Consider the following 72089-nt stretch of genomic DNA (forward strand, 5'->3'; position numbering starts at 1 on the left):
GACACTGAATCTGATCTGAGAGAATCATGAAAACTTATAAAGGAAGTAAAAATGGGTAATTGAGGCTTGTACAAGCTAGGTAGTGAAGAGAAAGTTGAGGTGCAAGGAAGTAGAAGGAATGGGTTGTTAAAAGTCCTAAAGAGTGCACCGCCTTGCCCTCCCTTCTCCTCCTGTTAGGACGGAGTTCCTGTGCTGCTCTCAGGAACCACCGGCTCTAAGAGAGAGGAAGGGGAAAAAGCCAGTGTGCTTGGGTCCACCCAGAAAAAAGGGTACCCAAACCGCTGGACCAGTTTTGGGGATGTAAAAGCTGGTATCATTGCTCATATTTCTATGTAGTGTGTGATCCAAACATTAAACTGACTTCCTGTGCTTGGGTCCACCCAGCAAAGAGGGTACCCAAACCCCTGGACCAGTTTTGGAGATGCAGAAGCTGGTATCATTGCCCATTTTTCTATGTAGTGTGTGATCCAAACATTAAACTGACTTCCTCCCAGATGCCCCAAGCTGAGAGGTGGGAATAAGTTCAAACATTATATAGTGTGATTATCATCCATGATATAGTTGTTGTTCAGTTGCCAAGTCATGCCCGACTCTGCAATCCCATTGACTGCAGCATGCCAGGCTCCTCTGTCCTTCGCTACCTCCAAGAGTCTGCTGAAATTCATGGCCATTGAGTTGGTAATGCTATCTAACCATCTCATGGATGCATTTTGATGGCAGTTTGAAATAGACCACATAATTTTATAAATCCCACAACCTTTGAGAGTAGAACATAAATCCAATGAGTTTTAGATACCCAGACTGGTCTGTCAACAGTAGAGGTAGAAAAGATGAATTTCTATTACAGATATCAGATAAAATATTGTGTGGTCTTTATCATTCTAGGACTATTAGACTGCTGAGACCAAGGTTATTGTTTAAGTTCAGTTCATAATTTGTTTTTAAAGTGAAATTACTATTTGCATGATCAAATTCACCAATCTGAGTGGTGGTTTTGGTGCTATACTGACACAAACCTCTAACATGAGTTTTTCTTTGTTTAAAAATAAGATTCAAAATGGTACAGAGTAGTAGGGGAAAATCCAGGTAAATGATTAACTGATGGTTTGGTGACCCAGAAATGTGCCCTTGGATCATGGAATCACATCCCATATTCTGTAACTAAGGAGATTTAGGAATAGAATTCACAGCATAGGCATAATAAAAATAATAGCTATCTTGGGCTAAAGACAGACACTATGCTGTGTACTTTATAAGATCTAACTTAATCTTCCTATATACTTTATAATATAAGTGCTTTTATTATTCTAATTTTACCAAGACAAAAATGAGACCTAGAAAGAATAACTAATTTGCCTGAGATCACAGTTAATAATTGGTAGGTCAGGATTTGGCCTCCAGATCTAAGTCTGGGGTTTGCATCTAAATTAGTACCTTTGCCCTGTGCATCTGTGAAAGGCAAACAAAATCCCACAAATTATTCCTTAGTATAGATTATTACCCCCAGAAATTTTCCTTATTAGTAAAGGGGAGCTAGTTACACGTAGCAGCCCATATTATTATTTAACTTTTTCCCTTTTATTATACTAGTGGACTTCTTAATGATTCTTTAAATTTTTTTTTTATTTTGTACACTTATCTTAGGTTAACTAAAACATATCTAAATGCAGTTGGCTTAGATGAGAACTAACATGTTCTTATAACCATTATGATACAAACAGAAAAAACTTGGAGATGGCCTTAACAAAACCCAGAGCCTTTGACAGCCACTAACATGCATCATGTTAGTAGAAGAAATGGGGAGAATTAAAAATCCTGGAGAAATATGTCAATTTAGATGATGATCTAAAAATCTCAATTTTACTTTGAAAATTTTAATAAATTATTATTTTACCCCCAATTTTTCTATTATGCCTGAAAAAAAAATATGACAAGAATAAAAAGAAGAGGAAGCTGATTGACAAGTTTCCTGGAAGCAAGTAAAAGCCACAGGGGTAAGGGATGTGAGGTGGGTGCTGAGGAGAGAGAGGAGGACATTTTAGAAAAGGCACAGACTTTGAAGGCAACTTAGGCCCTAAATCAAATCTCAGTTCAGCCACTTAAGAACCTTGATCTTGGACAAGTTTCTTATACTCTCCAAGCTTTAATGTTCTCATGTATAAAATAGCAAAACTATACCTACAATATGACTCATGTGAAGACTTAATGAGATAGCAGTAACACTGTTGCTATTTGGTGATGTTTTATTACATACCAATTATTATAGATACTTAAATAAATTATAAAATGAAAACTATAAAATGTCATTATTCTCATTCTATGGATGAGTGAAGTGATACTTAAAGAGCCTACACCATTTAAGGTCACAGAGCTAGTGAGGAAGGCAGTGATTCACCTGTATTGCAGTGATTCACTGCAAGGCCAGGTTCCTCTACACTGTGAGATAAAGCGGTCGCAAAGAGTCAGACATGACTGAACAACTGAACTGAACTGAGGTGATACTAGTGATTTTTACTGAAAATCTTTTTTTCCTCTCATCAACATCCAACTGTACAGAATAGCCTGACAACAGTTACAGTAGAACTGAGAAGATGAGAAGACTCTGCAGGCTATTCTAGGTCAAAATATTACAGTTCTATCCTTCACACTTTAGACTCAAAGATACTCCTTCCATATTAAGAGTAAACCAGCCTCAGGATCAGAATATCTGATTATAAAGAAGTATAATATGCTGAAAGATCTAGTCAACATTGAGCACTTACAAAGCATGGAATGAGTATCAATTTACACATTGTATGATTCTAGGACCTTTCGGTGAAACCCAAAGGGAAGGCCTGACCCTTGCCTTGAAGAATGTTACATGCAACATATTTATCCTCTGCTTGGGTCTTCTCCAAAAGGATCACCTGCAGTGGTACCGGAAAATATTGTTTTCAAGAGGATTGCTGTGTTGGAGCCCAGGGAGGTATGGCTGGCGAGGTGATTTGATACTTTGCTGTTGATGTTCAATTGCCCAGTCGTGTCCAAAGTCTTGCAACCCCATGGACCGCAGCATGCCAGGTCTCCCTGTCCATCACCAACTCCTGAAGTTTACATAAGCTGATGTCCATTGAGTCAATGATGCCATCCAACCATCTCATTCTCTGTCGCCCCCTTCTCCTCCCGCCTTTAATCTTTCCCAGCATCAGCGATTTTCAAATGAGTCAGTTCTTCCCATCAGGTGGCCAAAGTATTGGAGTTTCAGCTTCAGGATCAGTCCTTCCAATGAATATTCAGAACTGATTTCCTTTAGGATGGACTGGTTGGATCTCCTTGCCATCCAAGGGACTCTCAAGAGTCTTCTCCAACACCACTGTTCAAAAGCATCAATTCTTTGGTGGTCAGCTTTCTTTAGAGTCCAACTCTCACATCCATACGTGACCACTGGAAAAACCATAGCTGTGACTAGATGGACCTTTGTTGACAAAGTAATGTCTTTGCTTTTCAATATGCTGTCTAGGTTGGTCATAACTTTTCTTCCAAGGAATAAGTGTCTTTTAATTTCGTGGTGCAGTCACCATCTGCAGTGATTTTGGAGCCCCCAAAAATAAAGTCTGTCACTGTTTCCACTGTTTCCCCATTTATTTCCCATGAAGTGATGGGACCAGATGCCATGATCTTAGTTTTCTGAATGTTGAGCTTTAAGCCAGCGTTTTCAATCTCCTCTTTTACTTTCATCAAGAGGCTCTTTAGTTCTTTTCTTTCTGCCATAACGTTGGTGTCATCTGCATATCTCACGTTATCGATATCTCTCCTGGCAATCTTGATTCAAGCTTCTGTTTCATCCAGTCCAGCATTTCTCATGATATACTCTGCATATAAGTTAAACAAGCAGGGTGACAATATACAGCCTTGTCATACTCCTTTCCCAATTTGGAACCAGTCTGTTGTTCCATGTCCAGTTCTAACTGTTGCTTCCTGACCTGCATACAGATTTCTCAAGAGGCAGGTCAGGTGGTCTGGCATGCCCATCTCTTTCAGAATTTTTCACAGTTTATTGTGATCCACACAAAGGCTTTTGCATAGTCAATAAAGCAGAAATAGATGTTTTTCTGGAACTCTGTTGCTTTTTCAATGATCCAACAGCTGTTGGCAATTTGATCTCTGATTCCTCTGCCTTTTCTGAAACCAATTTGAACATCTGGAAGTTCAAGGTTCATGTCCTGTTGAAGCCTGGCTTGGAGAATTTTGAACATTACTTTACTAGCGTGTGAGATGAGTGCAATTGTGTGGAAGTTTCAGCATTCTTTGGGCTTGCCTTTCTTAGGGATTGGAATGAAAATTGACATTTTCCAGTCCTGTGGCTACTGCTGAGTTTTCCAAATTTGCTGGCCCATTGAGAGCAGTGCTTTCACAGCATCATCTTTTAGGATTTGAAATAGCTCAATTGGAATCCCATCACCTCTACTAGCTTTGTTCCTAATGATGCTTTGCCTAACTCAATGAAACTATGAGTCATGATGTGTAGGGCTACCCAAGACGGACGGGTCATGGTGGAGAGTTCTGACAAAACGTGGTCAACTGGAGAAGGAAATGGCAAACCACTTGAGTATTCTTGCCTTGAGAAACCCATGAAAAGTATGAAAAAAAACAAAGTATATTTGTCTAAATTCAAGTTTGTTGGAAATTATGTTCATCCTCTTTTTAACGTAAGAGTCATTACTCATTTGTGACAAACATCAGTTGCAAATAGAAGTGAATTTAAAAAGAGAATCAAAGTAGGAATAAGAAAGGTAAAATAACAGGAGCCATTTCGTATTCTCTCTCAAACGAAAGTGATATTTTAGAGGTGAGGTAACAAGCTAGTTTAAAATATTACTCTGAAAGAACAAGGAGTGTACAGAAAATCAACAGCAAAATGAGAATTTCTTTGGCATTTGTAATAATCAAGTTTTGAGTAGGGGAAACAAAAGCTATTCAACAATTTTAAAAGAAGTGTTAAAAACAGTTTCATATTACTGAAACATCTTTTTCATAACCTGAAATAATTACAAATACTTTGACAAATTATTTCCTAAAATGATTTTGATTATCAGTGTCTAACAGGTAGAGGTTCACTGCTCTTCAGGCTCTTTTCCTGCCATCAGACCCAGAATTTCTTCCATGCAGTCTTCTCCAGACTTAATTATTTCTCAGGGGCTAGTCTACAAAGAGGTCAGACTCCCAACACAAAGGCTCATTTTATGCCCCATCTTTCCTAGTACTTGTATTTGGGTTTTGAAATTATGTCATTTCAGCACAGATAGTGTCTATAAGCACTATATGAGCAGACTTTGATTTGACCATTTAGTTGAGAGCATTTTAATACTTGCTGATGACTATATGCTTTGATAGATTCAATAATGGATGGATTGATTATACCACATTAGAGTTGGTTCAAATTGCCCTGAAAGTGAAAGTCACTTAGTTGTGTCTGACTCTTTGTGACCCCATAGACTATTGACTATAGATCCCATAGACTATAGACCTCATAGACTATACAATTATGGGATTCTTCAGGCCAGAATACTGCAGTGAGTAGCCATTCCCTTCTCCAAGGGATCTGCCCAACCCAGGGATTGAACCCAGGTCTCCGGCATTACAGGTGGATTCTTTACCAGCTGAGCAACAAGGGAAGCCCAAGAACACTGGACTGGGGAGCCTATCTCTTCTCCAGTGCATCTTCCCAACCCAGGAATTGAACCAGGATCTCCTGCATTGCAGAGAGATTCTTTACCAACTGAGCTTTCAGGGAAGCCATACCGATTCAACTGACTAAGGGATGTTTAGCGGATCCTAGTGGGTGACTTGTTTATGATTCTGCCAATATTGTAAATGATTTGTAGAGAAGAATCAACATGCTGTTTCAAAAGCCTGCAGACATTGTATTGTAAGATGTCATCAATGCTACTAAAGTTAGAAAATAAACATAACCTGGATAGATTGAGAGTACAATAGAAGCTAAATAAGATTCACCATAGAAAGAAAATGAAAGCTCATAAGCTTGTGGGTAAGAATCATAAACATAAATATTATTGTTCAGAAAAGAGAAGATTCACAAGTATAAACATTATTGTTTGAGAAATATGAGAAGGACTGAATTAAACAAAGATGGTTGATGCACCAGAATGGGAAACAGAAAAAGCAGAGTCTCCTGGTGAGACCAATAAAAGAGAATCAGATTACCATGGCAAAGGCCCTTTTCACACTTGACTGCCTTTAATTGCCAGTTACAATCAAATGAGGCATTTGCAAATAAATTCCTTTACACTGGAAGTCTCTGCTCTCTTTGAAGATTACTTGTTGAGACATAATTAAGCATGGGAAATACTGCATGGAAAAAAAAAAATCTAGGTCCAACACTGCGTGTGTGTGTGTGTGTGTGTGTGTGTGTGTGTGTGTGTGTGTGTATAGTATATAAGGGAGTGAATTCTAAGGGTTCAGAGAGTATGTTAACATCACATTTCCTAAAACCTAGATCCAAAGTGAGAAAGTGAGCAATTAAATAAACATCTTTTGACCTGATCAGCTTAGTTCAGTACAACCATGTGCAGTCCACAGATAGTAGACAAAATCTACCCTGAATTACATACCAACGCAGGGATATTTTTGTCATTTCAGATGAAATTATGAATTATTTAGACTAAAAACCTTACTTTTCTGTGACCAAAGACTCATTTGAATGCAAGTATTTTCCTAGGAATTCTGTAAGGTGGATTTAATTTCTTCTTTATGAAACTAAATTCTAAGTCATATGTGGTTCATATTTATTCCCCAAGCATTTTAATAATGCACATAAATCTATGGTCACATCCACCATTAGAAGTAAAGAGAAGAACCAAAACTATTGAGACCACAAGAGAAGAAGTGGAGTGTCCAGAGCCTTTCATAAATATTTACTGAGCACTCATTTGTGCATGAGGGCCGCTTTCAGTGTTAACAGCAATGTGAAGATAAGTACCACTGTACTCTTCATTAGGCAAATCATATCTGGAGAAACATGTATAGTGTTAGGTTTCTTGCTTTACATGTCTGACCTGGGGGTAAGAGATAAATGTTACCTAAGGGAAATGAAATGAATCAGTGATGGTGAGCCTGAAAAAGAAGAGATGTGGTGAAAATAAGGTAGTAACCTTAAACCCCATGTGGTAAGGGACAACCTCTGATTTATTCTTCTATGCATCCTGGTATAAAATAAATATTCAGCAATTACCTGCGGAATGGGTTTTTGAGGGGAAATCAAGTTAGAGAGGGGTTTTCTATATTTAATACAACTCAGAGCAGCAGAGGTAGGGGTAATGACAGAGTTGTGTAACCCACCTTAATGAAAGGAAGGACTTTCCAACACTGGCTCATCAAAGTAGAGGCAGCTTTATAAAGTGTTGAGCTCACTAAAAGTAGAAATAAATGTAAAAATAAATGCTGGGTAGTTATTAAAGAGATAATTATTGTTTTGGATGGAAGATTTAACTAGATAAGTGTCAATATTATAAAATATCTAGCTACTGACAATCTTTACATCAATGACCTTGATGGTTTATGAAAAAAACATATTTGTACCTTTCATTCAAATTCTCTTTTCAATGTATATGTGAGAATCAAGCCTGACCACATACAAAAAGAATCATGAGTAGGACACTTGGTTTGTGTTTCAGCTGGTTCTTATTCTTAATGGTGAAAATGTCTTTGGCAAACTCACAACAAAAGTCCAGTCGCTATACTTAGCCAATCCCAAAGAAAGGCAATGCCAAAGAATGCTCAAACTACCGCACAATTGCACTTATCTCACATGCTAGTAAAGTAATGCTCAAAATTCTCCAAGCCAGGCTTCAGCAATATGTGAACTGAGAACTTCCAGATGTTCAAGCTGGTCTTAGAAAAGGCAGAGGAACCAGAGATCAAATTGCCAACATCCGCTGGATCATTGAAAAAGCAAGAGAGTTTCAGAAAAACATCTATTTCTGCTTTATTGACTATGCCAAAACCTTTGACTGTGTGGATCACAATAAACTGTGGAAAATTCTGAAAGAGATGGGAATACCAGACCACCTGATCTGCCTCTTGAGAAACCTGTATGCAGGTCAGGAAGCAACATGGAACAACAGGCTGGTTCCAAATAGGAAAAGGAGTACGTCAAGGCTGTATATTGTCACCCTGCTAATTTAACTTATAGGCAGAGTACACCATGAGAAACACTGGGCTGGATGAAGCATAGGCCGGAATCAAGATTGCCAGGAGAAATATCAATAACCTCAGATATGCAGATGACACCACCCTTATGGCAGAAAGCAAAGAATTAAAGAGCCTCTTGATGAAAGTGAAAGAGGAGAGTGAAAAAGTTGGCTCAAAGCTCAACATTCAGAAAACTAAGATCATGGCATCTGGTCCCATCACTTCGTGGCAAATAGATGGGGAAACAGTGGAAACAGTGACAGACTTTATTTTGGGGGGCTCCAAAATCACTGCAGATACTGACTGCAGCCATGAAATTAAAAGACACTTATTCCTTGGAAGAAAAGTTATGACCAACCTAGACAGCATATTAAAAAGCAGAAACATTACTTTGTCAACAAAGTCCATCTAGCCAAAGCTATAGTTTTTCCAGTAGTCATGTATGGATGTGAGAGTTGGACTCTAAAGAAAGCTGACCACCGAAGAATTGATGCTTTTGAACTGTGTGTTGGAGAAGACTCTTGAGAGTCCCTTGGATGGCAAGGAGATCCAACCAGTCCATCCTAAAGGAAATCAGTTCTGAATATTCATTGGAAGGACTGATGCTGAAGCTGAAACTCCAAAACTTTGGTCACCTGATGCAAAGAACTGACTCATTGGAAAAGACCCTGATCTTTCCTGTTTTCTTTTCCTGATATTTCCAGGAGGAGAAGGGGATGACAGAGGATGAGACAGTTGGATGGCATCACCGACACAATGGACATGAATTTGAGCAAACTCCGTGAGTTGGTGATGGACAGAGAATCCTGTTGTGGTACAGTTCATGGGGTCGCAAATAGTCGGACATGACTGAGCAACTGAACTGAACTGAGCTGATACTTGGTCATAAATACATGGGGTTAGGATGTGTATGCCACATGCATAAAAATATCCTTCAAAATTTAGCTATTTCAGGGAGCTGACTTCCCCCAAATGTGATTCATTTTTTCAATTTTAATCCTCATTCTGATTTTTCACCACTATCCTGTATAGACTGACAATTAGAAGGTAAGCTAGGCCATGACATCTTTTCTGTGATGCTAGGCCAATAGCTGAGTACCTTTTGTTCCTCTTAGTCACTTATGGAGAAGTAAAAAAAAAGTCCATTGATGCCACAAGTCCAACAAACAAAGGTGCAATTCCCAGTTGGAGCTCAAAGAATGGTGGATGCAAAATGAAGGAGGAATTTGGTGAAGTGATAAAATTCTACAGTCCTAAATCTGGTTGGTTAAGATAATACAGAATCGATCTTATTTTCATGACAGAGAAAAAAGAAAAACCAGATCAGTTAATAAACTCATCAAGTTTCAACCCACATCAACTGAACAGCTGCATGCAAGTTACAAAGTCTAAGAAAATCTTTCTCAAAATTATTTTATGATAGTTCTATATCACTAACAATTTTAAACTAATGACCTCAGTATTTTTTTCCCATTTTGTTTATTTTAATAACATTAAACACCAGGAGTTCTCAGGTATATGCATGACTGCTTTTCTATTTGAACCTAACACATAGAAATAAATACTGATTCAACCTATATCAATTATTGATATATAGGAAAAAACTCTCTGACCCTAGCCTGAAATATATTTTTTTTTCCTAAAGTATTTTAAGTGGTACACATTTTAAGGAAACCTCTGACACCTAAACTGATAATAATATTTAGGACAGCAATCACAACTGCACACATATGAGCAATTTTATGAGTAAATGTGCTTTTAGCTTTTTCAACAAGATTAATTTTATTTTTATGTCTATTCTTAAAATAAGAAAACCAAGAGACTGGGAAGTTAAGCAGTTGCTGTAAGACACACAGCTAGTACATGACAGAGATGGGCTTTAAACAAACATCATCTGACTCTAGAATCCTTGCTCTTATCCATTACCACCTCCTACCTGTCTATAGTTAGGGAATGAAAGCACCTAGAGGATGATTCAGCATAGACCTTGAATTACTGAAACAAGGACCAGACTAAGGCCCAAAGAAAGTCAGATCACATATACCCAATGGCAACCAATAACAGATCGGTTTCAACCTCCTCTAGGCATTAGTGACCCAGGCTACTAAGGCACTGGCTGAATGAGCCAAGTATTTAGACATGTGGCTGCAATGATGTGGTGCCTCTTTTCTTCTGTCTTTGACTCTCTACTCACCAAGACTGGATATCATCCACACAGCTTATTACCTATAATGATTAACACATCTTTACTACTCTACATTTTCATAAACATAATTTTACTATTCCACAGCTCTTAGCAAGAAAAAAATGTTGCAACACATTTTGTTGTTCACACCAAGAACTAAAAACTGATCAACTTTTGAATGGAAAGCATTAAACAACAGTTTACATTCTAAGACTCTAAAATCCTTGAATCAAAATTTTCACCCTGCTGTTTTTTCTGAAACTAGTCTATTTTATCATGATATTCAACCAATCCTCCCTTAAGGTAGGTGTTGAAAGACCTACCTTAAACAAGACTTGAGAATCTCAGTAAGTGTCTCATCTTGGTCCTTCTCCCTCTGAGATGCTATTAAAGTTCTATGGAGGGGTGTTTTCTCTCTTTGCCCCAAGCAATAAACTCAGCTTTGTTGACAAGCTGTGTTCTATGTACCTGTGGGGTCAGCATTCAACACCTTCAAGAAGGCGGATACTCCTTCCCAATTCCAAAAGAAACAAGAAGCTTAGGATTTGCTCGGCTGCTGTATATTAATAACTTTTTGATATTATTAGGATATTCACTATTTATCTTGTCATTGCCTGTGCTGTGCTTATTTGCTCAGTGGTGCCCGACTCTTTGCGGCCACATGGACTGTAGTCCCCCAGGCTCCTCTGTCCATGAGGATTCTCCAGGCAAGAGTACTGGAGTGGGTTGCCATGCCCTCCTCAAGGGGATCTTCCCAACCCAGGGACTGAGCGTAGGTCTTCCACACTGATTTTTCCACAGATTCTTTACCGTCTGAGCCACCAGGGAAGCCCTAAGTTCAAGCAAAATACTCTTAGTGTATAAATATCACAGGATTCATGATGCATCAGCTCATTTCAGTGTTAAACGTTTGCTTTTTGTTTAAAAATTCTATTATACTTCATTAAAATTCGTGATCTGTTTGCTTAAATGAATTATTGTAGGTAGAAAAAAAAATCGCTGGGGAGAAAAAAGTGAACATTTTTACCTAAATGTTATCAAAATGGTTTGATATACAAAGTAAACTGGTATATTACAGAAATGTTAACTTCCTCTCAAAAATAATTTACTTTTCTGTTGTTTCCTTTTTCAGATGTTTGATGGAACAAAAAATATTTTTAATGTGTATGCATAGTTTTAGTAATTATATACAAGAAACACCCATGTACTCACTACCTTGGTTAAAATACAGAATATTACCAGGACAACAAAAGCCCCTATTTTATATTTTTATAATTATCAAGGTTTCTAGATAGACTTTTATAAGCTTCTTTCTCAGACTTGCTATGCAATGATAATATCAACTTTTTCTTCTAGTGGCAGCCCTACAATCTGACTTAGAATAACATTTTAGCTGTTTGGAAAGGAGGTTGACAATAAATCGTCCAGATTGAAAAATCCTAGTAAAAACTAGGAAAAGTCTTGGCAGTTTACTCACTATAGAGTTTTCCTCCTTTTCTCCCTTTGCCCATAATGAAATTGTTCTTGAAGGCTTGCTAGCTCCCATGACAATCTGAACCAGTGCCCACACCCTCATGCCTTTCAGAATCCTCTCTCCTCGCTATCATTTATAGTTGTGGGGTGGTCTGTGTGTGTGTGTCCCTAACATCCTGTAACACCTTGTTCTGAGTATATGCTCAGCACGTGTTAATTAAATGAAAGGCTGGCATTCTCAACAGATGCTAAATCTTGTAGAAATCTTGAAAGAAATCTTTTTCTTTAACATTCTCTTTCACATCTTCCCTTCTCCCTTTCTCTCTTCCTACCCTCTCACTCCCTGTGTTTTATGCATCTTTCCCTGGCAAGGGTTGCAGGCTCTCCTTTCCCCACTGATAGAATGCAGAATAATAGATTAACAGCTCTGATTTATCATGGCTTCTCTTCATTTTACTTTTGTTTTTTGTCATTTATTTTCTGTTAGGAATTCTCACTATATTTTTTAATTTCAAAAAGAAATCATGTTCTTTGTAAGAAATGACATGGTCTAAAGATATATAGAGAAATGTCCCTCCTCTGGTCCTATCTTCTGAATAACTAATGTTAACAGCTTAGGACATTACAAGCGTCTTTTATCAATGTTCTCAAAACTACACTCATCTCTCTCTCTCCTTCTCTTACCCCACAGACACACAAGAATTTCTCCCAACTTCTTATGCTGCCTTCAGAAGGAACTGTATTATATACATGATTCTGAAAGCTTATTTTTTCACTTAACAATAAATCATGGATTGTTGATATGAGTTTGATTTATTTAATGGCTACTTATATACCACAGTATAGATGTACTGTAATACATTCAATCATTTTTTAAGTGAACATTCTGGTTTTTAGTTCTTTGTCATTTCAAATAATGCTACAGTAAATAACCTTGTGTTGTGTGGGGGGGCATGTATCTACAAATTTTCTATCATTTGCCCCATAAGCTGCCACAGATAACAGAAATATATTGTTGGGACTTCTTTTCATTGAAGTTCTTTGTTGAAGATAAAATAAGATCCCTAATAGGGAGCTGATGCATTTCATCTCATTTCTAAGAGGACATTAAACTTTGCTATAATGTAAGCTGAAATGAAACTAAAAAGTTTCTAATTTCACCTTGTGATACTGGGCACATCATCAAAGAAAAGTAATCAAAATGAAAACAAAAGCTTTCTGTTCAAGAAAAATATAAGTAGAGACTTCAAATGAGTTGGATGGCAACTGTTTCTTGTTGAAAACATTGGTTTACTACAAAATAAATGAAACATTTAATGTTTCAATTCCATTTGAGAGTGATGTATGTTTTAAAGCACAATTCCTCTTGCTAATCAAAAACTCAGAACTCCTTGGATCTTCATAACATAGGCGAAGAGAGTTCAAACATCCAGTTGCCTAGAATAGAAAGTCTATAAAAGTGAAAGAAAGGAAAAGTCGTTCAGTCATGTCCAAATCTTTGCGACCCCATGGACTACACAGTCCATGGAATTCTCTAGGCCAGAATACTGGAGTGAATAACCATTCCCTTCTCCAGGGGATCTTCCCAACCCAGGCATCAAATCTAGGTCTCCCACACGGCAGGCGGATTCTTTACCAGCTGAGCCACCATGAAAACCAAGAAAGTCTATAACTGGAGTGAAAAGAGGGTGAATAATGTACAACTCTCACTCCAGATGAGCCCACAAGGCATGCAGAAATCATTTCCCCTATATTCAAAATATTTGTGTGACAGAAAGAATTCTTAAAACTAGTTTGGGAACTAAAATTTGAAGTATAATGTATGCTTGTGAGAAATACTCATAATGAGAACATTTCCTTTTAGAATATTATGGAAATACACCAAACTCTGTGCTGCAGTCCCCATTTAATTCACTTTAATTCACTCATCATATCAAAACAACCAGAATATTTTAACAATTCATTCCTTCAGTTTTCAAAGATGAAGACTTCTTATAATACCTATTCTATGCTATATAGCATATATGCAAATATAGTCCCTCCTGACCCCTGCACTCTATTCTAACTTCAGTGAGAAAACTAGGGATTATAATACAGCATGCTGAAGTGTTGCAATGGGGCAAATCCAGGGGTTCTGAGAAGAGCTATCTGACCTTGACTTGGGGTCAGGGAAGACCTTGAGGGTCAGTGATGTCTACGTGAGAGACTAGTTATAGCTGGATGAAAACTGTTCCAAGCAGAGGATACATCCTCAAAAATCAAGAAGTGACAAAGAACACAAAGCCATTAAGCACTAAGAAGTGACTTCCTGGTGGCTCAGATGGTAAAGTGTCTGCCTACAATGTGGGAGACCCAGGTTCAATCCCTGGGTCCAGAAGATCCTCTGGAGAAGGAAATGGCAACCCACTCCAGTACTCTTGCCTGGAGAATCCTATGGATGGAGGAGTGTGGTAGGCTACAGTCCATGGGATCACAAAAAGTCAGACACAACTGAGCAACTTCACAAGGCATAAGAAGATACTTAAATGATGGAGCATAGTAAGCAAGGGGTGATGAGGATGAGAGAGATCAGGCTAGGAAGAAAGGTCAGGATGGGAGGGTGCTTCTACAAGACCATACCAGGTGTAGTAAGAGTTAGGGAAGAACATGAACCTGAAGACAAGCTAGGAGGCTGTTGCAAATGTTTTAGGTGAGATGATAATGACCTCACCTAGAGAAATGGTAGTGGAGATGGAAAAAAGAGATGGCATCAATCTGCCAAGCTTAAGTTGGGAGTCTCATTTATTTGGAAGGAGATCATCTGATAGTTCTGGGCTTGGTTTGATGACAATTTCTTTTCTGAAAACATAGAGGAAGCAAGAAGGGACACTGCTTGTTTTGATTTAATTCTAACCAACATGGAATAAACATTTGATGCTATGGTGGCTTCTCCTATGGAAAAGTCTAGAGGTTTAGCAGACTAACCAGTCAGCTAGCTGAGACTTAATAAGCATGATTAAAACCTAACAAGAAATATAGAATGCCCTCTATTATGGAGTAACTTCAGTTCTAGAAGTTTGTATGTAAGTCTATTTCTTGTTTTTATGTTCAAAATAAAAAAAAACTGTACATTGCTATGTATAGTTGTGGTTGCAGCTCAGAAATTAAACACTTTCAGTGTGATCTTTCTTCTATACAGGCAGATTAATAAATTCCATTTTGGGGTACTATTTTTTTAATAAAAGGGAAATTGGTCCAATGGAGAGTGACTGGAACACAGCAATCATGAACATAAAGCATGCTATCCATTAAAATGTTTATGACCACAAACTGTGAGCAAGGCACTGTTTCAAGAAATGAAGACATGATGACAGAGCCAATTCTGTCCTCAAGGGACTATGTAGAGATCAGTTAAAGAAAGTGGAGCCTGGATAAGAGACAAACATACGACTTGGCTTCATGGAGCTAAAATGCTGTCAATGAAATAGGGACTCAATTTATTCTATGGTACTTAAAAATTATATTAAGGCCAATGAGTAGAATCCAAGAGACAGGGATTCCAACAAATTCTGGGTGTGTGTTGTGAGATAAACTGTCTGAGGTAATGTGGTAGTGAGTGCTCCCTTATTAATGAGCTGTTTGCCACATTTGACCTGCACTGTTTCATTTAAAATTCAAAGCACTCTATAAGTGCAATTATTAACCCCATTTTACACAAGGCAGCTGAGCCTAAAAGATCCTGCAGTTAGAACACAGCAGAGTGATGATATGAATTACTATGCTCTTCTCTACTATGAAGAGAAGAAGTTCTCTATCCCCACCACCTCCGCATTAATAGAAAGGCTGCAGAGACAATTATCAAAAGATTTAAGTAAAGAGAAGATGAACTAAAGGGATGTCAGGGTCCTCCTAAGTCTCACATTCAAGTATGCTAGGTATTTCTATAATATGAGACACAGATACTAAAAATATGCTTCAGGTAACAAAATTACTGAGAAAGAGAACAGATTAGTAGTTGCCATGGGTCAGAGGATGTGTGGTAGGTGGGTATGGTTATAAAAAGGATCCTTGCGGTAATGAAACACTTGCATATCTTGACTGTAGTTGTGGTCACAAAAATCTACACATTTGATGGAACTGCACAGAACGAAACACACGTGCACACACACATGCACGTGAAACTGGCAAAATCAAAATAAGGTTGATGCTTGCAAATTCCCTAGTTGTGCTACTGCATAATTAAGCAAGATTACTACTGGGGGAAACTATACAAGGGGACACACGATCACCCTGTATTATTTCTTGCATGTGAATCTATTATTATCTCAAAACAAAAAATTTAAAACATGTAATTCAAGCACACAAAATGATTATACTGACAATGGCTGTTGTCCTTCCCTTGCACTCCCTCCCTACCCCACACTTCTCCAGTGGGGACAAACCTGGAGTTACTACAGAATGCACTCCCTCTGTATTCTAGGGACCAAGTCTAACTTAAGACACTCCCAACTTTCTATATGCTGGAGACATTAATAATTCTTCTCAGTGCTTTTGTTTGCATTCCTCTACAACATTCAGGGAAGTGTTGTCTGGAAAATGAATGTTGGAAGATAATAAAAGTTCCAATATTTGTTGATTTTAGTTCATAGAAACAGTGAGGGTAATAGAACTAAGGAGGAAAAATCTGCATGATCAAAATGAGTAATAAAATCATTTCAGCATTTCATAAATACAGAGTTTGGGTGTATCTTGAATATTATCTCCAAATAAGATTGACTCATCTGATTTTCCAAAGAGCATCTGGAGAAATGCTACCTTATAATTTTAGCCCTCTGAATCAGAAAAGCAATATATTATTTTTTTAAAAAGAAAGTATAAAATCATCTATAATATCATCACTCATATATACATATCAATTTTTCTTCAGTGCTCTTATTCTTCTTCATCTTTTTTTTGGCAGGGGGTGGGGGGGCTCTGGTTCTTCTTGGTCATGACACTTGATTATAAATGGCAGACGCTCCTCAAAACTTTGCAAGCTTTAGGCACAACCAGAAACGGGGGTTCTAATGTTGTACTTAGAACTCATCATCAGGTTTTCCAACTCCTGACCTCATATGCTTTTGTGCTGCTTCTATCTTCAGGCAGGTCTTTCCCTTTTGGTAGCAAAACCTGCCACAGCATGTCCTGACTTCTATCTCATGTTTCGGCGATCTTAGACAGAAAGAGAACTTCCTCATGCTCTAATAAAAGTCCCCAAACAGGGTATAATTAACTTGACTTGGCTAAGAGGCTACTTCAGAATCAACTGCTAACTGAAGATATAGATAGTGCTCAGTGCCAGGTCTGGATGTTCGGCATGAAATTAGGGCAGATGATGAGGGTGTGGGATCAGAGTTCTTTCACCATTATAATTGTTTTAGTAGTCACCAAATCATCTGTAAATCAACAAGCTTCTCCTGTTTTCTAGTCTTTTGCCCTAACTCCAGTGTGGTAAAAATATCACCTTACATACAAACAATAACCTCAGACATGCAGATGACACCACCCTTATGGCAGAAAGTGAACTAAAGAGCCTCTTGATTAAAGTGAAAGAGGAGAGTGAAAAAGTTGGCTTAAAGCTCAACATTCAGAAAACTAAGATCATGGCATTTAGTCCCATCACTTCATGGCAAATAGATGGGGAAACAGTGGAAACAGTGACAGGCTTTATTTTTTGGGGCTCCAAAAATCACTGCAGATGATGACTGCAGCCATGAAATTAAAAGATGCTTACTCCTTGAAAGAAAAGTTATGACCAACCTAGACAGCTTATTAAAAAGCAGAGACATTACTTTGCAACAAAGGTCCGTCTAGTCAAAGCTATGGTTTTTCCAGTAGTCACCTATGGATGTGAGAGTTGGACTCTAAAGAAAGCTGAGTGCTGAAGAATTGATGCTTTTGAACTGTGGTGTTAGAGAAGACTCTTGAGAGTCCCCTGGACTGCAAGGAGATCCAACCAGTCCATCCTAAAGGAGATCCATCCTTTTGACCTGTTACAAACTTCTATACACACAAGCTTATGACTCACCTTACAACCAGACTTCTACTTGTAACTTGCCTCCCCTTCCTCATATGGAAACTGTAGCAGCCACTCTCATATTTCTTCAGAATCCCAGTGACTCAGTGTAGAGCCAGATCTGCTTTTTCTCAATTTCCAGCACCTTTCAAACTCTTTCAGGTACAAATAGAGTTGAAATGGGTCCATATTTCTTCCCATCATCTGCTCAAGGACACAGATTTCAAAATCTTTATCCTTAGGCTTTCAAAGGCTAGGCCTATAACACCATATACTCACAAGAGGTGCTCAATTTTGAAGTCCCTTAAATGGCACAAGCCTAAATATAAACCTTTCTCTGTCCTCTGGAACTCATATTTTCTCCTCCTGACTTCCTGTGTCTATTAGAACCCACTGTATTCCCCAAGATACTCAGACTCAAAACTTCAAGATCATCTTGAGATTCTTTCTTTGGTCCTCCTCTTCCATATGAAAACATCATAAAGGTTTAATATCATTCAGCCATTTGTAAATCTACCTTGCTGGGCTCTGAATCTACTCTGGAGTTTCATTCTGTCCAAGAAGGAATCCAGTGAGTGTCACTTTTGACCAATTGATGAAGCTAGAAATAATGCAGCGTGACATCATGTAAGGAATGGTTTTCTATTTCTAGCTTAAACCTAAAATGTAATAGGAGCTTATTGGGAAAAGCAAATGGTTTTATCATTTTTTGTTATTTTTTAAACAAAAATAATTCTCCTTCTCATTATTCTAATCATTAAATATCAATCCCAACATTACGTATATACATTTTAAATATATACATATATACACACACACTTCTGTATGATTATATTATTTCAGTTCACATTTAAGCTCCTTCTGCAATCTTGAATGTTTGAGGGTACTAGATAAAACCAAAGCAGAACCCATGACTTTCCTTCTATATATATTTTTTTCTTTTTCTTTTTCTTATCGAATCCAGGCCCTTGGCAGTGAAAGTGTAGAGTCATAACCTCTGGACTGCCAGGGAACCTCCTTTTTTTTTTTTTCTAATTCTTCTGTAAAGGAGCCACTTTCCATTTCTTTGGAAAAGCAACAAATATATTTTGAATCAGTGAGGGTAAAAAGGTTGCATTTTCCTTATCAGCTAAGATTGCTAATTGCTACCTAAGCATGTTGTATCAGGAAGGATTGTTGGTTACAACCAGGTTCTGCCAGAAAGAGTGCTGTGGTCAAGTAGTGAGGTCTGCTGTTGCCTTGAGGAGGATAGGTGATGATTTGCATGTTTTCCTAGGTCAAAACAAGAATCAAGGCCAATCTTAAATCAGATGGAGGAACTGGGCATCTGTATGGCATAACTCGGTGGTGGGTTATTAGGGCTTTGACCCCAAAATAGCTTTTTTACTATCTTGTCACAACACTGAAATTCTAGGATTAGCAATTCATGAAGACTTTTTGAGAACTTTCACTATTAAAAAACTTTGTGGGAAAAGTTTCACTATTAAAATACTATAACTGTTTCCCTTATACTGGGAAAGATAATAAGCTTAAGCTGTTATCAGTAAATAGCTAAAGGAGGTACTAGTCTATTAAACTGCTTTTCAATAGCAGTGAATAAAAGGAACGGTCCTTTGTATTGAAACATGGGATAAATTTATTAGAAGGAGAGAGTCAGGAGGATGAAACTGAGTGGGCAGAGAGAAATAAATGAGAAACTGATAACAATAATATTTTTTTCCTTCTTAAAACATAACCTCCCACTGTCACTAACTACCCCTCCCCCCAAAATAAATCTTTAAAAAAATGAAAGAAAAAAGGCAAACAAACTAAAAAAGCTTTTTTAAGAGAACAACAACAACAAAAAAAAACACCCTGGTAAGACTCATCCCTAATATTCTCTTCAAAGGCTACAACTCTCCTTACCCTTCCTCCCTTATAAACAGCAGTAGGCATAACCAAGAAGCACAAACTTGTTAAATTCTGTTTGAAGTAGAAATAAGTTTGCATCAGCTTAAAAGCAACAAGAATTTAGGCCATTCAGATCGTGGTGATGATAACAATAAATAAAATGGGAACCACTCATCATGTTTGCCCTGGCTCAGCTCTGCATGAATTGTGCCCTCAGGATCTCATTTAGTTCTTACCCCAGCGCCTGAGGGGTCGCTCTTATTATCCCTGAGGCACAACCGAATTTCAGTAGTCCAGCTTGAAGTAGGCAGCTTGAAGTCACATACAGAGTAGATGACAGTGAAAGAGTCAGAATTTGAACACAAGTCTGTCTAAGGTCAAAGCTTATTCCCTCCTTCCTCCCTTCCCTGCATCCTCTTCTAGCTCTTTGCAGGGTCCTAGGTCACTGCTCGCTTCAGCTCTGGGGCTCAGACAGGATGATCTGAACATGACTGACATACGAGAGAGAGAAGTGAGAGTTAAAACCCCAAGCATGAAAAGTGATTTTCATATTGTGTATACTTAAATGAGACCCTCTGGACTAAAATTCTCTCATTTCCGTACTTTGTATGGATATGTAAATTATTTCAAAATGGAATTCACAGGACATTTACACAGTAAACATTAACCTGAAATCTCTCAGTGGGGAAAAACCCTGTAAACTGATAATATCCACATGGGAATAGGAAAATATGAACAAGCCAAAGAAAATGCTTTCTGGTTTTTATACCTTGTGTAAACAGATGCTAAAACTTTAGTTTGCCCATGTCTACCAAGTATATAAATGAGACCTAATTAAACTGAAATTCCATGGAAAGTTTTCCAAAGCTCCTAGTTTATTCACCCAGTATAAACACTGTAAATGAATAAAATACAGTGTACTAAACTATTTTTTTTCATTTATTTTCATTAGTTGGAGGCTAATTACTTTAAATATAGAGTTGTGGTTCCTTAAATTTAAGAAATTCAATATTCCAGTTGCAATGAGTGGCCAAAAGTGACTGAAGTTTTGTTTTCTTAATTGAAAAAATAATTAATATAAAAGAGCACATAGTATAACTTCACTCATGTGTACTCAACCCAGAATTAACAAATATTAACATTTAACCATATGTACTTCTAAAATTGTTTTTAATGAAAGAAAAATAAAGAATACAGGGAAAGCTGAAGTATCTTGTATGCTTCCCCAGTTCTATACCCCTCGTTTCCCTTCTCGACCTCCCCAGAGACACCTTCTCTTTGGAACTTGTTGGGTATCTTTCTAATTCATGCTTTTTTCGATTACTAAGGAGCCAGAAACCAAATATTATATTGCTATTGTTTGTGATTTTAAATTTTACAAAAATGGTCTATTTTACATTGTATATTCTGTCATTTGCATTTTTAAACTAAATGTGGTATCTATCCAACTTAGTACAGGAAGATCTAGTTAACTGCTCCACTGTATTCCACCATTTAAGTATACCAGAGTTTACACACACTTTTATCATGACATTTACTGCTTCCCACACATCTTTTCTATTACAAGCTTCTTGTATACATGTATGTGTGTTTTTCAAGAGTATCCACCTATAAGTGAAGTTACTGTGTTGTAGGCATTTGTATTTTCAACCTTACTAGATAACTGCCAAACTGCTTTCCAAAGCAACTGTACCATTTTACACTCCCACAAAAGAGTACTAGAGTTCCCATTTCTAACAGACTTACAAACACTTCAAATTGTCTGAGTTTTGAATTAGGAGTCCTGATTTTAATTTCTTACTTTGCCAGCCTTTAGGTTGTATATGGGGTATATCATAATAGCTGTCGGCAGGGTATTTTCATTATTACTAACAAAGAGCACAGCATAAGCAGCACTGATGTCTTAAAGTCATATTTGTAGCCAATACGTATTAAATGTATTTGATTATGACACCACGTAATAGAACATAAGTCATATTTGTAGCCAATACGTATTAAATGTATTTGATTATGACACCACGTAATAGAACAAAACAAGTACTTCTTTTTGTAGAGTTTGACTAAATCAAGCAATCACTAGGCAATACACACAGACTTGGAAAAGTAAAATTGTTTTGTATTACTTTCCTTTGCTTGCAGTATCAACCACTTACTTTTTATCAGCACTTGGTACCACACTGACATTGACTTATTCCCTTCTCTTTGTATTCAGACAATCTTTGCTTGGAATGGAGGCACAGCAGCTGTTTTATCTAACCACCCCTAAGGGACTGTATTAATGGTATAATAGTTACTACATACACAGTCTGGCAAAACTTTTTCATCAGAGATAAATTGTCAAGCCCACAGAATGAAAAAGAGGGCAAAAGGATAAAACAGGAAAGGGAAGGTTTAAAATAGATCTTCCAGTTTTAAATGTAGCATTTGAAATCAATATTTTCCATTACATCTGGTTGTAATGATGAAACAACGTGAAACTCATCTGATAATCAATGAGTGGCTGATTCATACAAATGTGCTTCTTTGGTTCAATACTGCTTCTACGATTCCTTCTCCTTTAGACCTATGAATGGGTCTACAAGTTCATAAAAAGGGGCAGAAACAACTACACAGTGTTTACAGATGTCATTCAAAAGATGAATACAACACTTAGAAGCTTATGAAGAAAAAACAAATTTCATGTTTGCTTCCTACCTTTTTCCTTTTTGTGGGTGTAAGAATGATGGTAGGCCAACAAAACCCAAGAATTTATGCACAACAGAATTTTAGAGATTCGTGGGCCATTTTTAATCTACAGTTGGAAAATCTGAGGCATCAAAATAATTAATTTAAGATACACACTGCACTTCATTATTCCAATGCCTCCTGTTTTCTCCATGAATGGGAAGATGTCCCTTCTCCTTTCCTAATGAAATAACTGAACTCAGTTGGTTTCAATTACCTGATCTTTCGTACATCACACTCAAATTCACCACATCATTAAGTTTTCCTCTGAAATACCATTGACAGAGGAAAGTGAACATTCACAGGGAGAAGTTTTCAATTCTATCTTGAATTTTACACTTCATTTCATGATATTACTGTGCTTGTTTTAACTTAAAAAAACATGTACTGAAATTTCATTTCATGACACAACTATGCTTGTTTTAATTTAAAAATACCTGAAATCACTGAGTAGAACTGGTGTTTCAGAAAGATATGCCATGCCTGTCCTTTTATTTAACAAATATTTATTAAGAATCTGCTGAGAAAACAACAGAGGTCACTGCCCCTCTTGGCATTTACAGGATAAGTCATAAAGCACGTGACTGTAAATAATTATACAAAGAATCAGCAGAAGGTGGTGTTGTATGTCTATAAAGGAGAACTAAATCAGCCCAGCGGATTAGAAAAAGAAATGCTTCGGGTAAAAAATGAGTAGGAGGTAGCTTTCAATACTGTCTGCCTCATAATCATTAAATTCAGAGAACCATCAACTAATTTTTCATGTTGGTCTTTTCTAAAAGATGAGTTATAATGCTTTTCTGACATATTGGGTTTTGGACTTTTCTGCATATAATTTTAATTCAAACAAAGATCACATTTTAGAAATTATTTCTTAGTCTGTATTTTTGGTACCTTTTTCTCCTTAACACCCTATTAGTTACTTAAATGTGAGCTCAATAATCCTCGCATATGTAAATATTGAGGGTGATCCTGAATTTTAAGACAGGAAAAGAAATAATCCAGAAGAAAGCATTTCAAAGATGCTCTTGAAAAACTGAATTTAACTGCCTAAACAACAAGCTCAAATCTCTGGAATACTGACCTCTGATTCTAATTCCATTAGGTCCTTTAAAATCCATACTCTGCCCCTACCCCTTTCCTTCTCTGTAAAATGGGAATGACAAAATGAAGTTGACTAGCAGTTAATTTTCTTAAGTACATATTTTTCTGGGCTCTTTTATTCTGTTCTATTACATAGTCAAGGAGGTCAAGCTTTTAACTAATGGTGAAAACTTTGTTTGCTAAAGGTCCTAGATTTTCATTATTTGTAAGAAAATGAATTATGCATGATGAATAAACACGGATGACAATTAGTTGATTCTGTGTTGGGTTCTCATATGGAACCAGATGGTCTAGTGATGCATGTAAATAGATAATTTATTTCATTTGGAAATCTGAAAGTTGAATAAAAATTAGGTACTTGTTATTAAAGTACATTTATCAATGTGCTCTAATTTCATATATTGTTAAAACAAACACAAAATGAAATTAAGGGACTTAAAAAATTATTTTGGTTAGCCGGGAATAAATTCAGAAGCTTCTTCAAAAAGTATGATTGACAGCCTACAACCTAGCTGCTATTTACTGAATGTCTGTGTTCCCTCAAAATTCATATGTTGAAGCCCTAATCCACATATGATGGTGTTTGGAAGGAACTTTTGGAAAGCAATTAGGCTTTGAGAAACTCATGAAAGTGGGGACTCTATGATGGAATTAATGTCCTTCCTTATAAGACCAGGATGACAGACCAGAGTTTCTCTGCCAGTTGAGGACCCAGTGAGGAAGAAGTCATCTGTCAGCCAAGAAGGCTCTTACCAGGAATGAATCTGCAGACACCTTGATCTGGAACTTTCCATCATCCCGAAATGTAAGAAAATAAATTTCTATTGTTTTAGGCCACTTAGTCTATGGAATGTTATTATAGCAGCCTAAGCTGATTAAAACACTAGTTCATTTATTTATTTTACTTAAAAATTACATTTAAAATACTAATTATAATTAGTAAATATTAGTTTAACTGGGCCTTCTGAAAATTTTTGCACATACAACTAGGGGGAAGCAGCATATATCTTATAGGGTTACTTCATGCTTTATGAGAAGTTGATTTTCCCATTGAAAATGACAGATTTATGCACCACTGAACACTGAGCAGCATTTCCTGATTTTTATACTAACATACCTTACCTTTCTGTATGCTTAGTAAATATACATAACTTTGGCTGACAGATTTAATCAGGTAACAAAGAGGAAGGATTATTTGATTGTGTTCTTCAACAATAGATGATAAGGTACCATGTAGGTGTATTTATTATAACATTGTATCTGGTACAACAGAGAAAATGTGTCATTCTTTACAAACGATTTTATTAAAATATTTCTCCCTGAAAACTCTAAGTTCAGTTCTGTTCAGTCGCTCAGTCGTGTCCGACTCTTTGTGGCCCCATGGACTGCAGCATGCCAGTCCTCCCTGTCCATCACCAATTTCCAGAGTCCACCCAAACCCATGTCCATTGAGTCGGTGATGCCATCCAACCATCTCATTCTCTGTCATCCTTTTCTCCTCCTGCCCTCAATCTTTCCCAGCATCAGGGTCTTTTCAAAGGAGTCAGCTCTTCGCATCAGGTGGCCAAAGTATTGGAGTTTCAACTTCAGCATCAGTCCTTCCAATGAACATCCAGGACTGATCTCCTCCAGGATGGACTGGTTGGATCTCCTTGCAGTCCAAGGGACTCTCAACAGTCTTCTCCAACACCACAGTTCAAAAGCATCAATTCTTCAGTGCTCAGTTTTCTTTATAGTCCAACTCACACATCCATACATGACTACCGGAAAAAGCATAGCCTTGACTAGAGGGACTTTGTTGACAAAGTAATGTCTCTGCTTTTCAATATGCTGTCTAGGTTGGTCATAATTTTCTTTCTAAGGAGTAAGTGTCTTTTAATTTCATGGCTGCAATCACCATCTGCAGTGATTTTGCAGCCCAGAAAAATAAAATCAGCTACTGTTTCCACTGTTTTCCCATCTATTTCCCATGAAGTGATAGGATAAGATGCCATGATCTTAGTTTTCTGAATGTTAAGCTTTAAGCCAAATTTTTCACTCTCCTCTTTCACTTTCATCAAGAGGCTCTTTAGTTCTTCTTCACTTTCTGCCATAAGGGTGGTGTCATCTGCATATCTGAGGTTATTGATATTTCTCCCAGCAATCTTGATTCCAGCTTCTGCTTCCTCCAGCCCAGCATTTCTCATGACGTACTCTGCATATAAGTTAAATAAGCACAGTGACAATATACAGCCTTGACGTATTCCATTTCCTATTTGGAACCAGTCTATTGTTCCATGTCCAGTTCTAACTGTTGCTTCCTGACCTGCATACAGGTTTCTCAAGAGGCAGGTCAGGTGGTCTGGTACTCCCATCTCTTTCAGAATTTTCCACAGTTTATTGTGATCCACACAATCAAAGGCTTGGCATAGTCAATAAAGCAGAAGTAGATGTTTTTCTGGAACTCTCTTGTTTTTCAATGATCCATCGGATATTGGCAATTTGATCTCTGGTTCCTCTGCCTTTTCTAAAACCAGCTTGAACATCTGGAAGTTCACGTTCACGTATTGCTGAAGCCTGGCTTGGAGAATTTTGAGCATTACTTTACTAGCATGTGAGATGAGTGCAATTGTGCAGTAGTTTGAGCATTCTTTGGGATTGGAATGAAAACTGACCTTTTCCAGTCCTGTGTTCACTGCTGAATTATCCAAATTTGCTGGCATATTGAGTGCAACACTTTCATAGCATCATATTTTAGGATTTAAAGTAGCTCAACTGGAATTCCATCACCTCCACTAGCTTTGTTCGTAGTGATGCTTTCTAAGGCCCACTTGACTTCACATTCCAGGATGTTTGGCTCTAGGTGAGTGATCACACCATCGTGATTATCTGGGTCCTAAAGATCTTTTTTGTCCAGTTCTTCTGTGTATTCTTGCCACCTCTTCTTAATATCTTCTGCTTCTGTTAGGTCCCTACCATTTCTGTCCTTTATTGAGCCCATATTTAGGTGGGAGTAAATCTCTTATATCATAGATAGAGGTAATATAAGCACCTCAGTTTTAAATGAGGTGTTCAGAATGATTTCATAATAGCAATAATGCTATTAGAGGAATGATACAAGTTTGGAGACACTGTGGTTTTTCCATCTTGTTCCTGGGCAAAATGGCAGATCTTATAATACTTTCAAATATTATTTCCTCTAAAGGATGTGAAAAGTCATTATTTAAACATGTGAATAATAATGAAACTTACTTTCCCATAAGACTGGCAAAAATTTGAAAGATGCTATTTGTTGGTTTTTTGTGACTCTATCATGTTAGTTTCAGACAACAAAATCTACTATAGACAATTTAAAAGGAATACAATATTAAAGATTACTCAGAAAATTATACTTGCAGGAACAGGCTCTAAGTTGTATAACAAAATAGATCTATCACATGGCTCCAGAACTGTCCTATTGAGGGAGCTGCTGCCATCCTGGACCGTGAATCACAAGTTCTGCCTCCTCCAGCACCAGCAAAAATGAAGTCCTCTGCCTAACAACTTCTCACATGTAATTCTTTTCTGATCCAACTTTCATTTGAATGACTCTAACTGGTGGTTTCCTACCTGCAGAAGAAACTGGGAAAAGTATGGCAGAAAATGAAGAACTAAAGAGTCTCTTGATGAAAGTGAAAGAGGAGAGTGAAAAAGTTGACTTAAAGCTCAACATTCAGAAAACTAAGATCATGACAACTGGTCCCATCACTTCATGGAAAATAGATGGGGAAACAGTGGAAACAGTGGCTGATTTTATTTTGTGGGGCTCCAAAATCACTGCAGATGGTGACTGCAACCATAAAATTAAAAGATGCTTAATCCTTGGAAGGAAAGTTATGACCAACCTAGACAGTATACTGAAAAGAAGAAACTTTTTCAACAAAAGTCTGTCTAGTAAAGGCTATGGTTTTTCCAGTAGTTATGTATGGATATGAGAGTTGGACTATAAAGACAGCTGAGCTGAAGAATTGATGGTTTTGAGCTGTGGTGTTGGAGAAGACTCTTTGAGAGTCCCTTGGACTGCAAGGAGATCCAACCAGTCCATCCTGAAGAAGATCAGTCCTGGGTGTGCATTGGAAGGACTGATGCTGAAACCGAAACTCCAATACTTTGGCCACCTGATGCAAAAAGCTGACTCCTTTGAAAAGACCCTGATGCTGGGAAAGATTGAGGACAGGAGGAGAAGGGATGACAGAGGATGAGATGGTTGGATGGCATCACCGACTCAATGGACATGAGTTTGGGTAAACGCTGGGAGTTGGTGATGGACAGGGAGGCCTGGCATGCTGCAATCCATGGGGTCACAAAGAGTCAGACATGACTGAGTGACTGAACTGAACTGAACTGAATTCTTTGGAAAAGAAAGATTCAAATATGTACATTATCAAAACATAGAAAAGGTATGCAAAATTTCTGAATAGCCCCAAATGACTAATATCTTTCCTGATAAAGACACTGGAAGTTGGCTACCTTCTATAATCCTGACAATTGTATCCACTAGGAAAGGATTTTTGAAAGGCAATTTATGTTACCAAAGACAACTTAAAATTCATATTCAGTATGATTAGCTCATTCATTTCCAGGAACCTGGAATGGGAGAATTTAACTCAGATTACCGCTATATCTACTACTGTGGGTAAGAATCCCTTAGAAGAAATGGAGTAGCCACAATAGTCAACAAAAGAGTCTAAAATGCTGTACTTGGATCCAGTCTCAAAAATGACAGAATGATCTCTGTTCATTTCCAAGGCAAACCATTCAGTATCACAGTAATCGAAGCCTACGCCCCAACCAATAATGCTAAAGAAGCTGAAGTTGAATGGTTCTATGAAGTCCTACAAGACCTTCTAGAACTAACACGCAAAAAAGATGTCCTTTTTAGTACAGGGGACTGGAATGCAAAAGTAGGAAGTCAAGAGATACCCGGGGTCAAAGGCAAATTTGGCCTTGGAGTACAAAACAAGGCAGGTCAAAGGCTACTAGAGTTTTGCCAAGAGAACACATTGGTCATAGCAAACACCCTCTTTCAACAAAACAAGAGAAGACTCTACACATGGACATTACCAGATGGTCAATGTTGAAACCAGATTGATGACATTCTTTGTAGCTAAAGATGGAGAAGCTCTATACAGTCAGCAAAAACAAGATGGGGAGTTGACTATGGCTCAGACCATGAACTCTTTATTGCCAAATTCAGACTTAAATTGAAGAAAGTAGGAAAAACCACTAGACCATTAAGGTATGACCTTAATCAAACCCCTTACGATTACACAGTGGAAGTAACAAATAAATTCAAGGGTTTAGATCTGACAGACAGAGTGCCTGAAGAACTATGGGTGGAGGTTCGTGACACTGTACAGGAAGCAGTGATCAAGACCATCCCCAAGAAAAAGAAATGCAAAAAGGCAAAATGGCTGTCTGAGGAGGCCTTACAAATAGCTGAGAAAAGAAGAGAAGCAAAAGGAAAAGGAGAAAAAGGAAGATATCCCTATTTGAATGCAGAGTTCCAAACAATAGCAAGGAGAGCTAAGAAAGCCTTCTTCAGTGATCAATGCAAAGAAATAGAGAAAAACAATAGAATGGGTAAGACTAAAGATCTCTTCAAGAAAATTAGAGATACCAAGGGAACATTTTATGCAAAGATGGGCATAAGAAAGGACAGAAATGGTATGGGCCTAACAGAAGCAGAAGATATTAAGAAGAGGTGGCAAGAATATACAGAAGAACTATACAAAAAAGATCTTAATGACCCAGATCACCACGATGCTGTGATCACTCCCCTAGAGCCAGACAACCTGGAATGCAAAGTCGAGTGGACCTTAAAGTATCACTATGAACAGAGCTAGTGGAGGTGGTGGAATTCCAGTTGAGCTATTTCAAACCCTAAAATATGATGCTGTGAAAGTGCTGCACTCAATATGCCAGCAAATTGGGGAAATTCAGCAGTGGCCACAGGACTGGAAAAGGTCAGTTTTCATTCCAATCCCAAAGAAATGCAATGCCAAGGAATGTTCAAACTACCACACAACTGCACTCATCTCACATGCTTGTAAAGTAATGCTCAAAATTCTTCAAGCCAGGCTTCAACAGGATGTGAACCATAAACTTCCAGATGTTCAAGCTGGTTTTATAAAAGGCAGAGTTACAGAAATTAAATTGCCAACATCTGCTGGATCATCAACAAAGCAAGAGAGTTCCAGAAAAACATCTATATCTGCTTTATTGACTATGTCAAAGCCTTTGACTGTATAGATCACAACAAACTGCAGAAAATTCTTGAAGAGATGGGAATATCAGACCACCAGACCTGACTCCTGAGAAATCTGTATGCAGGTCAAGAAGCAACAGTTAGAACTAGACCTGGAACAACAGACTGGTTCCAAATTGGGAAAGGAGTATGTCAAGGCTGTATATTGTCACCCTGCTTACTTAACTTATATGCAGAGTACATCAGGCAAAATGTTGGGCTGGATAAAGCACAAGCTGGAATCAAGATTGCTGGGAGAAATATCAATAACCTCAGATATGCAGATGACAGCACCATATGGCAGAAAGCAAAGAAGAACTAAAGAGTCTCTTGATGAAAGTGAAAGAGGAGTGTGAAAAAAATTGCTTAAAACTCAACATTCAGAAAACTAAGATAATGGCATCTGGTCCCATCACTTCATGCAAATAGTTGGATGAACAATGGAAACAGTGAGAGACTTTTATTTTTCTGGGCTCCAAAATCACTGCAGATGGTGACTGTTGGCATCAAATTAAAAGACATTTGCTCCTTGGAAGAAAAGCTATGACCAAACTAGACAGCATACTAAACAGCAGAGACATAACTTTGCCAACAAAGGGTCATCTAGTCAAAGCTGTCATTTTCCAGTTGTCATGTATGCATGTGAGAGTTGGACTCCAAAGGAAGCTGAGCACTGAAGAATGGATGCTTTTGAATTGCGGTGTTGGAGAAGATTCTTGAGAGTCCCTTAGAGAGCAAGAAGATCCAACCAGTCCATCCTAAAGGAAATCAGTACTGAATATTCATTGGAAGAACTGATGCTGATGCTGAAACTGCAATACTTTGGCCACCTGATGCAAAGAACTGACTAATTGGAAAAGACCCTGATGCTGTGAAAGATTGAAGGTGAGAGGAGAAAGGGACGACAGAGGATGAGATGGTTGGATGGCATCACTGACTCAATGGACATGAGTTTAAGTAAACTCTGGGAGTTGGTAATGGACAGGGAGGCCTGGCGAGCTTCAGTCCATGGGGTCGCAAAGATTTGGACATGACTGAGTGACTGAACTGATACTGATAATCCTGACAACTTTATCCATTAGGAAAGGATTTTTGAAAGACAATTTGATGTTACCAAAGATAACTTAAAATTCACATGCAGTGTGAGTAGCTCTTTCATTTTTAGGAATCTATCCCACAAAAATAATTACCTATGTATCAAAAATATATACAAATATGTTGGCTAGGGCATTGCTTGTAATGTTAAAGATAGTCAATATTAACTAAAAGTCCTGTAACACTAAGGTTCTGAACTGTAGCTTGGCCTTGGTCGAGAACTGCTTTCCAGCTGTGACTAAACTTTGCCATATAACATGGATGACCTGCGATGGTGACTTTGAGAGATTGCTGATTATACATAGGGTCACTGTAGTTCACAGGGACCATGGCCTTGCTAAGGAGTGGAACCAAATGCTCACTCATTCCCTTTCATCACCCCTATTTTCATCATCAAGCCAATGGAGTACACAAGAAACACCTAAAGGGTTTATGTATGAAACATTTTCTTGGACACCATTCCCTAGAGATTGTAACTCAGTAGTAAGTGTGAAGTAAAACCCAGGATTCTGCATTATTGTTAGGCTTTCATAATGTAGTAAGCAGAGTAATGGCCCCTGCAATCAAAAGATAACTGCATCCTAATCCTCAGAATTGTGAATATATATTACCTTGCAGGCAAAAGGGACTTTCCACCTATGACTAAACTTTGAATCTTGAGGTGGGGTGATTATCCTGGATTATCCATATGAATTTGATGTAATCATAGGATCCTTAAATATACAAGAGGTAAGCAGAAGAATCAGGGTAAAAGTGATATGATGAAAGAAAGACTTGACCAGCTATTTTTGTCTTTGAAGAGGCAAGCAAGCCACAAGCCAAGGAAAGAAGCAGCCATTAGAAGTTGGGAAAGACAAGAAAACAGATCTTCCCCTAGATCCTCAGAAGGAACATGGGCCTGCTGGCATCCTGATTTTAGCCAAGAGAGACTCATTTAAGACATCTGACCTCTTGAACTATAAGATGATAAATATGTGTTGTGTTAAGCCACTAAATGTGTGGTTGTTTATTACAGCAGCAACAGGAAACTAGGTCACAAGAAATTTTGATAAAAATCCTTTGTCCTCATCCCTCTCTGCACTTATTCTCATTGTAATTTCTTCCAATCTCATGACCAGAAATACCACCTTTATGCCAAAAATCTGCAAATTTAAACTCTTTCCCAAACCTCTCTCCTGAACTCCAGACTCCCATCTCCATGTGTCCTTTACATTTCCAATTGAAAGTCTAATAAATACCTCAAGCCAAATGTGTGTAAAATCAAACTACTAACATCTCCTTCCCCCAACATCCAAAACCTTCTCTATTCACAGACTTACCCAACTCAACTGAAGGCATCTCAGTTTCACTGTTTCAGGACAAAAACCATGGAATCATCCTTGATGCCTCTTTTCTCCTTTTTTTCTCATATCATGTATTTAATCCATCACCAAACTGTATTTATAAGATTTCAAAAATATCCTGAGAGACCAAGCATTTAAAGTCACTCAATCACCACCCTGAGTCATCAGTTGGATTACTGGACCACTACAACAGCCTCTTCACTGGTCTCCCAGATTCCCTTTCACCTTTCAGTCTATTCTCGATTCAGAAACCAGAATCATACATGGAAACACATCAGATCTCTCAGTTCAGTTCAGTTCAGTCATTCAGTCGTGTCTGACTCTTTGCAGCCCCATGGACTGCAGTACACCAGGCGTCCCTGCCCATCACCAATTCCCGAAGCTTGCCCAAACTCATGTCCATCAAGTCGGTGATGCCATCCAACCACCTCATCCTCTGTCATCCCCTTCTTCTCTCGCCTTCAATCTTGACCAGCATCAGGGTCTTTTCCAGTGAGCCAGTTCTTCACATCAGGTGGCAAAAGTACTAGAGTTTCAGATCTCTCAACTCAGCTCAAATCCCATCAGTAGCTCCTCATTCCACCTACAAGTCTACAAGTCCTAAATAATCTGCCCCCATCCAGCTGTCACCTCTCTGACCTCAGCTCTTCCTACTCTTGCTCTCTTAGTCTCAGCCACACTGCTCCTACCTAAAGACTGTCACCTCTCTCTGGAATGCTCTTTCTGCAGACATCCATATTTCTATCATTCCTCTGTTCAAATCCCACTCTGTCCATAAAGTCTCATCCAATTAACCTATTGAAACTGCAGCCTCTCCCAGTGCCTGTAGTACTCTTCATTCGCTTTTTCTGCTCCATTTCTAATAAACATTATTGTTTACTTATCTAATATGTCTACACTTTGCTATTTAGCTCTCCCCTCTAGAATAATAGTTCCACGAGGCAAGAATTTTGTCTGTTTGGTTGATGTAGCTCATGTTCCAATCTTAGTGTTATAAAGGGGATAAATAAACAGCTATTACATTTGTTGAAATAGGACCACAGACCACACTTTGAAATAGAAATAAACATCTTTTGCAAGATGTATTTATCATGTCATCATGGGAGTACTGGAAAAAATTCATATTAACTTGTTTTATTGAATATCATAATTGCATTTTTTGCTAATTTATGACTTTGGGATCACAAAGTCTCCAATTCTTATACAAGATATTCTTTCCTGCTAAAAAGACTACTTACTTTTGATGGCTTAATGAATCATTTTAATGTGTGGCCCACACAGAGCTCTCTCAAAAACTATCATCAGAACATTTTGCTTCCTGGACCCTGAAACTAAATTGTGAATATAGGGAAATAAGATGGGCTTTATTTTTTACATTTTTTGGAAAAGCCGCAATGGTCTAGAATTTTGCATTGTTCTTTCTTCTACTCACTGAAAGGAACCAAATGCAAAGTTATTTTTGATCAAACAGCATTTCTAGGCTTATGCTAAAGAAAAATGCTCAACCGAGGGGAACTTTCCAGAAAATAATTTCACGCATTTTGGAGGTCAGTCATATTGTGTTCCAAATATGTAATTGAAAATGTATCTTAAACAACAGATTAACCAAATTACTATTATTTACCAGTTTGCTTTTATTTTCTAACTAGTCTAGCTTGGTTTTCTCTGAATAAGTAAACAAGCAACATAAAAACAAACCTACGCTTACCCTTGCTCTACAGATCTGATTCCTCCTGGGATATTTAAGAAGGTGGCAATTACTGGATAGCAGAAATATTCCTCAGAAGGGTGACTGTACTTTGCATTACAGCTTTGCAAAACTATTACTGTGCCATATATTTACTGGGGTCTGTCTTATCTCAGCATCTTTTATACATTCCCTTCCTCTTTTTTTGAGTCTGAGCTCAAGAGTCAACATCCTCTACATTCATCTTCTTATTCTCATTGCTTTCTTATCACCCCATGTTATAGTTATCTTGACTTTTATTACCACTCTGTTTTGTGATCCTATGTTGTAATCAACAGCTTCTTTGGCTGTTCTCTCCTAGAACATGTCTTTTCCCTCTCTGTCCCCATTTATACTATGATGTATGGCACATAGTTCTAAGTGAGCATTTGGCAGTGAACTTTTTGGAAGGAAGGTGAGCAGTACAGAGGGAAGGCCATCAGAAGGTAGAGGAATTTTTACAGAGTCTGATACCTAGACATTAGGTAAGAAAGAACTACTCAGATTCCTGTAAAACTTTATAATAACCATCACCTTTGCCCTCTTCTGGTCTACCAAGAAATGAGAAATGAGGGGAGTATTAGATTTGATGAGATCTTTATTCAAAGGCTAATTCATTTTATACACATAACAACAGAAGTTCAAAGAAGTTAGAAGTTTTTCTACTCACATACAACTATCAAATCAGTGCTAAAAGGAAATAAGACAACAAGCACTCCATGAAAGTTGTTCCACCTTAGATATCATTATCATGGGAAGATGTACCCCAAAGGGGGATTACATAGCCATTATTAGCACCCCACTCTATAATGTATGCTAGCCATTCTATCTACATCATTTCACTTAACTCTGCCATTTCTTTGAAGGAGATCAATGATCAGAGAGGCAATGCAATGTGTCCTATGTCACACAGCTACCAAGTGGTAGACTTTGAATTTGACCTCAGGTTTTTCTGACTCATACCTGAGAGAATTCCATGATTACATGCTGCTTCCAATAAACAGAGGAAGTACCAAAGTCTTGGTTGAAAATATCATGATGTGAATCACCAGACATAACACAGAAGCAGTTTTCTACTAGACATGTAAAATGAGAGGCATGATTACGATCATATTAGAATACTCAGGATACAATGACTGCAAAGATCATTGGTTAATTTAGGTAGTGACAACTCCAGCTTATTCATAGAAGTGTTTCTTGGTTTGGGGGGAAAGTGTCTTTCTAGGAGGGAATTAATTGAGTCTGTTTTTCCCTTCACAACCTCATTACCACTCTTTTGCAATGATACGAAAAAGAGAACCATCTAGAAGAATAATGATATAACTTTTGCTAATTGAGCCTTTACTGTGAGTCTGGCATGGATTGTTTCATAGTTAGTACCTCACTCAATCCATCAAAAAACTCTATCAAGTAAATATCTCCATTTTATAAGTCAGGAAACAGGGGGTAACTTGATTTGCCTTCAACGAAACAGATACGGAAGACCAGCTCCTGGGTTTGAATCACCTCCACATTGTCCTGAAAAGTGCATCTTTAAACCACAATACTTCATTTCCTCCATCCTAAAGGAGGCAGCTAAAGACAAACAGCCACAAGGGAGTGCTCCTTTTAGACAGCTGCTATATTTAAACCAGAGTCTGTTAATCCTTATATAGTCTGTTTCTCAAGTACTTCAGAGAAAAGGGGTATAAATTGTATGAAGTATACAGTGGACTCTGTTTTGCACATTTTGGCAAGAAAAGAAGGTCTTAGCTTTTGTACACATCTCTCCTGCAAGAAAGCAGTACTCTTGTAGGAAAAGCCATCTTTTAGGGAGAGGAACACTTAAAAAGAGATTAATTCCCAAAGGACAATCAATTGATTTCCAGGTTAGACATGAAATGATGGATTGTTTCTGGAATTAATGATGTTTCACTCCTCTGGGAACTCAATGATTTCTCTGGGATGGCCTTTCTGGATTGAATAAACTGACGAGTTCATTTCTAATCCCAATGGATAGCATACATTTGTTCATTGTCTCTATTGATTGAACCAGAATTTACTGAGCATGCAATTTGTGCCAGCCCCCTAGGTTGCTGTTTAGTCACTAAATCGTGTCTGACTCTGAGACTCCATGGACTGTAGCCCACCAGGCTCTTCCATTCCTGGGATTCCCCAGGCAAGAATGCTTGAGTGGGTTGCCATTTTCTTCTCCAGGGGATCTTGCCAACCCACAGATTGAACTGGAGTTTCCTGCACTGCAGGCAGATTCTTTATTACTGAACCACCAGAGAGGCACAATATTGGATGCTTAATAGAAAGGAAAAGAAACCAACAAAATCCATTGGATCCTGCTTTCATGAAACTTACAGTCAAGTGAGGGAGTTCATTATTCATCAAAGAATCACAGTGAAGAGTATATTAACAAATTGTGTTGCCAAACTCTGAAGGAAAAGATCAGAGTCATATGACACCATGTAGGATCATAAACTGGCCTAGACTGAGGTTAGGGAAGGCTTTGCCAAGGAAGTGAGATTGAACTGAGATCTGAATGTGGTAGAAGTGAGATTACTCCATGCAGAGAGGATAGCCCATGCCAAGACCACATGGCAGGCGGCTGCATGGCACACCTAAGGAATACATAATATGAGACAAGAGGAAGTTGGACCGTTTGGGGCAGGGCAGGTGGGGCTTGCAGCCCTCAACAAGGACCCTGGTCACTGTCCACACAGCCCTGCATAGGCCTTGGTTGAACACAGAGGTCAGGGAGGGATGCCATATACATACCCTTATTCTGAGGCTCTCTAGCACCTCATGTCTAAGAGGATGGATACCTCTGGGTTTTAGCTTGGCCCAGAAGGGGGCCCTAGAGAAGTTTTCTTTCCACTTGATTTAGCTCCCCTATCCTTTTGGATCTTTGGGAAAACTAAAGGCCGAGATTTTTTTAGACCACATTTATTAAAGCACTTGGGATTCCAGAAGTCAAGACAGCAGTAATGAAAATAAAAACTAACCCTTTCTGGGGTTTTATTAGATTCTGACTAGGTGCTGTGCTGAGCATTGTGGATGAATTATCTTATTAAATCTGTTCAACAGATTGTAATGTAGACCCTCAAGCAGTGTGGGTCAGAAAGCTGTAACGTGGATTGTGGAAACTGATACAAGTGAATTTACATTGTGGGAATTTGAGAAGAGTCTTTGAAATGTTTGACCAGTTACTGTAGGAATACTGAGCAGCAGTTGGCTATTGATGTTAATTACGCTGTGGAAAGGGATTTCTGAAGCCATTGGAACATCCACCCACAAACCTTTCTCTTTTTGATGTCAGGGGCAGATCCTATCCTACGTTCAGTCTGCACATCAGGGATAATCACAAGGCTCCACATTTGTACAGAACAGGTTGTTTCCAAATGGCTCTGCATTCAATAGTGAGGTCACCTCCAGGGCCTTCCCCTCCTAGGAAGCATGATCTGCCGCCTCCCTACCATTAGTCAGGCCTCTTGATTTAAAGATAGAAATCCAGCTCAAACTGGCAGTGGAAGAAAGGGAACTGATTGGTTTATATTATATATAACTGAAAAGCTGAAAAGCTCAACGGTAGTCAGGCTCCAGGCTCAGCCTGTCCCCAGCTCCCTCTCCAGTCTCATCCACAACCCTCCTCCTCTCTCTGTGCTTCAGCCAAACTGAACCTCTCCCAGGTCCTTCAAAAAGACTTATTGTGCCTGCCTTTCTGTCATCAAAGATGCTGCTTATGCCTCTCCCTCCACATTGCCTGATTCCTACTCATTGCTTCCCCCATTAATACAAATAAAATTATTGAGCATTGAGAGGGGTGCCTAGATTCTAAAGACGATCCCCAGCCCTGGTGAACCACACTTTCAAAGAGTCAAACCCTTGTGTGATCCTCTCCCTCGCTGAGTCTGAGTGGCCCTTGGACTCAGCCCCAACCAACAGGATACAGCAATAGTGGCTCCATTCCAGAAACATGCCTAAGCCTTACGAAGTCATGGCAACTCTTACTTTTGCACTTAGGGGATACCTCAGCTGTCATGTAAGAAGTCCACTGACCCTGCTGGAGAAGTTACATGAATAGGCCATAAGGAGTAGGAAAGGCCCTGAAATAACATGGACAGAGAGGTCTCATGGTCCCAGCCATCCCCACTGAGCCCAAGCCTTCCAGCCATCTTTCCTAATGTACTAGTGAGTCGCCTTGGATATGTCTGCCCATTTGAGACCCTAGATAACTGTAGCTCAAGCCAATGACATGTGGAGCAGAATAACCCTCAGTGCAGTCTCACCAACCCACAGAATTATGAAAGATGAATAAGTTGTTGTCATTCTAGGCTACTAACTTTAAGAGTGGATTGTTACATGGCAATGATAACCCAAACTGAGTATCTGCCATGTTCTGTGCTAGTTTTCGGTTTATAATTCCAAACACAGTAGGCATGGTCCACAGCCTCCCACGTCTATTCATCTTTCCAGGCTCATCCTTCTCTGAGGGATTTCCTGACTTTGCTTACCAAATAAGCTTCTTGTCTAATAAGCTCTAACAAGATTCTCTACGTCTCCACTACACCCCTTTGCATATTCAGAAGTAAGTCACTTATTTGTTTCATATAAGTTTCCCCAGTTAAGACGTAAGCCCTTGGGGGGTAGGGTACACACATGGTGAGCTTAGCACGACATGCTCTCTACCCTGTGCTCCACCAGGAACATGACAGATGCTCAGTGGGCATTTGGTAGTTGGTTGACTGGAAGCAGCTTCCCTCTATCTGCTTTTCTGTTTTTTGTTGTTTTTTTTAATGTTGAAAAAGATGCTGGGATGATGACTCCTTCATTTCCCATGGGACAACTGAGAAAGGAATAGTCACTTTTTAATAGGTTTAGTAGCCCCAGTCCTAGAAGAGCAGTCTGATCCTGAGAAATACGTTCCCTTAATCCCTTAATAACAAGGACCTTTTGCTTATCTTCATTTGCAAATTGCATGCACAGTAGTTGCCTGGGTATTTTTTTTATGATTTTCTTCATCTATTTTCCTCAAAAGACATTAAACCACTAGCACATTTTTCTTACTATCCCACATCTTCAGAGACCTAGCTATAATGGAAGCTTGAAGAAGAGGGTACTTTTGGTAGCTTAAGAGGAGTAAGAGTGTAAAGTGTTTGATTTGTGGAGGAACATGGATCATGGCCCTCAGAGTTAGCTAGTATGGCACAAAGCAAGGACTAGAGTCCTTGCTTTTTCTTGTGGGAGTTGGGTCCCTCTCTGCCTTATATCAGCACATTTCAGAGTTGAAAGCATTTTATGCTAGCTGGTTCTGAATCAGCCATTCCTCTGGCCCAGACTCCCATCTCTCATCTGATGGAGACTTAAAACAACTTTGCTGAACCAGTTTCAGCAATATGCCCCAGAAACAGCCTTATCAGTGAAGGACGTTTACATGTGGTTTAGATTTCATGTATCTGCTGGATTTAAAATATATTCTCTTTATTGGTTGATGGCTCAGCAAGCCCACTGTACACTTAAAGCTAAGGCATTTCTCTCATAAATTAAAGTAAATATTTAATCCAATTTTCTGTTGATGGGCAGCGCTGTGTTCCCTCCCTGTTGTTTGACCTGAGACCAAACTATGGTGGAGGTAATGAAGACAAAAATGGTGACCTCCTTCAAAAGGGCCTGTGCACACACTGCCGAACTCAATGCCCCCGACCCTGCATCAGGCCACTGCCAACACACACCTCTGCCGGAGACTCCTGGACACTCACAGGCAAGACTCCAGGGTCAGTCTCTTGTGGGGTTACTGCTGCTTTCTCCTGGGTCCTGGTGCATGCAAGGTTTTGTTTATACCCTCTAAGAGTCTGTTTCCCCAGTCCTGTGTAAGTTCTGGCAGTTCTATGGTGGGGTTAATGACGACCTTCTCTAAGAGGGCTTATGACACACCTAGGTCTGCTCCACCCAGAGCCCCTGCCCCTGCAGCAGGCCACTGCTGACCCATACCTCCGAAGGAGACACTCAAACACTCAAAGGCAGGTCTGGCTTAGTCTTTGTGGGGTCTCCCGGTACACAAAACGTTTTGTTTGAGTCCTCCAAGCATCTCTGGCAGGTATGGGGTTTGATTCTAAACACTATTTCACATCTCCTACCATCTTGCTGGTGCTTCTCCTCTGCCCTTGGACTTGGGGTATCTTTTGATGGTGGGATCCAACATTCTCCTGTTAATGGTTGTTCAGCAGCAAATTGTAATTTTGGAATTCTCATAGGAGAAGATGCATGCACATCCTTCTACTCTGCCATCTTGGCAAGAACATCTTGCAATAGCACAAGACCCAGTTTCCCCCACAGTCAGACTCTCCCATCAGGAAGTCTCTATAAGCTTCTTAACCTTATTGGTCAGAGGGCAACCGAATGAAAACCACAGTCACAGAAAACTAATCAAACTGATGACATGGACCACAGCCTTGTTTAACTCAATAAAACTATGAAGCATGCCATGTAGGGCCACCCAAGATGAACAGGTCATGGTGGAGAGTTCTGACAAAATGTAGTCTACTGAAGAAGGCAATGGCAAACCACTTCAGTATTCTTGAATTGAGAACCACATGAACAGTATGAAAGGGCAACAATATTACACTGAAGGATGAACTGCCCAGGTTGGTAGGTGCCCAATATGCTACTGGAGATCAGTGGAGAAATAACTCAAGAAATAATGAAGAGATGGCGCCAAAACAAAAACACCACCCAGGTACATATACACCATGGAATATTACTCAGCCATTAAAAAGAATTCATTTGAATCAGTTCTAATGAGATGGATGAAACTGGAGCCCATTACACAGAGTGAAGTAAGCCAGAAAGATAAAGGACATTACAGCATACTAACACATATATATGGAATTTAGAAAGATGGTAATGATAACCCTATATGCAAAACAGAAAAACAGACACAGATGTACAGAACAGACTTTTGGACTCTGTGGGAGAAGGTGAGGGTGGGATGTTTTGACAGAACAGCATCGAAACATATATATTATCTATGGTGAAACAGATCACCAGCCCAGGTTGGATGCATGAGACAGGTGCTCGGGCCTGGTGCACTGGGAAGACCCAGAGGGATCGGGTAGAGAGGGAGGTGGGAGGGGGGATCGGGATGGGGAATACATGTAAATCCACGGCTGATTCATGTCATTGTATGACAAAACCCACTACAATACTGTAAAGTAATTAGCCTCCAACTAATAAAAATAAATGAAAAAAAAAAAGAAAAACCACCCAGTTGTGGATGTGACTGGTGATGGAATTAAAGTTCAATGCTGTAAAGAACAATATTACATAGAAATCTGGAATGTTATGTCCACGAATTCAGGCAAATTGGAAGTGGTCAAACTGGAGACGGTGAGAGTGAATATTGACATTTTAGGAATCAGTAAACTAAAATGGACAGGAATAGGCGAATTTAACTCAGATGACCATTATATCTACTACTGTGGGCAAGAACACCATAGAAGAAATGGAGTAGTCACAATAGTCAACAAAAAAGTCCAAAATGCAGTACTTGGGTGCAATCTCAAAAATGACAGAACAATCTCTGTTCGTTTCCAAGGCAAACCATTCAGTATCACAGTAATCCAATCCTATGCCCCAACCAGTGATACTGAAGAAGCTGAAGTAGCATGGTTCTATGAAGACCTACAAGACCTTCTAGAACTAACACCAAAAATAGATGTCCTTTTCATTATAGGGGACTGGATGCAGAAGTAAGAAGTCAAAAGATACCCTGGAATCATGGGCAAATTTAGCCTTGGAGTACAAAATGAAACAGGGAAAAGGCTAACAGTTTTGTCAAGAAAACACAGTGCTTATAGCAAACACCCTCTTCCAACGAGACAAGAGAAGACTCTACACATGGACGTCACCAGATGGTCAATTCCGAAAATAGATTGATTATATTCTTTGTAGCCAAAGATGGAGAAGCTCTATACAGTCAGCAAAAACAAGACTGGGAGCTGACAGTGGCTGAGATTATGAACTCATTATTGCAAAATTCAGACTTAGATTGAAGAAATAGGGGAAACCACTACACCATTCAGGTTTGACCTAAATCAAACCTCTTATGATTATACACTGGAAGTGACAAATAGATTCAAGGGATTAGATCTGATAGACACAGTACCTGAAGAACTATGGATGGAGATTCATGACATTGTACAGGAGGCGGTGATTCCATCCCCATAAAAAAGAAATAAAAAAGGCCAAAAAGTTGTTTGATGAGGCCTTACAAATGACTGGGAAACGAAGAGAAGCTAAAGGCAAAGGAGAAAAGGAAAGATATATCCATTTGAGTGCAGAGTTCCAAAGAATAGCAAAGAGAGATCAGAAAGCCTTTCTCAGTGAGCAATGCAAAGAAACAGTGGAAAACAATAGAATGGGATAGACTAGAGATCTCTTCAAGAAAATTAGAGATACCAAGGAAACATTTCATGCAAAGATGGGCACAATAAACGACAGAAATGGTACGGACCTAACAGAAGGTGAAGATATTAGGAAGAGGTAGCAAGAATACAGAGAAACTATACAAAAAAAGATCTTCATGACCCAGACAACCACAATGGTGTGATCACTCACCTAGAGCCAGACATCCTGTAATGCGAAGTCGAGTGGACCTTAAAAGAATCACTATGAACAAAGCTAGTGGAGGTGATGGAATTCCAGCTGAGCTATTTCAAATCCTAAAAGATGATGCTGTGAAAGTTCTGCACTCAATATGCCAGCAAATTTGCATAATTCAGCAGTGGCCACAGGACTGGAAAAGGTCAGTTTTCATTCCAATCCCAAAGAAAGGCAATACCAAACAATGTTCAAACTACCACACAATTGCACTCATCTCACACACTAGCAAAGTAATGCTCAAAATTCTCCAAGCCAGGCTTCAACAGGACGTGAACCGTGAGCTTTCAGATGTTCAAGTTGGATTTAGAAAAGACAGAGTTACCAGAGATTAAATTGCCAACATTCTCTGGATCATTGGGAAAGCACAAGAGTTCCAGAAAAACATCTACTTCCACTTTATTGACTATGCCAAAGCCTTTGACTGTGTGGATCACAACAGACTGTGGAAAATGCTTGAAGAGATGGGAATACCAGACCATCTGACCTGCCTCCTGACAAATTTGTATGCAGGTCAAGAAGCAACAGTTAGAACTGGACATGGAACAACAGACTGGTTCCAAATGGGAAGAGGAGTATGTCAAGGCTGTATATTGTCACCCTGTTTATTTAACTTACATGCAGAGTACATCATGCAAAATTCCGGGCTGGATGAATCATAAAGCTGAAATCATGATTGCTGGGAGAAATATCAATAACGTCAGATATGCAGATGACAGCACCTTATGGCAGAAAGCAAAAAAGACCTAAACAGCCTCTTGATGAAAGTGAAAGAGGAGAGAGAAAAAGATGACTTAAAACTCAACATTCAGAAAACTAAGATCATGGCATCTGGTCTCATCACTTTGTGGGAAATAGATGGGGAAACGGTGGAAACAGTGAGAGACTTTATTTTATTGGGCTCCAAAATCACTGCAGATGGTGACTGTAGCCTTGAAATTAAAAGACGCTTACTCCTTGGAAGAAAAGTTATGACCAACCTAGACAGCGTATTAAAAATCAGAGACATTACTTTGCCAACAAAGGTCCATCTAGTCAAGGCTATGATTTTTCCAGTAGTCATGTATGGATGTGAGAGTTGAACCATAAAGAAAGCTGAGTGCCGAAGAATTGATGCTTTAGAACTGTGGTGTTGGAGAAGACTCTTAAGACTCCCTTGGACTGCAGGGAAATCCAACCAGTCCATCCTAAAGGAAATAAGTCCTGAATATTCATTGGAAGGACTGATGCTGAAGCTGAAACTCCAATACTTTGGCCACCTGATGCGAAGAGCTGACTCATTGAAAAGACCTTGATGTCGGGAAAGACTGAAGGAAGGAGGAGGAGGGGACAACAGAGGATGAGATGGTCGGACGGAATCACTAACTCAATGAACATGAGTTTGAGCAAGCTCTAGGAGGTGGTGATGGACAGGGAAGCCTGGCATCCTTCAGTCCATGGGGTCTCAAAGAGTTGGACATGACTGAGTGACTGAACTGAACTGAAGATATTCCTCTATGGATATTTAACTGCTGTGGCAACTGACTTAATCCACAAACTATGTGACACAATCCAATATCATGTTATGAGAATAAAATTAACAACTTTTAATTTAATACCAATGTGAAAGATATTATGTAATTCAATGAAAAAAATAGTGTGAAATAGTAATGCAAATACAGCAACTGATTCCAATAAGTTGAGATGTCCATAGGAAACCGATATCTCAACAGAGAGGGTAACTAGATTGGACAGAGTTTAATGAAGTGACTGATTATAAAGGTGCTAATATTAAGGATGAGGTGAAGTACCCTGGGGTAAAAATAGTAGAGCTGCTTCCTTTCTATGTCTCAAGGATTAGGAAAAGGGAGCAGTCACATGACCCAGTGAGAGAGACCTGTAGCAGTGGGAGGCTACATCCCTGTTGTAACTGTAATCATGGGAGAAGAAACAGGCACTCCAAAACACAGCAAGGCAGGAAGAGAGAGGGGCACTGAACCTCCAAACTTGCTCTCCTCCCCTGGTGCAGTGTCTGCCACTGCCCACCACTGTTGAATCTAACTGGAAATAGAAGGCCAGGAGCCAGAGAGCCCATGTGAGGGAGTTCACATTGATGAGCCTCCCAGGGAACAGAATGGGTGTGGAAAGAAGACAGTGAATCCGGAGGGGCAGGAGGGCCAAGAGGTGCTACTCCACATTCAAGGTTCAGGAGGAGCAGCTGTGAGGAGATACCCATCATCCAAGGTAAGGAGCAGTGGCTGCACTTTGCTGGAGCAGCCGTGAAGAGATACCGCACGTCCAAGGAAAGAGAAAACTAAGTAAGATGGTAGGTGTTGTGAGAGGGCATCAGAGGGCAAACACACTGAAACCATAATCACAGAAAACTAGCCAATCTGATCACAGGACCACAGCCTTGTCTAACTCAATAAAACTAAGCCGTGCCAATGGGGCCACCCAAGATGGACGGGTCATGGTGGAGAGGTCTGACAGAATGTGGTCCACTGGAGAAGGGAATGGCAAACCACTTAGTATTCTTGCCTTGAGAACCCCATGAACAGTATGAAAAGGCAAAATGATAGGATACTGAAACAGGAACTCTCCAGGTCAGTAGGTGCCCAATATGCTACTGGAGATCAGTGGAGAAATAACTCCAGAAAGAATGAAAGACAGAGCCAAAGCAAAAACAATACCCAGTTGTGGATGCAACTGGTGATAGAAGCAAGGTCCGATGCTGTAAAGAGCAATAACGCATAGGAACCTGGAATGTTAGGTCCATGAATGAAGGCAAATTGGAAGTTGTCAAACAGGAGATGGCAAGAGTGAACGTTGACATTTTAGGAATCAGTGAACTAAAATGGATTGAAATGGATGAATTTAACTCAGATGACCATTATATCTACTACTGTGGGCATGAATCCCTTAGAAGAAATGGAGTAGTCATCATAGTCAACAAAGGAGTCCGAAATGCAGCACTTAGATGCAATCTCAAAAACAACAGAATGATCTCTGTTCGTTTCCAAGGCAAACCATTCAATATCACGGTAATCCAAGCCTATGCCCCACCAGTAATGCTGAGGAAGCTGAACAGTTCTATGACGACTTACAAGAACTTTTAGAACTAACACCCAGAAAGGATGTCCTTTTCATTATAGGGGACTGGAATGCAAAAGTAGGAAGTCAAGAAACACCTGGCGTAACAGGCAAATTTGGCCTTGGAGTACAGAATGAAGCAGGGCAAAGACTAATAGAGTTTTGCCAAGAGAACACACTGGTCATAGCAAACACCCTCTTCCAACAACACAAGAGAAGACTTTACACATGGACATCACCAGATGGTCAATACCAAAATCAAACTGATTAGATTATTTGCAGCCAAAAATGGAGAAGCTCTATACAATCAACAAAAACAAGACTGGGAGCTGACTATGGCTCAGATCATGAACTCCTTATTGCCAAATTCAGATTTAACCTGAAGAAAGTAGGGAAAACCACTAGACCATTCAGGTATGACCTAAATCAAATCCCTTATGATTATACAGTGGAAGTGAGAAATAGATTTAAGGGACTAGATCTGATAGACAGAGTGCCTAAAGAACTATGGAGGAAGGTTCATGACATTGTACAGGAGACAGGGATCAAGACCATCCCCATGGAAAAGAAATGCAAAAAAGCAAATTGGCTGTCTGAGGAGGCCTTAAAAATAGCTGTGAAAAAAAGAGAAGCGAAAAACAAAGGAGAAAAGGAAAGATATTTCCATTTGAATGCAGAGTCCCAAAGAATAGCAAGGAGAGATAAGAAAGCCTTCCTCAGTGATCAATGCAAAGAATAGAGGAAAACAACAGAATGGGAAAGACTAAAGATCTCTTCAAGAAAATTAGAGATATCAAGGAAACATTTCATGCAAAGATGGGCTTGATAAAGGACAGAAATGGCAGGGACCTAACAGAAGCAGAAGATATTAAGAAGAGTTGGCAAGAATACACAGAAGAATTGAAGAAAAAAGATCTTCATGACCCAGAAAATCATGGTGTGATAATCTAGGTGTGATCACTCATGTAGAGCCAGACATCCTGGAATATGAAGTCAAATGGGCTTTAGAAAGCATCACTACAAACAAAGCTAGTGGAGGTGATGGAATTTCAGTTGAGTTATTTCAAATACAGAAAGATGATGCTGTGAAAGTGCTGCACTCAATATACCAGCAAATTTGGAAAATGCATCAGTTTTCATTCCAATCCCAAAGAAAGGCAATCCCAAAGAATGCTCAAACTACAACACAATTGCACTCATCTCACATTCTAGTAAAGTAATGCTCAAAATTCTCCAAGCCAGGCTTCAGCAATACGTGAACGTGAACTTCCAGATGTTCAAGCTGGTTTTAGAAAAGGCAGAGGAACCAGAGATCAAATTGCCAATATCCACTGGATCATCGAAAAAGCAAGAGAGTTCCAGAAAAACATCTATTTCTGCTTTATTGACTATGCCAAAGGCTTTGACTGTGTGGATCGCAATAAATTGTGGAAAATTCTGAAAGAGATGGGAATACCAGACCACCTGACCTGCCTCTTGAGATACCTATATGTAGGTCAGGGAGCAACAGTTAGAACTGGACATGGAACAACAGACTGGTTCCAAATAGGAAATGGAGTACGTCAAAGCTGTATATTGTCACCGTGCTTATTTAACTTATAGGCAGTGTACACCATGAGAAATGCTGGGCTGAATGAAGCACAGGCTGGAATCAAGATTGCCAGGAGAAATATCAATAACCTCAGATATGCAGATGACACCACCCTTATGGCAGAAAGTAAAGAAGAACTACAAAGCCTCTTGAAGAAAGTGAAAGAAGAGAGTGAAAAAGTTGGCTTAAAGCTCAACATTCAGAAAACTAAGATCATGGCATTGGTCCCGTCACTTCATGGGAAATAGATGGGGAAACAGTGGAAACAGTGTCAGACTTTATTTCTTTGGGCTCCAAAATCACTGCAGATGGTGATTGCAACCATGAAATTAAAAGACGCTTACTCCTTGGAAGGAAAGTTATGACCAACCTAGATAGCATATTAAAAAGCAGAGACATTACTTTGCCAACAAAGGTCCGTCTGGTCAAGGCTATGGTTTTTCCAGTGGTCATGTATGGATGTGAGGGTTGGACTGTGAAGAAAGCTGAGTGCTGAAGAATTTATGCTTTAGAACTGTGGTGTTGGAGAAGACTCTTGAGAGTCCCTTGGACTGCAAGGAGATCCAACCAGTCCATCCTAAAGGAAATCAGTCTTGGGTGTTCATTGGAAAGACTGATGCTGAAGCTGAAACTCCAATACTTTGGCCACCTCATGCGAAGAGTTGACTCATTGGAAAAGACCTTGATGCTGGGAGGGATTGGGGGCAGGAGGAGAAGGGGATGACAGAGGATGAGATGGCTGGATGGCATTACCCACTCGATGGACATGAATTTGAGTAAATCCGGGTGTTGGTGATGGATAGGGAGGCCTGGCATGCTGCAGTCCATGGGGTCACAGAGTCGGATATGACTGAGTGACTGAACTGAACTGAACTGAACTAATGTCTCAGTGATAAGTACCATGGAGAAAAATAAAGTACGGTAAGAGATACAGGGAACATGGAGCCGACAGGGCATTACTATGACACTTTATATAGGAAGGTCAGGGAAGAGTCCCATGAGGATTTTGTATATGATTGGAGGAAGTCTATAGCAAGTGAGAAATTGAGTCATGGGTTGAACAGGAAGAAGAAGTTTTCAAGCTGAGGGGACAGCAGATGCAAAGATCCTGAGTTTGGAGCATGCTCAACATAATTCAAGGAATTATAAAGAGGTCAATATGGCTGGAGTAATGAGGAAGGTGAGAGAGAATTTGATCAGATTCAGATCACATATGCTCTTTTAAGTTTTTGTGTGATTTTGTTGGGAAACAATTAAAGAAGGTTAGCAAAAAAAAAAAAATACATTAACTGGCTTAGATTTATATATATACACACACATATATATATAAATCAGTTCAGTTCAGTTGCTCAGTCATGTCTGACTCTTTGTGACTCCATGCACTGCAGAACGCCAGGGTTTCCTGTCCATCACCAACTCCTGGAGCTTGCTCAAACTCATGTCCATCGAGTCTGTGATGCCATCTAACCATCTCATCCTCTGTCATTCCCTTCTTCTCCAGCCTTCAATCTTTCCCAGCATCAGGGTCTTTTCCAGTGAGTCAGTTCTTTGCATCAGGTGGCCAAAGTATTGGAGTTTCAGCTTCAGCATCAGTCCTTCCAAAGAATATTCAGGACTGATTCCTTTAGGAAGGACTAGTTGGATCTCCTTGCAGTCCAAGGGACTCTGAAGAGTCTTCTCCAACACCACAGTTCAAAAGCATTCATTCTTCAGGGCCCAGTTTTCTTTATAATCTGACTCTTACATCCATACATGGCTACTGGAAAAACCACAGCTTTGAATAGAGGGACCTTTGTCAGCAAAGTTATGTCTCTGCTTTTTAATACATTGTCTAGGTTGGTCATAGCTTTTCTTCCAAGGGGCAAGCATCTTGGAATGGAATTGAATTGAATTTCATGGCTGCAGTCACCATCTACATTGATTTTGGAGCTCAAAACAATAAAGTCTGACACTGTTTTCATTGTTCATCCATCTATTTGCCATGAAGTGATGGAACCGGATGCCATGATCTTAGTTTTCTGAATGTTGAGTTTTAAGCAAGCTTTTTCATTCTCCTCTTTCACTTTCATCAAGAGGCTCTTTAGTTCTTTCTTGCTTTCTGCCATAAGGATGGAGTCATCTGCATATCTGACGTTATTTATATTTCTCCTGGCCATCTTGACTCCAGTTTGTGCTTCATTCAGCCTAGCATTTTGCATGATGTACTCTGAATATGAGTTAAATAAACAGGGTGACAGTATACAGCCTTGATGTACTCCTTCCCCGATTTGGAACCAATCTGTTGTTCCCTGTCCAGTTCTAACTGCTGCTTCTTGAATTGCATACAGATTTCTCAGGAGGCAGGTAGGTAATCTGGTATTCACATCTCTTCAAGCATTTTCCACAGTTTGTTGTGATCCACACAGTCAAAGGCTTTGGTGTAGTCAATAAAGCAGAAGTAGATGTTTTTCTGGAAGTCTCTTGCTTTATCAGTGATTCAGTGGATCATTAGTTGAAGATACTTAGTAAAGACTGAATGACTTCCATTTATCTTAATTCTGACATTATCTACCTGGAGAATAGCAACAGATCCCATCCCATAGGTTAAGGACTCAGCCTCACAAGACTATTCCCTATCTTTCAGATTTGCTGTTCAGTCACTAAATTGTGTCCACCTCTTTGCAACTCCATGGACTGTAGGACGCCAGGCTTCTCTGTCCTCCACTATCTTTCAGAATTTGCTGAAATTCATGTCCGTTGTGTCAGTGATGCTCTCTAACCAGCTCATCCTCAGCTGCCCCCTTCTCCTTTTGCTTTCAATCTTTCCCAGCATCAGGGTCTTTTCTAATGAGTCAGCTCTTCACATCCACTGGCAAAAATATTGGAGCTTCATCACCAGTCTTTCCAATGAATATTCAGGGTTGATTTCCCTTAGGATTGACTGGTTTGATCTCCTTGCAGTCCAAGAGACTCTCAAGAGTCTTCTTCAGCACCACAATTCAAAAGCATCAATTCTTCAGCACTCAGCCTTCTTTATGGCCCAACTCTCACATTTGTACATGACTACTGGAACAAACATAGCTTTGACTATACAGACTTTTGTTGGCAAACTGTTATCTCTGCTTTTTAGTATTAATACACTGTCTATGTTTGTCATAGCTTTTCTTCCAAGGAGCAATTGTCTTTTAATTTCATGACTGAAGTCACTGCAGTGATTTTCGAGCTCAATAAAATAAAATCTGTCACTGCTTCCATTTTTTCCCCTTTGCCACGAAGTGATGGGACCAGATCCATGATCTTAGTTTTTTAGATGTTGAGTTTGAAGCTAGCTTTTTCACTCTCCTTTCTCACTGTCATCAAGAGGTTCTTTATTTCCTCTTCACTTTATGCCATTAGAGTGGTATTATCTGCATGCAGATGATACCTTTCAGATACCAGTCACAAATTGAAATTGTTATCTGTACTTCTGACTGACTGGCTATAATTTAGAAGTTCCTACGATGCCCTCCCTAGGTTCAACTAATTTGCTGGAGTGGCTCACAATGCTCAGAGAAACATTTAACTTCCTCCATTACCAGTTTATTATAAAAAGACATAACTCAGGAAACCCAGATGGAAGAGGTGCATGGGACCGGGTATGAGGAAAGTATGAGAGCTTCCATGCTCTCTGAGACTGCCATTCTCCCCAAATCTCCTCATGTTCACCATCCCAGAAGTCCTTTGGGTTTTTATGGAGGCTTCATTACATAAACAGGATTGCTTAAATCACTTACCATGGGAAATTGGTTCAACCTCCAACCCATCTCCCCACCCCAGAGATCAAAGGGTGGGACTAAAAGTTCCAACTCATTAATCACTTGGTTAGTTCTCTTGGCATTAAGCCCCCATCCTTGGGTGTGACCCAAAACATCACCTCATCAACATAACAAAAGACACCTTTATGGCTCTCATCACAGGAAATTCCAAATTTTTTGGAGCTCTATGCCAGAAATGGGGATGAAGACCAAAAATATATCTCTTACTATAAACCACATTATTACAATTGCCCCTCTTTTCATTGCCTTTCTTTACCTCTTCTGGTTCCACCTTAACAAAGAACATGTTTCTTCAAGGGGTAAGTAAGGATGACACTGATTCCACACTCCTCTTGAATAATATGTACAGATGACCTTTGAACAACACAATTTGAACTGTGTAGGTTCATTTAGAGACAGATTTTTTTTCCCAATAAATACATTCTATATGATCTAAGGTTAACTGAATCCTTTCTTGAATGTGAAACTACAGATAACAGAGAACAGACTGTAAAGTTACATGTGGATTTTTGACTCCGTGGGGGTTGATTCTCCTAGCCTGCATGTTGTTCAAGGGTCAGCTTTACTTCTTAACATTAAAATATCATATCTTCCATTCTACTTTCTGTTCCCTACTGGTCACAGTAGGACTTAGGGGAAATCCAAAGCAGTTCCACCTGACAAAAGATTTGGATGGCTTACTTTAAATCATTCCACTTGATTTCCCCACTGGAGGGAAACAAATAATATTCAAAAGATCAAATAATAACTCTAGCTATCATTTAAGAACACTTACTCTATGTCCAGTATCATGTAAATGCTTTACATGCATAATATCTCACTTAATCCTTTCCTCTAACAAATGAGGTAGGCAATATTAGAAGAGAAATAGACAGGGATACCCAAGGGAAAATAACCTATTTAATGTCACAATAAACACTTAGGAATAGGCTCTTGTTGCTTTACACCCATGACCTGCAACTAGCAGACAGACAGACACAATCAAGGCAGAAGAGTCAGGTGAAAGACATATAAACCTTCATGATAATGGTAAGAGTATATGTCACTCTTTGAAAAATCTTCTCTCTATGGGAGTGAAACTTTTGGCAATTTTTACAATATCATCAAGAGCTGGCTACCTGAAAAGTCAATATCTCCAACTGAGAGACTCCTGCCTCATCTCTGACTTCAAGTAATATCCATAATTTTCTATTCTCTTTTCCATAAAGAGAGTTTTCATCCTTTAAGTGGTTTTGTTGGTATTTGTCCATAAATCACATCACTGTTTTGTGACTATCATATAATTTCACTTCTCATTCCTCTATGAGAAAATAGAGGTTACAGAACATTAAAAACACTTTCCTGAGATCAGATAGGTAGTAAGTGGCAGAGCCAGATTTGACTCGTGTCTGAATGCTTTTAGAGACCAAGCTTTGAATCTCTGCTTCATATTCCTTCTCCAAACATGTGCAGTGAGCTGGATATATGCTTGCAAATCTGTTAGAATTCTCCAGTCTCTGCCATCCAGTTACCACAAATGAACAGAAGAATACTACTGAGCTATTTTCACCATCAAGACATAGTGAATTCTCAACATTCTTCCCTGCTCCAAGTACCAGCCATATATGTGCCATAAAGATGAACATGAATAATAAACCACTATGCTTACTGTTAGGGAAATAAGATGCAGGAGTTGCTATGTATGAAAGCAGAGATGCCACAAGACCTTGAACTCAGAAAAGATGGAGGTAGAGTGAGATGGGGATTATCCCCTTGCAGAATGAAGAACACATGTAGAGGCAGGAAGAATATGTAGTGAAGTCAAAGAAAACAAATGGTCCCTTATTACAGGTTACCATCAAAGAAGCAGACATCTGAGTAGTGTGATTAAGTCCTTCCTCAAGTTAGGGCCTTGATGTCAATGACAAAAGTAAAAGAACAGTGGCATACAGTGCTGAGAGTTAGGCTGGGGCCATACACCACAGGATCTTGGATGTAAGGCTGAGGAGTATGGACTTTATCAGGCAAGTGATGGGCATTGCTAAGGGACAAAAAATCTTAGTGACATGATCAATGCTACCCTATAATAATAAAGCATAAAATGGATTTAGCCTCAGTAAGAGTAAATGATCAGGAAAACCAACTGGGAGGCTGCTGCAGGGGTTATAAACTGCTGGGATAAAATTTTGCATAGTAGGTAGCTGGAAAATGTTTGTTAAGAGGATGAAGCACCTTTATGCCTAAAAACATAAATGTTCCAGATTGAATATGTTCTGAGAAGATTATGTGATATTCTACAAACTAGATTATAATGCTGTTTAATTAGAAAACTACAGAACTATAACTTATTTTCTCCATGCCAGAGATATAGTGGAATCCTGTTTCATTTCATCTACTTCAGAATCATGTTGAACACATCACTGGTTCTTTGGGCTGTCACTGTGAAATCTTACTTTATAGGGCTCATTGCTTCCTCTAAGCTTTAATACTCTTGTAAATTAGTGTCAAATGTCTCCTTGCTGTTTATACTAATTGAAGTTTGCTTCCAACATGAATCAATATTCAGAATGTCCCTTGTACTGGTTGAACCACAAATTGAAATTAACATTGCTGCTGGGCATACTTTTTTTACCTACAATGTGCTGAACTTTCTTTTATGGAAGATGTGGTAGAAAATTCACAGGTCAGGAAGGCTTTTGACCTGAAATTTAATCTATCGTCTAGTTCTCTTTATGTTAAGCTACTGAAGAACATTAAATATACTTTCCTGGAAAAAAAAAAAAAAAGAAAAGGAAGGGATAAAGGAAGAAAAATTAAATTTGTCTGAAAATGAAAAGAACATGAACAAGGCCTGTGCTTTTAGAACTCTCAGATTTATTATTTTCCCATTATTGGCTTTGTATAGGCTAATTGCAAATAGCTATCTTCCTGCCTATAATACAAGGATGGTGCATTTGTAACATAGCAACCTACTGTTAGAAACAGACAGGCCTCTCACTATAGGGAGAGACCAAATATGCCCTTATTGAAGATCATTTTTTCAGCCACTCTTATGACAATGACTGCAAAGATTGACTGCTTTGGAAATAGAATTCTGGACATTTTAGTTCATGGTAAATAAACTGCTTCAAGTTTAAGAATTTTGAGTGAGTGTAGAAGGAGAAAATAATATGTACATGTACAATATTTATTCAGAGACCACATATTAAAAGAAAACTCAAATTTTTCCTGTCTTAAAAAGAATTTATTCCTAAGCAGAATATTTTATTTTGCATTAAGGCTGACATTCATAGTTATGTTTACTTTATTGACAAATGAGGTCAAACCACTGGATATGCATGTATTGTCCCCAAATGTGCTCAATTTAGGGCAATGATACACTGAGTATTCAGTTTTCATATAAAACAGAATGAATTCCATAGAGCAGTTAAGATAAATTTACATTTCAAGGCTTTTCTTTGTCTCTTAGGAACATGTGAATGCACTATAATACAGTCCTTCTGAATCTAAACCTATTGAAACATGTCTATATATATAATTATTAATACAAACTTATTTGAGTGGCCTAAGCCAGAAGCGTGGGAATCATCTTTCACTCCTTAGCAGTAACATGCCCTTGGTCACAAGATCTATCTCTTTGATTTCAGTGGCAGACAATATAGATTGCTTACCCAACAGGTGTTTCTGGCCTTCCTATTTCTAGCTGAGAAAATTCCATCTTTGTTCAAGTACTGATCAGCCATGAGTATCAGGAGTGGTGGGGTGAATTTTGATTGGTCTAAACCAACAATAGTCTCCCCATTCCCCTTGCAAGTGATTGGCTTGGGAATGGGTGTGTGATGCAACTATGGCTGATCAAATGAGGAGACATCTGTTATTAATATGCGTAACTGAATCACTTTGCTCTACACATGACTCTAATACAACATTGTAAGTCAACTATACTTCAATTAAACAAAAGAAATATGAGGAATTAAAAAGAAATATGCTAGAACTTTCCTTAGAAATGAGCCCAGCAGTTCTGAAAGGCTCTCCAGGAAAGACATACCAGAAAGAATTAAACCTCCTTAGGGAAAGTTGGGCCATTACCCTTACCATCAGGACTTCTCCAATACTCTCAGGCTTCTAATGGACCTTCTACTAGAACCTACCCCCATCCTGAGACACGGCTTAAAGTTCTGATTACTATATAATAAACAGAGTCCACCTCAGAAACATTAGTGACTAGGACCATAAAGAAAGCCTAAGAATCGATGCTTTTGAAGTGTGGTGCTGGAGAAGACTCTTGAGAGTCCCTTGGACCATAAGGAGATCAAACCAGTCAATCCTAAAGGAAACCAGTCCTGAATATTCATTGGAAGGACTGATGCTGAAGCTGAAGCTCCAATACTTCCACCTTTTGGGAAGAACTGATTCACTGGAAAATACACTGACGCTGGGAAACTTTGAATGCAGGAGGAGAAGGGAATGACAGAAGGTAAGATGGTTGGATGGCATCATCAACTTGATGGACATGAGTCTGAGCAAACTCTGGGAGTTGGTGATAGACAGGGAAGCCTGACATGCTGTAGTCCATGGGGTCCCAAAGAGTCACACACGGCTGAGCAACTGAACTGAACTGATTCATCAATTCTGAAGCCAGTTGCTACCATATGATAGCACTGTATAGAGCGAATGCAGACTTGGTCCCTATCCCTAAGCGGCTTTAGTCTAGAAGACACTTATATCTTGGCAAAAGAGGACGAAGCCTCGTTTAAACGTTATCAACAGTTATTACTCATCTTTGCCACTTTGCTTTGGGGAGGCCACCATATTGGGTTCTTAAGTCAACCCAGTGAAATTGAACAATTCTTTTGAAACAAATGAACAAACAAATTAACAAACAAAATGACATCATTACTTACTTGAAGGCAGATGTTTCATACTGAGATACTGACCTGTTTGTTTACTGAGTTAAAATGGATCTACTATAGACATGTACATTTACACATTAAAGAAATGTGCAAATTTCTCATAAGGATAGATTATGAATAGTCTGTTTCTGATAGTTATTTATTCTTGGGAAATGTGAGTTAAAAAGATAACTAGAAAAAAACCAAACATATAGTGAGCACTTTATAAGAAGGACGTTTATAACTCTATGGAAACTTAGAGGAAAAAAATTAGCTTCTAACTGATGAGATTAATTATAGAATAAATCCCAGGGAAGCTGACACTTGGACAAGCTGAGATCTTTGACAGAAAATCATGTGAGTAGAGACATGGCAATATGCAGATATGAATCAGTCGGTAATGTCATAAGAGGTCTGGTTTGGATTGAGTGTTAGAACCCTCAAGATGAGGAATTTTCTTCTGCGATATATTTGGTCAGTAATCATTCACCACACATATAAATCCTGCCCATTCCACAAGTCAGGGAGGAAGAGAAAATAGCTGAAGTGGTCAGGAACTCAGGTTTTATTTAGTACCATCTGGCTCTTTTCTGAATCAGCATTGCACACAATTTCCTCAAAGTTTACAATTTCATAATATATCCACACTATTGTCACTGTGTACAAGTTTCCTCCAAACTCCAGTTATTCACTGCCTCTCAATCTTAAATATTCTCTTTATCCTCACTCTTCAAACATACATGAGCTCTGAACACACGGCGCTATGTATGTCTCACTCAGTGGAAATTTGAATACACTGAGACCGAGTGGGTCCCAACAAGAACAGGTAAAAGTCAAGAATCCTTTTATATGGTTCTTGAGTAATATGATCTTTCATAAAAAGAAACCACTCTACTCCACTCCTCTATACTAGCCATTTGCCACTAGCTGTTTTCCTTCTGTTGAAAATGTCAATGTTCCCCTCCTTGAAGTGGGTTTTTGCTGTTTTCAGGCCACTTAGAAATCCTTTCCTCTTCTTAACAAAGCTTCAGTTTCCATTGGATATTTAATTCTCCATTGGGTATTATGATGAAACTAAACCCACAACAAAAGAAACTTGGCACCAACAAAAGATGCCCCAAGAGGTCTCTGGAAGCCCTTTCTCATGAATTCTTCCTCTCATTACTCTGATTCAGCCAGGAGACAGATAGGTGACCAGAGCCCAGCCAATCAGTGGAGACTCCCTGGCCAGACTGCTATTCCCTCTTAGAAGACCATTCCTGTACTTCCTGCTTCCTTCCCATTTCCAAGTGTAGGTCTCCATCAATAGTTGTTTTTTCCCAGTTTCTCAAGCATAGTTAAGGCCTTTGAACTTGCCCTTCCCTTTATCTGAAATTCTTGTCCTTCAAATCTTTGGGAGTGCATTGTTTAAATAGAAAGTGTTCTCATTTTCCCAGGCAATTACCTACAATTAGTCTAAGGAGTTGTGTTATTAGAAGCACCAGAAAAAATTCAAAAGTGATAATATAGTGTCATTCAAACTATTAATTATAACATTGCATTTTCTAAAAACAAGGAACATTGTATATCTGATTCTCTAGATGTTATTTTCCTGATTCAAACAATAATTTACTACTCTCTACATAAATGTAATGTGTTCAAGGTCTAAATTATTTTTCCTGTCATATTTCATTCTTTTTTAGCCTAATCAAGGTTTCGTCTAACTGAACAACATACATAATATATCTTCTAGACTTCCCTTTCCCTGTATTTCAGCTTAGCTGTTTGCTTCATCTCAAATATTTTTCTTAGTTTCCCTTACCCCCCTTTTCTACATACATATATTTATGGATTAAAAACCATTTTTTTTCCACAAACTTTCTATGACCAGTCACTCAGAAACATTTTCTCTCCGAGTTCCCAATATACTTTATGTGCATTATTGCTATAGGACTTAGTACAAGGCAGGAAATTGTATTTGATGAATGCTTTATGTCCCCTACTAGACTATAAGTTTCTCACTAAGGGAGCAGAGAAAAGGTATTTGTTGTAACACCACTGACATTTGAAATGCCCAGTACTCAAATATTTATTGAGTATTTCTTCTATGCAAGGCATATTCTAAAAGTTTCAATTATAAAAGTGATTCAAGTAATACTAGCTATTGTTACAACCCATTTGTAAAATGAGGAGGGTCTGGGGTACATAATATCTAACATCTTTGGTTTTCTAAAAAAACAAAACTCATAGTTCAGCCATAGAAAAATACACATACAACAAACTAAACAAGAGAACTGTTGAGAGAAAATAAATACTAAGAATGGAGGGCTCTCATATAAGATAATTAATTCTCTAGAGGAGGAGAAGGGTTAGGTTTAACAGGGGAATCGCCATAGTTTGCTTACAATAAATTCAGTACGTATTTGTGGTGGAGAAAGATAAGCATGGATGCATTTAACAAACTGTACTATGTTGAGTTATGTATTGGAGGAGAGAACAGCGCCTTGGATGATGCATAGTCAAAAAATACCTCTCCCAAAGTTAAACTTTTTGATTTTGAAGTGCACTCCCTGATTTATCCACCTGATTGTTTCTGGCATAGACTTCTCTGAAATCAAGTCTAATAACTGAGGATGGACCAAAGGAAGAAAGCAATTCTGGAGCTAACATGTACTACGAAAGTTTCATTTAGTGAACTTGGCTACACTTAACTATTTGGAGATAAAAAAAGAGTATAGGAAAAAGGCTATCGGTAACTGTCAGAGCATTGATACTAGAAAGTGTAAGGGCCATTTCTTCGACTCCATTCTCCATGAAGACCTCTACTTGCCTTGGGCTTGCAGGCAACCAGTGTTGAAGAAACTTACACACTTTTGAGAACTCAGCTATCTACCACAAAGTCAGTGGATCTGAGGCAGTAGCTCTTTAATCTGAAATAACAAATTCATTCTTCTTTCCCCAAGCAGAGATGAATCTACTCCTACCAGGTAAGTCTACCATGTTTATTTCCAATTGATCAATAGTGACACCTACTGGCTTAGGATGAGAGTCACCTGTTTGTCTGAAATGACTCAAACTAAATTAACTGTGAGAAATTGTGGCTATAGCCATCAGTCCAAAACACCAAAATAAAAAAGCTTTAACACCAAGCTAATTATTACGTGGAAATTTTCATGATGACAAAAATGAATCAATGGGTTGTAAATTTGGTGGTCATGCAGTAATATGGCCTCAGACTTGCAAAACCCTTGAAGAGATAGTAAAGATGTCCTATTTTACCTGACCTTCCTCACCTCACTCTAGATTAGGACAGCACCTTCCAATCCCAGTTCCTGCTTTTAGCCTCATTTTGTTCCAACTCATCCTACAAAAGCACCTAGAGTAATCTGGTATGTCACACTCCTGTTCCAAACCTTGTGATTTACAAGGGCAAAGGCAGGTACATACATGCTACACAGCCTCACAGTAACACCTGCTCAGATCCAGTGGCAAGACTGAGATCTGCGACCAGGTATGCTCTGACGGGCAGAGACACAGGTGCCCAGGGTCTGAGCGGACACATTTCTCAGCATGATGCCTGTATGGTGGCGTGGCGGGTCTGTTCAGCAGGACTCTCTCAGATCCTCCAGCCCCTTGCTCCTGTCCTGTTCTCAGCTTTGGTCATGTCTTCAAGTGTCTCCTGCCTACCAGTCTCCCAAGCGTGCAGATGCCCTTCAGTCCCGCAGCTCTGCCTCCACGGTCTGGTATTCCTGAGGAGAAGACCATGCTATGAAACTACTCATTGCAACTCCTCTCAGTTTCCATTCAATTTAGTGCCTGCTTTTAGTCAGTTATCCCAGGGGAAAAAAGACAATATCAAAGTTAAGCTAAGTAAATTTGCATTTTAATGAGAAAACCTGGTCAGATAATATATTCAACCCAAAGTAATATATCTTTAATGACCTAATGAGCATCATGCCAAGGAGTAAGAAAGAGATATTTAGGGTGGTGGGGGACAACTTTCCAGATGCACTTGAAATGAATACTTAAAAATAAAAGCAATAATAACAAGTCAGTCTTAATTATCAGGTGTTCACATGTAAGAGACCTAGTGATATACATTTGATTTCTCTTACCATATAGGACCGTCACAAAAATCTTAATAAAGTAGGTTCATGATACCTAGCTTATAGATGCCAATACAAATGTTCAGAACATTTAAGGAACTTGTCTATTACACAGCAAATACATGGTAAATCTGGGATTCCTGATTCAGAATTTATCCACCTAACTGATTATGCTTTGTTGCATGTTCCTTCTAAGCCTGGCCCAGAACATCAATGACACCTGACTGTTTAAGGGAACAAGGCATAGGTTCCACAAGTAACAGTCCAAAGGAACAATTTTAGAAAAGAATAATGTAAACTGTGAAGCATTGTATACCTGTTAATTATTATAACAGGAAGAATGTGGCATAAAGTTTTAACTTTTATGTAATTCTATGGGACATGTGGAGTGAAAGGGAGATTCAGGATGACAGGGACTTGAGAAAACAGCATCTCAGCAAACACATGGAGAAGGCACTGGCACCCCACTCCAGTACTCTTGCCTGGAAAATCCCATGGATGGAGGAGCCAGGTAGGCTACAGTCCATGGGGTTGCAAAGAGTCGGACACGACTGAGCGACTTCACTTTTACTTTTCACTTTCATGCATTGGAGAAGGAAATGGCAACCCACTCCAGTATTCCAGCACTGCATTAGATCCTGCATATGTCTAATACCATAGTCCTTTCATAAAACAGAAAGCAAAAAAAATGAATAGGTAATATATCTACCTGCTTCAAATAGATAGCTTACCCGACTCAACGAACATGAATTTGGGCATACTCCAGGAGACAGTGAAAGACAGAGAAGCCTGGCAATGCTGCAGTCCACGGGGTCACAAAGTATCAGACACAACTTAGCAACTGAACAACAACTGAGACCTTTATGCTTATAGCATCCTCATTTTTTTCAGTTCCCCTTACCTCTCCAGATAACTCATTAACAGTTTTCTGTATATCTTTCCAGGGCCTCTTTACACAAGGATAAAAAAAATGTAAATATATGTTCTTAGTTTTCCAACTTATCTAGGAAACAGAAGAATTTTAAAAGACTAGTGTTACGAATGATAATATAAAAATGATAGGAATTCAGAGAATGCAGAGATCACAGATGGGATAAGCATTGGTAAAATGTTTTAGGAGTTGACAGGGAGAGGGGACATTATTCCTTGAAGAAAGAAGTAGCTAAGCTATCACACAGCATTTTAATTCATCTGCAGGTGAATTTCTTGCTAACCTTGATGATACTTCTAAAATTTTCTCAGTTAGCTTCCTCCAGTCTCCATTTAGATTCAAGCCAAGAAGCAAACACTGTGTTAATTGCAGCATTTTCCCTGTAGAAACTAATTATAGCTCAATGCTCTCAAAACAAGGCAAACTGTTAATGATACTTTACCTGACAAAAAAGAAATAAAACTATTTTGCCAAGGAGGAGAATGTTGGGTTTGTGTCACAAAAGGCATTTTAATCATAATTATAGAAATGAAGAGGACTGCTGGAGAGAATCCTTCGGGGCCCACCATGCTCTTCTGGTTCTCCCCGAGAAGGGAGACTGGAGGGGCAGATGGGGGCGGGAGGAAGGAGAACTGGTTCTCCCCTTGAAGGGAGGCTGGAGGGGGAGAGGGGGAGGAGGGAGCAACTTCCCTTGGCCTGGGCTTCAACTTTCCGGATGAGACGCTGATACAGACGACAGTTCCTGTAGTATGTGGGCTGCTCAGGACTCCTGATTGTTTCATAGATGTACAAGCAGTCATTCTGTAAGCTGTTTAAAAGCTTCTGTTCATTCATTTAACGAACTCTGAGTATCCTTGACCTGTCAGGCCCTTCTCTAGGTGCTGAGATCATGGAAAGAAAGAAAGTGAAGTTACTCAGTCGTGTCTGATTCTTTGTGACCCCATGGATTGTAGCCTACCAGGTTTCTCCGTCCATGGGATTTTCCAGGCAAGAGTACTGGAGTGGGTTGCCATGTCCTTCTCCAGGGGATCTTCCCAACCCAGGGATCGAACCCCAGTCTCCTGCATTGCAGGCAGATGTTTTTACCATCTGAGCCACCAGGGAAGTCATAGCAAGTGATTAAACAGAATTAAGAAAACCAAAGCAAAGCAGAACAAACAAAACAACAACAAAACCTCCATCCTGTGTGGTTTATATTCTATTATATATAATATTATATATTAAGATAAATAAGCAAAAATATATCTATATATGTCAGATGGCGCTAAGTTACATAGAAAAACAGAAAGTCAAGGAGTTGTATAAGGAGTGTAGTGGTACAACTTAAAATAGAGTGCTTGGAATGGGATTCACAGAGAAGGCAGCATTTGAACAAAGACCTAAAGGCAGTAAGAGATGAAACCTTACAAGTTTCTTTAAAAATCAGAAAATATAGCAGAGGCAAAGCTGACATTCATCCAGGAAGGTTAGTAATGCCAAACAGGTTGTTAAAATACTGAAATACGTCTGCACCAGATGGTACAGCCACCTGTACAGGCAATAGACAACTAAAGGTATACTCTTCACACAGCAAAAATCCTCCAGGACCTTCTCCCTCTGTTTCCAAATGTCCCTTTCCTTCCTCTTATAAAGACATCAGTCATGAGGTTTAGGACCCACCCTAATCCAGAATGACCTCATCTTAACTTGATGACCTCTGCAAAGATCCTATCCAAGTAAAGTCATATCACAGGTACTGGCAGTTACAACTTAAATGTATCCTTGGGGGAGACATAACTCAATCTACTCTAGTAGCTTTGACCAGGGTAGCAGCAGTGGATATAGAAAAATGCATTATGACTCAGTATATTTTGAACAAAGAGCTAGTAAGTTTCTCTGAAAGGCTGGATGTGAGGAAAAGAGGTATCAGATTTGATTCCAAAGTTTTTTGTTCTGGGAACCCAGAAGGATGGAGTTGCTATCAACTAGGATGGAGAAGAGCGAAAGGGGACAAATTTGGGGCAGGAATCAGGAGTTCAGTTTTGAATATGTTGAGACATCTATTAGGTATAAGAGTAGAGGATGAATAGGCAGTTAGATTCCACCTTCTAATTTTTATATATTCCTTATAACTTCCCCTAGTGTGAGGTATGGCAGATGTCTTAACAAATGATGTGTGTAAAAATGAACGAATCAGGACTACAAGCAGAAAAAATATAGTTAAAACAAGTATGGCTTTTTTTAAACTTAGGATGAAAATGGTACTTAAGAATAGAAACTAACATTTGTATACCCTTTCCCATTTGCAAATTTTCATTTAATTTTTCACATGCCTTATTTTAACCATTCCTTAATTTGCTGATCCATAAATGCCATAACTATATCTATCCTTTTCTCCTTTGCCTTTTGCTTCTCTTCTTTTCTCAGCTATTTGTAAGGCCTCCTCAGACAACCATTTTGCCTTTTTGCATTTCTTTTTCTCAGCTATTTGTAAGGCCTCCTCAGACAACCATTTTGCCTTTTTGCATTTCTTTTTCGTGGGAGTGGTCTTCATCACTGCCTCCTGCACAATGTCATAAACCTCCGTCAATAGTTCTTCAGGCACTCTGTCTATCAGATCTAATCCCTTGAATCTATTTGTCACTTCAACTGTATAATCATAAGGGATTTGATTGAGGTCATACCTGAATGGTCTAGTGGTTTTCTCTACTTTCTTCTTCAATTTAATTCTGAATTTGGCAATAAAGAGTTCATGAGCTGAGCCACAGTCAGCTCCTAGTTTTGTTTTGCTGACTATATATAGCTTCTCCATCTTTGGCTGTAAAGAATCTAACCAATCTGATTTCGGTATTGACCATCTGGTGACGTCCATGTGTAGAGTTGTCGTTTGTGTTGTTGGAAGATGGTGTTTGCTATGACCAGTGCATTCTGTGGGCAAAACTCTGTTAGCCTTTGCCCTGCTTCATTTCGTATTCCAAGGCCAAACTTGCCTGTTACTCCAGTATCTCTTGACTTCCTATTTTTGCATTCAAGCCCCCTATGATGAAAAGGACATCTTTTTTGGTGTCAGTGCTAGAAGGTCTTGTAGCTCTTCTAGAACCACTCAACTTGAGCTTCTTCGGCATTAGTGGTTGGGATATAGACTTGGATTCCTGTGATATTGAATGGTTTGCCTTGGAAACGAACAGAGATCATTCTGTCATTTTTGAGACTGCACCAAAACTGCAATTTGGACTCTTTTGTTGATTACAAGGGCTACTCTATTTCTTCTAAGGGATTCTTGCCCACAGTAGTAGATAAAACGGTCATCTGAATTAGATTCGCCCATTTCATGCAAAGATAGGCACAAAGAAGGACAGATGGTACAGATGTAACAGAAGCAGAAGATATGAGGAAGAGGTGGCAAGAATACACAAAAGAACTATACAAAAAAGATCTTGATGACCCAGATAACTACCATGGTGTGATCATGTACCTAGAGCCAAACTTCCTGGAGTGTGAAGTCTAGTGGGCCTTAGGAAGCATCACTATAAACAAAGCTAGTGGAGGTGATGAAATTCCAGTTGAGCTACTTCAAATCCTAAAAGATGATGCTATGAAAGTGCTACACTCAATATGCCAGCAAATTAAGAAAACTCAGCAGTGGCCACAGGACTGGAAAAGGTCAGTTTTCATTCCAATCCCAAAGAAAGGCAATGCCAAAGAATGTTCAAATCACTGCACAACTGCATTCATCTCACACACTAGAAAAGTAATGCTCAAAATTCTCCAAGCCAGGCTTCAACAGTACATGAACTGTGAACTTCCAGATGTTCAAGCTGGATTTAGAGAAGGCAGAGGAACCAGAGATCAAATTGCCAACATCCGTTGGATCATTGAAAAAACAAGAGAATTCCAGAAAAGCATCTATATCTGCTTTATTGACTATGCCAAAACCTTTGAGTGTGTGGATCACAATAGACTGTGAAAAATTCTGAAAGAGATGGGAATACCAGACCACTTGACCTGCCTTCTGAGAAATCTATATGCAGGCCAAGAAGCAACAGTTAGAACTGGACATGGAACAATAGACTGGTTCCAAATGGGGAGAGGAGTATGTCAAGGCTGTATATTGTCACCATTTTATTTAACTTATATGCAGAGTACACCATGCAAAATGCCAGGCTGGATGAAGCACAAGCTAGAATCAAGATTGCTGGGACAAATATCAATAACTTCATATATGCAGATGACAGCACTTTTATGGCAGAAAGTAAAGAAGAACTAAAGAACCTCTTGATGAAAGTGAAAGAGGAGAGTGAAAAAGTTGGCTTAAAACTCAAAATTCAGAGAACTAAGATAATGGCATCTGGTACCATCACTTCATGGCAAATAGATGGATGAACAATGGAAACAGTGAGAGACTTTATTTTTTTGGGCTCCAAAATGATTGCAGATGGTGACTGCAGCCATGAAATTGAAGAACGCTTGCTCCTTGGAAGAAAAGTTATGACCAACCTAGACAGCATATTAAAAAGCAAAGACATTCCTTTGCCAACAAAGGGCGGTCTAATCAAAGCTATTATTTTCTGATAGTCATGTATGGATGGAGTTGGACTATGAAGAAAGCTGAGCTCTAAAGAATTGATGCTTTTGAACTGTGGTGTTGGAGGAGACTCTTGAGAGTTCCTTGGACAGCAAGGAGATCCAATCAGTACATCCTAAAGGATATCAGTCCTGAATATTCATTGGAAGGACTGACGCCGAAGCTGAAGCTCCAATACTTTGGCCACCTGATATGAAGACTCATTGGAAAAGATCCTGATGCTGGGAAAAATAGAAAGCAGAAGGAGAAGGGGATAGCAGAGGATGAAATGATTGGATGGCATCACTGACTCGATGGACATGAGTTTGAGCAAGTTCCGGGAGTTGGTGTTGGACAGGGAACCCTGGAGTGCTGCAGTACACGGGGTTGCAGAGAGTTGCACAAGACAAGCAACTGAACTGAACTAATATCTATCCTACAGTGAGAAAACCAACAGCTAGAGAGGTTAAACCAATTCACCAAGCTCACCCAGAGAAGAAGAAGTAGAATGAAGCTTTAGTTCCAGAGTCCTACCCCAAATTCCAAGCCCTTTTCACTACACAGAGTTCTCAGAGATATACATTCTGATCAGATTAGTGGTCCTATTTCCTCTGTTATTTAGAAATTTCTTATATCAGAGTCAACATAAGAAAATTAGCTTAGTTTGTAATAAGTGGTCTTCAAATCCCACTTTTTTTAATGCTTATCTCTTTTAATTTGAAATAGCTGATTAGCTTGAAGTAACTTTCCTAAATATAGACATTCCACATCTTTTCTGTAAAAATTTTAGATATACCCTGTTTTTGCTTTGACATTCAGCAAAGCAGTGCTAACTGGAGCCCTTAACTACAGCGAAGAAATGCCCTCTTTCATTCTCAGGAAGAGGAGCCTCTGGAAATCATGAAATTTGCATTTTTAGTTCTACCTCTCTCACTAACTCTTTGTGAGGTTTTGTGTGAGCCATAATTTCTCTGGGTCACAGATGTAGCAAAAGTAAAATGACAGGTTGAGACTTGATAGTCTTAAGACAGCACATAAGGGCTGTACGTGGGCTCTGAAGTCAGACAAAAATGGAGCCAAATCTCAAGTCTACCACATACTAGCTACTAGCCAGGGCATTCACCATCTTTAAGCCTTTATTTTCTTACCACTAAAATGGACAAAATGTCTACTTTTCAGTATGGTTGTATGCATTAAATGAGACAAGGTATAAAAAGCACTTAGCATGGTGCCTGACATATCATAAGAGGTCAATCCAGTTGGTTACTGCTATCAACATTAGAATATTATGCATCTTCGTACTTCAGAAAATGGGTGGCACCTATAACATGAAAGAAAATCAGATAATTCAGCTGAAAGAGTGGGAAATAAAAACCATGATGTTTTATTTCTCTAATTTACTGATTCACTCATAATCTGTACTATTCTGTCTCTGTGCCTAGGTTTACTGGTCTTTAAAATGGACAATGTGTCATTATGTTTCCTTTACAAATATGCAGGGTGATTAAAACTACTATATTATTCATATGCCATATTTTCCTGAAAATATCATTCACTCCTTGCCTTTACATCATTAGTTAGAATTAGGCCTCTTAAAAAATCTTTCATCTTTTAATTAGAAAGAAGAAAATATGAAAAATCAGCTAAATGATAAATGCAGTAAATTGTCGCATCCGAAAAATAGCAAAGCTGTTTCCAGCAATGAAACTTACTTACAACTAAGAACTGCTCAAGAAAGCACAGGCTATTTCCAGTAACACATAAATATAGATGCCTTGGGTGGCACCTTAGTTCTCCTGTAATGAGCAATATTATTGTTAAAAAAAGGTATTTTCTCAACTGAGTGGAAAGCAAGAAGAGATCATACAATAGATTTGTTTAGGCTGACACCTGATTCCAGAGCTATAGTTGTTTGCCTTATTGTGAGCTGAGGATCTAGGGCAAAAGTTTCCCAACAATGGGGAACTACAAGGGAATATGGGTGTTCCTCTCCATTATTCAGTCAGATCAAGTATAATCATTTGGCTCCTTCTGACAGAGTCTGCTACTCAGAATTAAGAGAATGTTTTATGCTTGTTACATTGCCTTGCAGTTGGTCTTCGATAAATGTTTGTTTGGTGAGCAAGTGGAAATAATTCAGCTCATTGGAGTTCAATGCTTGATTTGAACCTCTAATAAACCATGGCCATGGTCTGCCCTTTATTGGAGCTACTTATGCCTGGGCTCTTTTCTATCCATATTGGAAAAGGCAGCAGGCAAGGCTTAGTCATCTTGGAATCCCAAATACCTTACATGTAGTAGGAGCACGCTGCTGCTGCTGCTGCTGCTAAGTCGCTTCAGTCGTGTCCGACTCTGTGTGACCCCATAGACGGCAGCCCACCAGGCTCCCCCGTCCCCAGGACTCTCCAGGCAAGAACACTGGAGCAGGTTGCCATTTCCCTCTCCAATGCAAGAAAGTGAAAAGTGAAACTGAAGTCGTTCAGTCATGTCTGACTCTTAGCGACTCCAGGGACTGCAGCCTACCAGGCTCCTCCACCCATGGGATTTTCCAGGCAAGAGTACTGGAGTGGGGTGCTATTGCCCTCTCCAGTAGGAGCATAGTATATATTTTTGCAATTGTGTTAGTTCAAATTGCTTTTAAACCCCTTTAGGAGGGACCCTAAGGAGAGCTGATGCCCAATCTTTTCCTCTATTGCCAAAAGGACACCCATGAAGAGTCTCTATGCACCCTTGTTATTGTTTACCCAGAGATTTCCAGAGCACTACTCTCTTCAAGGCAGGGCAACAGATATACTAATGACCCAGGCAAGGTTGCTGCCCTACAGAAATTCACTACTTGATGGGAAAAAAGATGGAACACATACAAAGATAAATAGGAGACAGAGCAAACTGTGATCACGTGCCAGCAAAGAGGTAAAACTAACAGTGAGAGGAGACTGCTACATCAAGGTGAGTTGTCACTTAGGAAAAGTATTTACATTGAACATTTTAAAGATAAGTAGGTACAACTTTCACCTGTAAAAAGGATATAGCCAGTGGTCCCTGATGCAACTAATCCTGACTCTCCACTCTGGTATTTAAGAAGAGAGAAAAAGATGAAAACTAGGCACACTGAAGATTAATATTGGAAAGAGGCCCATGACTGGAATCTAGAATGACTTTGCACTATACCTAAGGTCAGTGGAAATGGCTTAGGAAACTCAATCAGGAAGAACTGTATCTGTATTTTACCTCTTGAAACAGCCTTTTCAAGTACAGAAAGATGGCAGAAAGAACTATCCTTCTACCACTGCCAGCTTCCTGGTCCAAAGAATATCTGGAATCTCTACCTAATGGAAAACTGATCAGACTTGAATGCATGGCGACAACTTTTGAAGGTCCTCTTTGCTCTGACTTTTCTATATCCATCTGGGAACAACTTCTATAAAATAACTCGATAGAAACGAGTGGTTAAGACTTTTCCGTTTTACATCGCATCCCAAAATATGATTCCTATAAAGATAGAAAAACCCTAAGAAGAATGCATGCTAGGATTGTGGTTTTCCAAATACTGGATTAGTTTGAAGTATCAAAGAACCAGTCAGTGTATGTGGGGGAAAGTCTTAGCCCCATATGACTGAGCCACAATAAATGCATTGCTCTTTGACACTGGGAACTGAGCTGCAAGTTAGAAACAACCACTACAAGAATTTAGAAATTTGATCCACACCTAAAGGGGGGATGATAGGGTAAGGGGAGATCCATACAATCAGTCTACGGACAAATGCCAGCTTCCAAAAAATCTCCCCTTGCTTGAAGATGAATAAAAAGGACCCCAAACACACCCAAGGGTCTTATGAAAACACACTGCAAAACAATGAAAAGAAAAAAAAAAATCATTCTGAAGCGTTGGAAGAATAGACTTCTGAAAATGATCTGTATAGAACTCAGAAGAAAATTTTACAATATCATGTGATGTCATCAGTGTGCTGCTACAAGATATGATTGAAATGAAACAGGAGAAGAAAGTTATTATGAGAATAAGCTGAGATGTAAACAGAGTATAGTGTAATGAGAGTGAGCCAAGAAAAAAAGGGAGCTGGATAATATTATTACAAATTGCAAGGAGACTGTAAACTTGTAATAAGACCATCTAAATCCACCTCAGATGTAGTAAAATAAGGCCTGTCAGTACAGAAAATTTAATCCATAACTTGGAAATGCTTGCTGAGGATATAGGAGAAAATATTAAAAGATCAAGAGATGAAAGAAGGTGGTAAGTAAGCATAAACAGAGAGATACCTAAGAACTGAGGAATCTCCAGAAGCAAGATAGAGCAATTGGAACAAATGCATTAGAATAAGAAATGATTGGGGGCAAAGAAAAATTCCAAAGATGAGTCAAGAATGAATTAACATAATATAAAATAATGGATAATAATAATAAAGATTTCTTGAACATCTATCTAAAGATTTTGTTCATGTTAATTTCACTAACTCACAACTTCGTATTAATAAAATTATGTCCATCCAATTGATGATGCCATCCAACCAACTCATCTTCTGCTGTCCCCTTCTCCTCCTGCCTTCAATCTCTCCCAGCATCAGGGTCTTTTCCAATGAGTCAGTTCTTTGCATCAGGTGGCCAAAGTATTTGAGCTTCAGGTTCAGCATCAGTCCTTCCAGTGAATATTCAGGATTGATTTCCTTTAGGATTGATTGGTTTGATCTCCTTGCTGTCCAAGTTACTCCAACACACTTCAAAAGCACCAATTCTTTGGTGCTCAGCTTTCTTTATGGCCCAACTCTCACATCCATACATGACTACTGGAAAAACCATAGCTTTGACTAGATGGACTTTTGTTAGCAAAGCAATGCCACTGCTTTTTAATATGCTGTCTAGGTTGGTCATCATTTTCCTTCCAAGGAGCAAGCATCTTTCAATTTCATGGCTGCAGTCACCATCCACAGTGGTTTTGGAGCCGAAGAAAATAAAATCTGTCATTGTTTCCATTATTTTCCCATCTATTTGCCATGAAGTGATGGGACTGGATGCCATGATCTTCAGTTTTTGAATGCTGAGTTTTTAGCCAGTTTTTTCACTCTCCTCTTTCACTTTCATCAAGAGGCTCTATTGAAACGTTTTCCCCTTCAGTGTAGTCTCTGTGGCTCAGGGTTACCTAACAGTCTTAAATAAATAAACTGATTTCTGTTTAAACTAGTTAGGATGGTGTCTGCTTTGCCCCCAGCAAGCCACCTAGATTTCAGTTCTGCTCTAGTTAGTTATCAAAAGAAGCCATGTACTCTCTCTAAGCTTCAGGTTCTGCATATCATATCTTACTTGGTTAACACAATAACCTTATGAGATTGAGTCTGTCCTCCTCAAAGACCACAATCATACTTCACTAAGGCAATACAAATGCTTTCCTCATTCTCAGTTGAAAGTTACACTCACTAGACTATGTCTACCCACAACTCTTCTATTTGCAAAGATGTGCTAATTTGGGCCTAGAGATGCAGTGAATTGGAATCCTAGAACTAGGTAGCGGGGGCAGGGTAGGGCTTTAAAGAATTTCTAGCTCAACCAGTCATCTGTTATATGGAAAGTCAACACTGGGAACTTACGTTGATATATTTGCAATCTGTCTAAGGCTGAACTTACCCTGAGCACACTCTTTGCCACAAGTGTGCAGCAAAACATGACATTAACCAGTTGTTTTGTCTACATGTCACCTAATTTGAGCACTCTTGATAAACTTACAGTAGTGATTGATTAGTTGTTCATTTACTGGAGAAGCTCATCCCAAACGCTCATTTCAGAAAGTGGCAGACATAGCAATCTTGTGAGTCATTTTCCTGAGGAAAGCTGGTCTGGAGCTTTACTTCTGCCCATCACTGTCACCTTCACTGACAAGGTGATATCTAGCAGCTCAAACAGAAATGGTAAAGAGAGCCAAGCCTGCAAGAATACAAACTGTATAACCCAAACTGTTCCAAAGTGAACCTTAGGCAGTTTCTCCAAATGAATTATTGACTGACTTGCCTAAGTTCTAGAAAGCTTCTCCATAAATTTTCCTTTGAGTATTTATAATTACAGACTTCTCTCTGAATTGTTGTCCTTTGCCCTGGGTAGCATTTCACACTAAATGCAACACAGAGGTCACATTCCTTTGCTTCCCTAAGGTATTTTTACTGTGGGCTCTAATTTTCTGGCTCCCATTCAGTGACCACATTTGCTTTCCAAGCACCAAGTTATCTTCTCATTTTATGAATGTGGGCTGACATAGATGCCACCTGGCAACATGAGAAGATGCTGAGGGCAAAGAAAGGCCTTGTAGATGAAGACCACAAACTGAGCTCAGGCTCTGAAACCCTCCAGTGCCCAGCTTTCAGGAGCTAGGGATGGCCATTACATCTATTCTTAGGATCAACATCTCAGAGGATGTCTACACCATTGCTTTGAGATAGACATTCTGGGAATGAGATTTAAGAGTGGACTCTTACTACCCAGTGAACTATTTGGTTTCATCTGGGGATGGGTTCTGCCATCCC

The sequence above is a fragment of the Odocoileus virginianus genome, chromosome 3 (assembly GCF_023699985.2).
Source record: "Odocoileus virginianus isolate 20LAN1187 ecotype Illinois chromosome 3, Ovbor_1.2, whole genome shotgun sequence".
Lineage (NCBI taxonomy): Eukaryota > Metazoa > Chordata > Mammalia > Artiodactyla > Cervidae > Odocoileus > Odocoileus virginianus.